The 70854-nt window shown below is 40.4% G+C and overlaps 5 protein-coding genes across 6 annotated transcripts in view; 2 read left to right on the top strand and 3 right to left on the bottom strand.

Moving 5' to 3' along the window:
• The window catches only part of FAS (Fas cell surface death receptor), a 14279-nt gene extending 12563 nt beyond the window's left edge, over nt 1-1716 (bottom strand). For both annotated transcript variants that reach the window (XM_062001810.1, XM_062001812.1), the window contains exon 1: nt 1610-1716. In XM_062001810.1, the coding sequence (XP_061857794.1) occupies nt 1610-1636 (27 nt within the window). In that variant the 5' untranslated portion in view covers nt 1637-1716. The remainder of the gene's footprint in view (nt 1-1609) is intronic.
• A 15700-nt stretch (nt 1717-17416) lies between these two features.
• ACTA2 (actin alpha 2, smooth muscle) lies at nt 17417-27959 on the top strand. The gene is made up of 9 exons (XM_010195374.2): nt 17417-17461; nt 19968-20134; nt 21811-21939; nt 23250-23360; nt 23844-23928; nt 24008-24169; nt 24413-24604; nt 25536-25717; nt 26504-27959. Exons 2-9 carry the CDS (start codon nt 20006-20008, stop codon nt 26645-26647), a joined length of 1134 nt encoding a protein of 377 aa, XP_010193676.2. The 5' UTR covers nt 17417-17461; nt 19968-20005; the 3' UTR covers nt 26648-27959.
• Nucleotides 27960-28487: 528 nt separating this feature from the next.
• On the bottom strand, nt 28488-51930 carry STAMBPL1 (STAM binding protein like 1). Its single transcript, XM_062001635.1, has 11 exons — nt 51836-51930; nt 40714-40908; nt 39581-39798; nt 38119-38194; nt 36324-36419; nt 34667-35021; nt 33958-34082; nt 32934-33071; nt 32162-32274; nt 30506-30605; nt 28488-28762 (listed from the first exon to the last, which is right to left on the bottom strand). Exons 2-11 carry the CDS (start codon nt 40795-40797, stop codon nt 28706-28708), a joined length of 1362 nt encoding a protein of 453 aa, XP_061857619.1. The 5' UTR covers nt 40798-40908; nt 51836-51930; the 3' UTR covers nt 28488-28705.
• A 4436-nt stretch (nt 51931-56366) lies between these two features.
• On the bottom strand, nt 56367-64529 carry LOC104563847 (lysosomal acid lipase/cholesteryl ester hydrolase). The gene is made up of 9 exons (XM_062001047.1): nt 64389-64529; nt 63689-63803; nt 63256-63454; nt 62380-62489; nt 61404-61540; nt 60369-60509; nt 59384-59455; nt 58054-58122; nt 56367-56600 (listed from the first exon to the last, which is right to left on the bottom strand). The coding sequence occupies exons 1-9, from the start codon at nt 64515-64517 to the stop codon at nt 56367-56369; spliced, it is 1206 nt and encodes a 401-aa protein (XP_061857031.1). The 5' UTR covers nt 64518-64529.
• Nucleotides 64530-70453: 5924 nt separating this feature from the next.
• Nucleotides 70454-70854, top strand: part of ANKRD22 (ankyrin repeat domain 22) — an 11228-nt gene continuing 10827 nt past the window's right edge. The window contains exon 1 of the mRNA XM_010209184.2: nt 70454-70625. Coding sequence (XP_010207486.1) covers nt 70605-70625 — 21 coding nt within the window. The 5' untranslated portion in view covers nt 70454-70604. The remainder of the gene's footprint in view (nt 70626-70854) is intronic.

The following is a 70854-nucleotide window of genomic DNA, read 5'->3' as shown; positions in this document are numbered from 1 at the left end:
TATGCCAAACATTGCCCAGGTTTACTGAGTTATATGTAGTGGAACAACATGCTAATAAAACCCCCTAATTTTTAAAAAATAGAAAGTATGTGGGTGTGCTAGAGTCTTTCTGAAAGTTACTGAAATTTGGAAACAACTAGAAAATAGGAATAGAAATTATATCCATTCTCTGGGAGCAGTGTGATAAGAGAAAGTATTTTTAAATTTTAATTTATATTCTGAATAGTTCCAAGATACTGAGTTAGGCTGACATTTCTGCTCTGGTGAAGGAACAGAGAATACATACTTCGGTCACCAGATGAAAATCCTTCTTTGTATTTAACTATGCTCTGATGCTTTGTGCAGGGACATGGATAGAACCCTCTGAATCACCTCAAACACTTTACTACCTGTTATATTCTAAATCAGATCAGAACTTTAGTGTTTTTAACCTTAACATCTAATTTTAACCTGTCAAACCCCAAAGCAAACTGCATTCATTGGCAATGTAATCACATTTTGAAGAGATTTTTGAAGGTGAGCTCCAGTGAGCTCCCTCTCAAATAGGTGAGAACTAGGATTGGGGAAGTCATATTATTGCACCCACAGATCCAGACGAGTGATGGCTCTGCTGTTCAGCAGAGCTCATTGCCAGCTGCTTGATCTCCCTGATTCCTGCTGCTTGATTGCTGCTGCCTGATCCCACTGCCCTAGTTCTGGCTCTGGGTGCGAGGCTGCCCAGGGGCAGCTCTGCCCAGCACAGGTAGAGCCAGTGCACCTGCACGTGCCTAGGCCTCCTGCCCAGGAGCTGGCTGCCACTACAGCCCTTTGGCTTAATGCCCCTGTACTACCAGGGATGCCTATGCTGCAGACACTGAAACCCCTTCTTACCTTCCTTGATGACATCAGCCCTTCAAAATGAGTGTTTGTGAAGGTAAGTTCAGTGATAGCAGATATGTGAGCTAACCTCTGCAGCTTCCGCCTCACGTTGGGCACGTTTAAGGCAAGAAATATCCTGCCTCACCACTTCCAGTAAGCGCTGCATGCACTTCATGCCACCGGGCTTGGACTACTTCCCTGGCTTTTCCTGGGTCACTGTCAGTAGTGGTTCGAAACTGCTTCGCCACTGGTATTTTCTTTTTTATTGCTTTACCAGATCACTTTGTTACGGATCCCTGAGGGGCAGTGCACGTCCCCTTTCGCTGACGCGGTCTTTGTCCGGGCAGATACCCGGCCCCAGGTCTAACTGCGCTGGCTCTGCGGATGCTGAACCTGCGCCAGTTGCCTGAGTTCCGCGCAGCTCCAGCACACGGCTCCGTGTCCCTGACGGCCACTTGCACCCACTCCCTTTCCCTCTCCCTCCGCTCTTCCACAACGCCCTCTTCCCTTCACCTGGCACCCTGAAAAGTGACTATAAAATCACAGAGTGCCTTAACTTGAAGGGTTTCTTTAAAGAGAAGGAAAAAAAAAATAGCGCCTCATGAGTTAGCTGAAGTCTCGGGAAAAAAAAAACTTCGTTGCTGGCAGCGGCGGCGACCAGAAACCAGTCAGCGCTTCTGGCCCGGGCCGCGCACAGCCCCGCCGCGACCGCTGGCCCGCCCGGCTCCCGCCCACCCGCCCGGACACTTACGAGGAGGAGAAAGAGACCTCGGGCCATGCCGCCGATTCCCAGAGTCGTGTAACAGCCTCCCGTCGAGCGCAAGCGATGCGGCCGCCTCCAGCGCCCAGCCCCCGCCGGCTCCTCCCATGTTGGTAAACACGGCCCGGCCCGCCCACGGGGCGCGGGGCGCCGCAATCTGCCCCGGAGCCGCCGGCTGCCAGCCCCGGGCACAGCCTGCAGGCCCGGCCGACTCCTCAGGCGTGAGACGTGCGGCTCGGCAGCCCCAGGCATTCTGAGCCGAGCTCCCCGCCGTGAAAGGCAGGCAGGGGCTCGGCAGCTCCTTTTGGATGTCCGTTCCAGTAGAGCTGCTTGTGTTCCAGCTTGTGCCCGTTATCCCTTGTCCTGTCACTGGACACTGCAGAAAAAAGACTGGACCCATCTTCTCAACACCCACCCTTTAGATATTTATAAATGTCAATGAGATCCTTCCTCAGTCTTCTCCTCTCCAAGCTAAACAGTCCCAGGTCTCACAGCCTTTCCTCATAAGAGAGATACTTCAGTCACCTCATCACCTTGCTAGCCCTCCACTGGACTCTCTCCAGCAGTTCTCTATCACTCTGGAACTGGGGAGCCCAAAACTGAACACAATACTCCAGATGAGGCCTCACCAGGGAAGAATAGAGGGGGAGCAGAACCTCCCTCAACCTGCTGGCCACACTCTTCTTGATGCATTGGCCTTCTTGGCCATGAGGGCACATTGCTGGCTTATGGTTAGTTTGCTGTCCACCAGAAGTTCCAGGTCTCTCTCCTCAGAGCTGCTCTCCAGCAGGTCAATCCCCAGCCTGTAGTGGTGCATGGGGTTGCTCTTCCCCAGGTGCAGGACTCTGCACTTATCCTCGTTGAACCTCATGAGCTTCTTCCCTGCCCAACTTTCAAGCCAGTTGAGATCCCGCTGAATGACAGCACAGCCTTCTGGGGAATTAGCCAGTCCTCCTGGTTTGGTGTCATCAGCTGAGTTCACTCCATCGCCTCATGCAGGTGCATTCACTTCATTTGCTTCAAATACTGGGTAGAGCAATTGACTCCCCACCAAGGGCAGAAACTCCAGGTTTGCAATATTGGTAAGGACAGGCTTGGAAATCAAGCAGACAATTCAGAATAAATTCACTGTAGCTGAAGAGGTTGCCTTTTGCTATTCAGTTGAAAGGATTGCTCAAGCCTATGACTTCTATTTCATAGCTATTTCCAGTCACTCCTTGATTTTTTCCTGCAAGCTCTCAGCAGATTGAAGTGCTGGTAGTCTGTTCTTCTTCATAGTGTTAGAAATAACATGATGATGTCAGTTATCAACATGTGTTTTGATCTTTCAGGTTTTAACATGATGCTGTTTGCCTTGGGAAGACCATGGTTCCAATTGAGCTGGCATTTTCGTTTTAAACACCATTTTTCAGTGGTTTATGACTCAGATTTTCAGAAACTCTTCAGATTTTGAGAAACTTCAGATTTTTTTGCTGGTAAGGCTCTTAGCTGTCACACAGATAAGTTGGGTTCATAACATCAGCAAAAACAGCTGCTGTTTTAAATATGTCAGGCTTTTTAACCACTTCCGGATAAAATGAAATCTACTGCTGACACATTTTTAGAGATGCTGCCTCTGGAATATCCTTTAACAATCAACTTTTTGCCTTCCTGGTGGCAGTATGGAGTATGATGAACAAGAATCACCTCTCATGGCTCCAGCATCTGTGTTACACATCTCTTTTTCCCACTGGGTAAACCCAAATCTGTGTGCATCCGAGGCTGTTAATTTTAGCGGAAATTTGCGTGCGGGTAGGGGTGGTGTGGGGATTGCAAGCAACACAGTCCAAATATAGGTGGCTGCTGCAGCAGAAAACTTGGCAGAATTGCTTTCAAGTTCACTTGAGGAATTGTAGTTTGTCCCCAAACCAAATCCTGATGTGGCCAGGCCCTAAGCAGGAATTACTGTGCATTCAGTGACATCTCAGTGTGCTTCTTGCCCTAATTATCTGGTACCTTCTGCTGAGGCAGCTAGCAATGGCTATGAGGTGCATGTGGTTTGCACTCCTCCCCGCCCTGCCGGGAGTGTCATCGCTCTGTTTTGCGGTGGGGTGTTTTTGTCTGTGTAGGGAGCTTTGAGAGACATTTGAGAAGCCACCAGATTCTTGTCATAGCAGTAGCGTGTGCACATGACTTGGAGTCATACCTCATGTAGTTAATAGCTGTAGTTGTTTGTTGGGTTTTTTTATGTACATAATGATGACAACTCAAGAGACACTTATGTGTTTGGAGGATTTTTTCTTTGCTTTTTGACTATCTCAAATCAATAACAGTGAGTGCTGTAAGGTCAGCGTTTTCATCTTTGCACTGTTCTGTAGGTTACAGCAGCTTTTTGAGGCTGGTAAATGTGACAGCCTTGACTCACTCTTCATTTATAGCTTGATTCAGGTACCAGTCGAGAGGTGCTAAGCAGAACAAGAGGCTGCTCTGTTTTTCTTACCAGCAGATGGCCTTGCACCTTTCCTGACATGCAAAGAGTGATGAGACTATGGTGTGGTCACCTCCAGGAACTGTTAATGCACAAGAGACAGACTTTCTAGTTACTTTTCAATTCCACCTTTAAAAGTGTAAGAGTTTGGAATTAAACTGCACTGTTTTTATTTTTGTGTTTGTTTTCTTTTTTCTTGTTCTGTGTCTATGTGTGTACACTGCTCATAGGAAATTCTGTTCTAGATGACTGCAAAAACTACCAAGAAAAGATTTAGACACACGTGACTGCAGTACTCTGGCTTTGAGAGTAGCTGAGCTTGAATCTGTATTCACGTCTTAACTGACACCGGACCTTTTCTTCCTTCTCCAGTACCCTACTTGCACTTAGAGAAACTGCCTCCATCAGGGTATTATAACCTCATGAATTGCCAAATTTTTGAGAAAGATAACTTAATTATCGTCTCTCCAGGTAAAGAAAAAATTGTCAAGGTGAAATAAAACAGGGCCTAGAGGGCTATGCATTGTATTGGTCTCATCTTCAAATGTTGAATTGATATTTATACTCCAGAGGGAAAATAACGGGTGAGGGCATGCAGGTGGGGATGGGGATGGGGACATACACATGAGCACAAAAGCACACAGATAAGATCTGACTTGCTTTCTATCACTTATTTCTTTGTTAACTTGTTACAGATTTGTTCATTTAAAGATATGGTCGGTTTGGTGTTTTTAAACAAAAATCTAAACAAAGTTTAGATTTGTTTCAGCATATTGTTAATTAATTAGCAGTTCTTTTGTACCAAGATTGGGCACTGAGATTAATGTAGTGTAACTTAACCCAAGCACTTCCTTTAAACTTAAATTTTCCTTTGACTTACAATACACTTTAGAAGATGATGGTTGCACAAAAAACTTACACTGAGGTAAAAAATGTAGCTATTGAATTTGAGAAGAGTTATGAACTCTGCACTATAACTGTCTTCCTATAAACTTTACATTTTCCTGTCTTTTATATGTTGACTTATTCCCCTGTAGACAGTAAGTTTGCAGTAAAGTGTGGATTAGGGGACAAAATGGTTCTATTTAAACAACTTGATTTGGCTGAAAAGGAGGGGGGGGGTGAATAGAAAAGAATACAGAACAGATGTTTTGGAGATACTTAAAATGGAACACTTTATGTTGTGATTCATGTTTTGTAAACAACCTGAACTTTAAAGGGAAAGAGGCTAAAACTCAAACATTTACTAATTGTGCCCAAAGCAGAATAATTTTGTTTCACTTTCAGTCTGCATTTTGTTTTATTTTATTTACAACCTAATTTTGACCTTTGGTTCAAGAACTAGACTAAGTAATCTATTAGTCATGGAGCTCTATTGTATCTCCTCCTTTTTTGTTTCAAACTTGTTTCATTCTGTGATGCTTGTCACTATCAGACAACTCTGTTGGGAAATGATTAGAATGGCATCAGTCCTTAAGTCATCAGCCCTTACTGAGCATAGATTTATGATGGGATGCTTTGCCCTTTTTTTTCCAAAGCTTCTGTGAAAAATTAAAATAGTGACCTTGCTTGATCCACCAGCTGCAGATTTCACAGAACCACAGAATCTCAAGGGCTGGAAGGGACACTGAGAGATCATCCAGTCCAACCCTCCTGCCAGAGCAGGCCACCTAGAGTAGATCACAGGAACTCATCCAGGTGGGTTTTGAATGTCCCCAGAGAAGGAGACTGAACAGCCCATCTGGGCAGCCTGTTGCAGTGCTCCCTCAACCCTCACAGTGAAGAAATTCTTCCTTGTATTTCCTATATGATCTTGTGGACTAGAAATATCTGTAACTGCTGTAACTTTAGCTGTTTTATTGCAGTGTGATAGTGCCAGATTCTGACAATTGGAGGTTATCTATCTCCCTTTCTGAGATACTACTTAAAATCATCTGGGTTAGTGGCGTAGTGAAAAGTTCTCAGTCAAATGGTGTGGTAGGAGAGCCTGTTCTATGGGTGGAGAAGATGTTACGACAGCAGAGAGTGGGAAAGCAGCCTGTGATCCGACAGATTTATGGTTTGTTTCTGTAAGGGCGCTGCATGGTGCTATGTCAAATCAGATAGTGAGTTTTGGCACGCAGCATGTTCCTATTAGAAGTAAGAATGGTCTGATAAATAGGCCTGTGGAGCCATAGATGCAAGTGTTTATCTAAAAAAACTCCACACTAGCAACAAAACTGATTGGAAACATAGCAAAACAGAGTGGAAACTGAAACTTGTAGCAAGCCATTTGTCCCCTCTAGGAGTTCTCCTCTGGAGAAGGTGATAAGGGAGAAATGGCAGTAGTCCCTGCCACTCCATAAGAAAGCTGAAACAGATACATGTCCATTCCCATGTGCTTTAACTTCTGGATACAACCCTGGATCCATGGTTTTGTTCAACAGCCCCAGTTTGATGACGTCAGTGCATTCTTCTCAGCAGGAAAAAAAAAAAAACAAAACCATTTTTCCAACAAATTGAGCATTTCCTTAGACTGGGAAAGAAAATTGGCTGGGTGCCTGGTGGCTCCTACAGCCAATCACTGTAACCTTACCATAAATGTAAATGTGTTTCTTTCTTAGTGTTGATTATTGACTTTATTTTAGCCATGGGACCATACTGTCCCAATCCTCTGTGTATGCACTCTACCAGTGAGTGCTGAGAACTCAAATGCTGCATTATTTAGCAAATATTTTGCACATCACATGGGCTTAGTTAAAAAATGACTTGCTATGTTGTAAATGCACCTCTTTTAAATGTTTTGCAGAGCTCTATCTCTATCCAGAGCTTGTGACTGGCAGCTTGTTTTCAGAGGTTGTCTGGTGCTTTCTTATCTTTTTTTTCAGGCTAATATGCTCTTAGTTCTTCTTTGGCTATACTTTATACTTGCAAAACTTAATGTACAGCAAATGTTTTAAGAAAGGACTATAAAAGCTCTTGAGACAATGTGCTAGGGAGGCTAGTTGGTCTCCAGAGGTGAGGAAGCGTTCAAACCTTCTCCCTTCAGTCACTGTCTGGACAGAGCATGGAGTATTTGGTCTGTGAGTAATATCAATTTCCTGCATTTGTGATTTAAATCCAATGCTGAACCCTCATACTGAGAATGGGAAAGGAAAAATCTGTAGAGAAATAACTGGAGTTAAAAGGTAAATGTGTGTAAAAGGATTCTTTAATTCTGCCTTTGATATGAAGATAGCAGTAACAGGCACATGAGATGGCTTTATTTCCAATGATGAGTAAGCAACACCCAGACAGCCACCCTTCAAGGAAAAAAGTTTTCATAACATTTTTTACAGTCAACTAAGGCAAATTTTACTAAAGGTGGTGGAGAGAAGAAGCTGAAAGAAACATTGTAAAAGACCTTAGCGTGCTGCAGTTGATCAGAATTTCTGAAACTGTAAGAAATGTTATGTTTTTGAAGATTTAGTTCTATCACTTTGCTTTGCTCTGTTATGTTCTTCTTTCTGGGATATCATCTAAAAAGTGAGATTAGCACACTTAAGTAAAGCAATGTGTTATGGCTGAGACTCCAAACTCTTTCAAGTTTTTTTTTCAAAGCTTAAGCTTTGAAATTTTTCAGTGGGGGAGGGGGGACACGGACAACAATAACGTTAAAAGTTTTATCCCTCCTACTAACATCTACAATGCAGTTCAGCATCCTCTGCAACATCAAAGGCTCTTCAGAGCGAGAACAGGATGCAGTGATCTCACCCTGAATGTTTCTCTCCTGGGCACTGCTTTGAGCTTTTAGCCAGGGCTTATGCTTCAGGTAAATGATCAAGAGCTAACTTCTGGTAGAGAGGGGCTGTTTTGGTAGGAGCAAGGTTGGAAGGTAGTGGGGCTGTCACTGTGCCCTGCCTTCACTTACTCCCCCACTTCTACCACACATCTGCATAAACAGACAAGAGGCTTGAGTAGTTCATGCAGCTACAGGAGTGAGTCATCTCTTCTGTATTTGTCTGCACAGCCTGCTGCATAGTCAAGCTTTTATGAGCAAATGAAATGAGTATGGAATAAAACCTAATTTATATTTCTATCAAAATGCGATTGATTGTTTTCTGTTGGTGATTCTCATCAACAATTAAATGATGGGTCTAGAAAGCTGTGCATCTCCAGCAGTGGTCATAACAAGAAGTGATGCACTGATATTTGCTGTGTGAAGCAGACCAACACATTCTCATGTTAGATATTGGTGATATTTTTTAGCTGAATAATTTCTCAAATATTTCTTGGAAACTAGGCATTTTGCAAGAAGCAACCTTTCTTCCCTGCATGGTAGCTACCTCTCCTGCTGCCAGCCAGCTCTCACACAGAAATAGGAGATCAGATGGGGAGCTGCAGAGTGATGAACAGCAGAAGGCATGTTTCTGCTCCCCTGGGATGGGCAGGGGAGTCTGTTAGTATAGGCCACAGCTTTGAAAGCTCCAGGTTCCCTGTGTATTTCTTCCAGCTTGGAGGTGCTCAGAAACAACCCTGTCTGTTGGTAACCAGTTGAGAGGAGAGCAGTTCCTCATTTTCATGTGAGAAATGAAGAGGAACTCACATCCCTTTCCTGTAATAGTTTAAGGAAATTGTTTTACCTCTCAAAGTACAGATTTTTAACTGAATTCTCAGGTCTCATTGAATCACTTCAGTGAGTCGAGATTTTACTTGAGATAAATGGTAATTTTGATGCTGTCTTGAGCAAAGCTAAAATTTTTTTGAAGTCCATAAAGAGGAAGTAAAGGTACATTATGTCAGTAACTGAGGACTTCCCTTCCTCTGAGAGGCAGGGCTGGCCACCAACCCTTTCTCCATCAGCCCCTAAAGGGACATGCCCTGGCTTCATGGCAGAGCCTGAAGCATTTTGACCTGGTGTGGTGAAGGGCTGCTGCTGTGTGGCTTTCCTAGCTACTGTTCTACTATTCTTGAGTGACCTGGTACAAAACCCACATGTTTTCTTTTCAGGGGGCATACCTGGAAAACAGGATCTGGCAAAAATAAGTCTACAGAAGAATAACTATAAATTATTAAAATCAAGGTAATATGGAAGGTTTATCCGTCATTAAAACAGTAGCTTGTATTGTGTAAGCAGAAAAAAGGAAAACAGATGTTAGCCCTTTTTCCCAAGTGTGGTTGTACCCTGTTGCCCCCAGCCCATTTTTCTGAGAAGGCCTCGCCATTTGCAGTACAAGCGGTGCTGAGTTTTAGTGCTGTAAAATACTCCAGCAATGATGAAATGCAACTCAGTAAGGGATATGTTTATGCTGAAGACCTGCTAATTGCATAATTTTCTCATTTTAATAAACAACGTGTTCATGCTGTATAACACAGACTAATCAGAGTGCAGGGAAAAGATTTATATTATGTTGAAGAGCTCTGAGCTTTTGACCTTGTAAATGAATTCCCAGAATCATCTGAATACAATGCAGTATGTAACAGGCTCTAATTAGGAAGCTGAAAGAATTGTATGTATTTCTGGTATCCTGTAGTGGAAACCATCCAGGCATTTTTAAGATCCTTGGGCAACAGTGTTTTGTAGCAGTGAAAGGAGTTACTATGTCTATTCAAGAAGTTACTAGCAAGGAACTGAAGAAAGAGAAACCTGAGAGTACTCACAGGGCTGACAGCGTAATAGAAACCATAATTCTGAGACAGAGATAGACAAAATCTTGTCTTTTATTTAGTGCTGTTAGTGACTTACAGGAAGAACAGAACATGAATCAGCAGGCTTTAGCATGTTCTGCCTGTAGGTGCTTGGGATATTCTTGAAGCCCTGAAAGCTGCAGTGAAACCAGGCAGTGCAGGCTGTCTGTCTGTGGAATGGAGGGCTTGTGCAGACTGTACCAGTCCCTGGGGGCACACTGTGTGTGTGTGTGTGTGCAGAACATAACATAACAGTGCCTGTGATCTCAGCCTGTTGGATCAAAAAGCAGTTGAGATTGGAGAAATCTCCAGGTGGGCTATAGGCAAATTAGACCCAAGTCCTGACAGTTTTCATCTGCCATGAGGACAGTGGTACAATTCATCTTGAAATGGGCTGGCATGAGCAAAAGCTTTTCAGAATTATGTTTTTCCTCATTTCTGAAGTGTGACTATGTTTATTTCACAAAAACGTCTCCCACAGTCATAAAAGGAAAAGAACAAACCAGTGTTCTTCGGCCTGATAAGGAATTTGAATGAATAGTTAAAGATGGACATGTAAAACATGTTTAGTAGAAAAGGAAAAAAAGCCAAACCTGCATTTGGCTGGGAAATGCTGTCACACTTTCAGAAAACCAACCAAATTATTAAACTAATGTAGCATGTTATCTGTACTGTCTGTAAGAAACAGGAAGAAGAAACTACCTTATGTAACTAAGATATGTCTGCAAAGCAAAGGCAGAAAACCTGCTTGCTTTCAGTCTCCTTGTGAGGCTTGAGTACCATTTGGGGAGAGATTTATGAACAGAATGTGGTAGAGCATAATATATGCTAAGTTCTTCCTGGCTAAAGTGACTGATGTAGAAATCATAGAATCATTTCATCTGGAAGAGACCTTTCAGATCATTGAGTCCAGCCTTTGGCCTAGCCCTACCAACCACCAGACCATTGTACCCCATCCGGCCCCATAGATTTGTGTACATTGATCAACTCTCAGTCTCCTGGAGTACCACAATAGGTAACAGCAGGGTTTTCCAGGTCCAAGAAGCAGCCAGGATGTGTACAGCAAGGTGGGACAGAGGCAGGCTGACACAGCACTTTGGGCAGAGGAAAGCAGCCTGTGATGTTAGGCACCACTTTGCCAGATGTGTTTGTCTGTACCTTGTTTTCCTCAACCAAAATGACATTCAGCAAAAATGCCATGGATAGAGATAGCAGTCCTTTTGTATAGGTCAGAGATGCAAAGAGTTCTCTTGAGGCTTCATATTATAAACAGGATTCTACTGGGGAGGACTCTGTTTTGTCCTAGATCTATAATGTAGATTGTAGCAAGCTGTAAATACACACACACACACATTATCTGTGACATTTTGCTGTAAGTGATGTTATTGTTCAGAGCACTGCTAAAGGCATTAAGGTGCATAGCCACTGATGGGTAGGGAAGATTCCACAGAATCACACCCCCTCAGCAGTGACTTCCCAGGGCTGCTGTGCTGTAAGACTCACACCAGACAGGTTGCACACTGCCATGCAGTCACCTTAGTTTTAATTATTTCATGTTTTATAAAGTGAAACACTTCAGAATGTTTTTAAACTACAATTATAATATTTCACAAAAAAAAAAAGTCATTTTTATAAAGCCTTATTCCTCAGGATTCATTATATTATCTCCTTTATTGTTTATTATTTGTATTCTGTACTGGCGGCTGTTGGAGAGAGTGGTGGGCTCATCTGGCAAGTTTGTAATTAGCTATTTTGTACTATGTACTTGCTATTATGTGCTTGAAATTTTTGTTAAAATGCCTTCTTTCCTGTTTTGGAAGAACCCCTCAAGCATTTTAAATGCTAGTGAAAATGTGTGTTAGGTATTCTGGAGACACTTTGGCCTTTTCTCTGAAACACCTGGATTTATCCAGCATATCCAGATCTGCTGCACTGTCCATGCCCAACTTGACTGCTGAACCTTTTAGTACTCTCCTGCAATGGAGTTGAAATAGAAAACCCCAAACTGTTTTGCAGCCCTTTGAACTGACATCTGACTTTTTCCTGATCCAGAAAATGCACAAATATGAAATATGCTTGCATTTTCCACATTATTTTTTACAATTCCATACTACAGCAGGTCTTTCCATGTAACAGCATGCTGATTCAAAATATAGATTTACTTTTTACCTTAAGGTATTTTTGAAAGTATATATTTGCTTGAGTCACACAGGTTGTAGATTTCCCCGTCTATTTTTAGTATATTCTTCGGTTTATTGACACATGCTCATTCTTGCACTGTGATACAGTGGTTCTCATGTAGGTTTTAAAGAAGAGTTCAGCTGTGCTATCAAGAGTTGTTTGTTTATAGGTTGTGCTGAGTAGCTCCAACAGAAGAGGAGGAAGTTGTGGCAGGCCCTTGTTTCCTTGTCCTGCCCAGCAGCGACACCTAACTGTTCTGAGCCCAGGTGCCAGGGGAAAGAGACTGGAGAGCAGGGCTGAGTCATCTGGAGAGGCAGGTTGATCGTTGACATTTGTACTGAGAGATACTCCGCAATTTGTCAGCCTCCAGAGCCCACGGTGAAAGAAGCTGTGTCAGTCGTTAAAAGTGTGACTGGTACTACAGAGAATTATTAAATTCTGAAAGAAATTGACATGTAGAGATCTTTTTCCTCACTATTTGCTGGAGCACCAGTCAAATTGGCTGATGTAGGCACACACCACATAGGTCTGACTTCCTTACCAGTACAGGGCTCCTTTTGCATAGTGATATGGTGGGAAAATTTCAATTACATTTTGACAAATTTAGATGGCATGTTACTGATGAGGTTCTGATAATTGTCTGGGGAAAATCTGTTCGCTCTTAGGAGATATGCTAAGGCAAGATTATTGTGAAGCCTTGTCTATGATGTCATTTAGGACAGATATGTCTGTATGAACTGTGAACAATCTACTGAGGTGCTGCTAAATGTTTATGCATAGTGGAGCAGAATTCAGCCTTGGCTCATGGACTGGGGGCTTATCCAGGATCTTTGGTGGATTTACAACTTCTGGTTATAAAGGCAATGTTCCTTTGACTATGCTTCTGATATATTTGATGTTTTCTCTCTGACATTAGACATGTCTACACCAGCTGGAGTGTGAGCTACGAGTGCTGCCTTGCAGACAAAATTTAGAGCTTCTTTCCACAAAAAAAAATCCTCCAAAACTGTGTGTTTAAATTAGGCAAATTTATGGAGGAAAAAATCTGTCTGCATCTATTATGTGTGAGGATATAGGTACAAATTTCTGTCTCAAGAAATCCTTATGCTGCCATAAGGAAGCAGAAAGGATATAGGAAGAAAATCATCACTGTAGACATTCCTGTTTCTTTCCTAAGCATCTGCTACCAGGAAATCTCAGAGACAGGATACTGAGCTAGATGGATATCAGCCTGACCCAGCAGAGCTCATTCTTATGTTCTGTTTATTTGCTTAAGAAGGATAAGGAGGGAGCCATTAACTCATTTTTGCTTTAAATACTTTCCTTTGATTTTGAATGAGAAATAACTTTACCACATTACCATGGAGGAAGATGCCTTGTCAAGAAGATAAAGGAAGGTTGTGAATTAACAGATTTGTCACCCTGCTCAAAAGGCTCAGGGGAAAAATACTGTGTCCTCTAGCCCTGGAGCTGCACTGACAAAACTATTTTCTAAACTTTGTAGGTTGAAAACTGCCATATTTGAGAATGAGTAGAACCATTTTGTCTTAGTTGTGAGACAGAAAGCCTGACTATCGTAGAGAAACCTAGTCTATGGGTCTGACAGCTTATGGTTGATCTGACACTTTGCAGACACATACTGTGTGACAGCTGCAATGAATCAGGTTATTAGAAGGCCTTTCTGCTCCCTAAAGCTTATTTATTCCTGTCTTTCTCAAAATAGGGGAGTGAGAAAGTGTAAAGCCTGTCAATGAGATGCAGGAGAGGGCCTGAAGCCAGACAAACCAAAGCACTTTGATATTTTGTTAATGCTATGAAGATGAAAGGAATCCCCAAATAAGAAGGAGCCTGAGACATATTTAGCAGAGCCTCATTCCTAAACAGCCAATTGGATGTAGGCAGGAAGGTCTCCACGAACATCTCAGAAGTTGTTTTCCCTTATAAAGCAATGACTTGTAATGTTACGAGCAAAGGGGTTACTTTATTCCTAGTTTTCTACAGCAGTTGGGATAAGACTGCAGCTTCTCTCCTCCTTTACCAAAAAAGTATGGCATCTGAGCTGGTGTGTGGACTCTGAACAGGCATTCTTCAGGTGTGGTGGCTGTGCAGCTCCTGCTGCCTCCCAAGCACATTTTATGCCCATATAACAATCTGCACAAGTTACTGAAAAACAAATAACTTAAGGAACATGTACCTAAGAGTTTCCACTGATATCTTGAAAGATGCTTGAAGTCAACAGGGAAGTTCACAATGTGCATGGAAGCTTTGCTAGTATCACTATAAAGAGATAAGGGAAAAGATTATGAAGAGGAAAAATTACTTTTTCTGCTTATTTTCATTTCTCTGATCATAGCCCAGACATGCTCCTGTGATGGAGACTGTGAAAGGTTTTCACATGGACAAAAAAGAGAAGTTCCCAGGTGAGGCAAATAAAAACCATGTTTGGTCTGTGGATACAGTTAAAGAACTAGAACCTAGGGGTATAGACACATTGGGCAAATTGAATGGGGTAAGTACTGAAAGACAGACAGCAGAAAGTGGTGATGGAAGCAGCCTCCAGAGGGGAAGCTAAACTACTTTCAGGAATAGTATTGTGTTCTTTTTCTTGCAAAAAAATTACATATATATATATATATGTATATATTTGGGCTAAACTGGTATGTATCTGTAGCTACAGAGGAGGGTTGATTCTCAGAAGACTTGTTCTATTCAATTAAGTTCAGTTCTCTTTAAGTTCTTAGTCCTGTCTTATGCCAAGTACATTCTCCTCTTTTGCTGTACCACTCTGGCAATGACCTATGTTGCTGAGAAGAAAGATATAAACTGCTTATTACCTCCTTTTTTCATGTGTTTTTATCTGCAGTAATATCTGTGTGATCATAACTCAAGCATGAAATCACTAAAAAGAAAATGAATACCTATATTCTATAACATCCCTTGAGCCAGACTGACCTAATCTTGCATAGTTCACCTGTTTGCCTTCCTTCCTTCCTGCCCTGGTCCCTTCAATAACGTAATGCCACAGAGACAAGCTGCCTGCTGAGCACTGGCTCTCCATTGTGTGCTGGGGTCATGGTCTTACAGCATCTCTACATTTTCTTTCCTGTGCATCCACCACTACTGCTTAGTTAGCCTCTTAGGGAGGGACTTACTTCTTCCTTCTAGTCTGCATAGCTCCATCTTTAAGAAATATTCTTCATATGGTAGGACCCTCCAAACAAGTGATGTTTCCTCTTTATCCCTGTATCAACAGCTGCCTCCTCTGAATAAGCCTGTGTCAGACAATTCGTTTTCATGAGCACCTGAAAGCTGGGATTCGCACATTTTTGGTGTCCATGATAGTCAAGCTGATGATTTGTGATCCCTACCCAAATAAGCATTCCTCACAGCAGCTAAGGAAAGGGCAACTGCTGCCATCTTGTCCACTCCTGGGAAGTATGGTAGGCACGAGGCTAAGCTTACAGGAATTGTCATGAGGCTTAAGAGAGATATGAAGGTGTATGTGGTATCTGTGTGACCACTGCCTCCTATAATAGCCACAGAGGCCTTATGTAGAAAACCTGCCTGTATTTCTAGTTGTGTTCAGGTGCAGTGTGAATGGTGTACTGAAGAGTGTTCTGCTGAAGGGTTGTTTAATTCACTCTGCAATCTCATGTGCTGTATCTACTACAACACAATCAGCATTGACGTTTTTGGGGAGTATGAACCTCGCCTCATTAAGATGAAGACTTTGGACTTTTTTGAATTCAAAGGAATAGTAGTAGATGATGCTTCTTGAAAACCTAGGATTATGTTTTATCGTATCTAGAAGGCAGTGGATGTTTCTATCAAAATCAGACATGATATTGAAGTGATTTAGTATGTGAAATTCCCCCTTGACCTGAGTTCCCTGATCTCATACCAGATGCATAGTTTTTCTCAGCTATGTTTTTGAGTGCTGTTTGAAAACAAAGAATTTGGTTTTGGCTGCCATTTAAGTGTCAGAGATATGCAAAAGAGATCTGTTTATATCCTCTGTTTTAGATGGTTTAGGTTGCTTACCTTGGTGGGTTTTTTCCTTTTTGGTTGTTCTTTTTTTTTTAAACCATCTCTTATCTTTTACTCCAATGCTGGAAGTGTAAATAGCTTTTGCATGGCTCATGTTCCAATGCTTGTTAGCTCCTGTTTCTGACCCTCAAAGGCAGTTACATTCCTTAAAAGTTCCTTTCCTTAAAAGTTAAATTCCTTTTGGTCTTCAATCTGTACTTCTGTGTGTCTGCTGTCTCTGCTAGTGGCCTAATCCTTAAATCTGTGAATCAGAAAAACTCCCACTGCGGTTTTATGGGAGATTTTCTTGAGTTAAGACTACTCAATTAGGCAGCAAACACTGTAAGCAAGTACAATGCCGCTCCCCATTGAAACAAGACTGACAAAGCAAGGATCTCACTGGAATTCTCACATCTTTGTTGGCTTATGTGCATGGAACAGTTTTGAATTTGTAATGGTTTAGTATTGGAGTTTAGAGATGCTGACTTCTGGTCTTTAGCACAAACTTAATGACAAAATATTGTTGACTCTGAAAGATCTTTTTTGTTAGAATCAGTCTGTCCAGGGAACAGCTGGCTACAGCTGTAGAAGTCCCATTCTCTGCTCAAAATAACTTGTAGAGTGAGAAGCCTTGCTTTATTTGCTGAAAATGTGTTCAGTGGAAAAACTATCTGGAGGTTGCAAAATTCAACAACTTTATTATGGACAATTTGAGATGTGGATTTATGACAGCCTAGACTTGTGGCCCTCAACAGAGTAGCAGAGGGCCGCAGGTCCTAGGGCTTTGAAAATAAGCTGACAGAGAAACAGAATGGATTCTAATCCATTGCAATCCAGAGGGGATCATAACAATTCTGTAACAGAACATTTTCACAACTTTCAAAGACTTCACTGTGAACCTTATACAACAGCAGGTACTTTTTTCAGTACTCTGAAGCCTATGGGCAATAAAAAGAAAATGCCAAGCTTTAAAAAAAGATTTTGTAGCCAAAGTCATCAGCTTTTTAGCTTGTCAGAAATATTTTCATTGTTTTTTTCAAAATCTTTAGTGAAAGTAAAGTGTTTCTTTAAAAATATCTTCCCTATTATAAATGACTGCTCTTCCAATTTCTTATTCTGTCTCTTGGATGTTTCTGTGGAGGCCTGGACCTCTCTTGTTTGAACACATGCTTCTCCTGTCAGAGGGTGTGTGTTGTGAGCACACTCCTCTCTGTATTTTAGCAACTCTCCTGAAGTTTTAAAGCATTTATCTTACCCAGCTGAAAGTCTCCTCCTGTTTTGTGAGCTGTACACTGGAATGCAGTGGAAGAGACCCAGGGCCTGTGGCCACCCAGATTAAAGGTTTTTGTAATAAGGTCCCTATATGGTTTTGTTAGAGATTTCAACTCTGTCTCTCTCTGTCTCTGCTCCTTGTTTGGGAGGCTAGTGGGAGGAGAAGAGCTGAAGGGGCTATATAACCTCAAAGCTTTCAGATACAGAGCACACTATCCCAGAGCAGCTGTCCCCAGCCAAGGGCTGTCAGGGTAAGTGGCACTGAACCAAGAGCATGATTTAAAAATTGCTGGAGGACTTTAATTAAATAATGTCAAATGGAAGCTGTTCAGAAGGATGTACTGCTATGCCATAGTTTGCTTAAGCAAACTTACTAGAATTGAATTGATAATGTAATGCTTGTAATATCTATACTGAGATGTCTTTATTTTATGCAACTGTATAAAGACACAGTCTGTGTAATGCCACCACTGGAATTGCAGCCATATTCATGTTTAAACGAGCCTGTGTGATCTTGGGATGTTAGTTTGAGACAGAACAGAAGTCTTGAAAGGGTATATAGTAGTGTTTCTCAGCAAGTTTGCTTCAGTGCTGTTAACTCGGTGTAAGGTGACATGAGTGACATGGGGAATGTGACTGCAAGAAGGGTTGGAAGCGTGCAAATAAGCAGGATCCAATGAAAATGCATGTGTATTCATCCTTGTCTCTATATATATGAAACTACTGTTGTGTGAAATGCCAAACATTTCATTAAGGAACAGGCTACACACAGGATTTCTTGAGGTGCTGGAGGTCTCTCATTAGCTTGGTGTGGAGACTGGTGAGGTAATTGGTTGTCTTTAGAGGTAAAACAGGTAGAAGAAAGAGACAAAATATTATATTAATTATTTGGGAGAAAAAATGTCTTTATTTCACAGTACTGGGTGATATTTGCTGTTGTAAGATGTTGCTATTGCATGCCATGGCAATCCTGAGCTGTAACTCAGTGGTTGGCAGCAGAATGCCTTGTCTGAAATCATTCAGCTTTGATTTTTCAATTCTTTGTGCTTTGTTACTAAATATGGTTTTCATTTAGGGTCTACTAAGCTCAGAAATCTAGCCTTTCCTGCCCCCTTCTTTCCCCTCCCCCAAGGGATTTTTGGCATTGCAGTAGCTGCATTGGCTTGAGCAAACCCCCTGACCTTGAACTCTGTTCCAAAAACAGACGGTTGAAAAGTCTATTGCCTAATTAGGAAATGGTTTGTCCAAACCAGTCATTTTGCTCATGTTAGATAACAATTGTACTCCATTCAGTAAATGTTTGAATACAGAGAACCTCATTTCCCAGGAGCTTAATAAATGCATACATTGCAACCTCCTTTCCTTTCCCAATAATAATAAGAAAATATCTGGGGTACCTCAAATTAAGATTTCCCTATCCTTGTCTTCTCCTGGGACCTGTGCCCATGCAGCCTGCAGGAATGGGGCTGCAGTCATGGTTCCTGGCTGGAGAGACAGAGGAACTCAAATTAAGTATTTGGGAGAACTGTGCATGTTTGTTCCATTTGTTGTAGAGGCTAAATAGGTTGTGGTCTCCAAAGCTCATCAGCCATGGCTCTCACTGACCCTATTTCCACTTTGTCCTGCACTTCCAGTATTCCCATGGCAGAAGGATTTGGAGGCTGCATGCAGAGCCAGCTGGTCTGTGGATGACAACTATCTCCTTTAGCTGTTAACACATAGCAATTTGTTGAACTCTTCATGGAAGCCCAGGCTCAGAACTAGCCAAGTGATTCCCTTCCATGTTATAAATTGTGAGCTAATAGCTCTTCTTGAGCCCTGGTATTCTGTGCTTGTTTCTGTGATTGACTATAATACAAAGCTTTCAAAGCATTTTTACTACCCGTATTATCTTATTGTTGCCAGAGAAGATAAACAGTGGAGCCAAAAGAAATTAATCTACCACTCCACAAATGCAGTTTATTTTCTGCTTTGAAATGATAATAGGGCATATGCTATGGCCTGTTTTTAAAATGCATACTGTCCCTGGCTTCATTTTAAAAGCAGGCATTTTTTTATGCATGATTAGGGAAGGGCTGGAAAAGGTCTTTATTTTCCTCTCTTTTTTAATTGAGAACACTTCTCTTTTAAAGGGTTAAATGTAAACCTAATTGGCCATCTTCATGTAGTAGGCTACCATCTGCATCAGGAAAACATCTTTGGAACATGCATAGCATATAAGGTTGTTAGGTTTTGGGAAGCTTGAGACTGAATGGGAAAAACTGAAATGCTCTTTGACAGCTTTCCATATGTGTCAGGATTTCGTGAGGGAGACAGAAAAGTGGGGGAAGTTGTGCTGAATCTAACGCAAAGCAATCTTTGTTTTTGCAGCTGTCAGTTCAGCGTTCTCTTTTATCTCTTGCCCACCCCAACCCACCCCAACCGTGCATATCTGTAACCAAATTTAGATAAACATTTGCTTCTCCCTGATCTGTATGCCCCTGCTGCGGGACTGGAAGCCTCTTGTGGAATCCCCTGGATAAATTCTAGTGCATATAGCCCTCCAGCAGATGTGGTTGAAGCCTCTCATGCTCTCAAAAGCAAGCCCGGTCCCTTGCATGGTCCCAGAGGCCTGATGATTGCCAGATCCGTGCCATACCTCTCTTTACCAGTGTTGGTTGCTTTCATAGAGCCATCTCTATGTTGAAGGGTGGGTCTGCTACCTGACTGTGTTCTTTGGTCTTGTTTTTAAAAATGTCTCCCCTGCCATTTTCGTAGGCCATTTTCTGGAGGGCCTGAGGACACTGACGTAGAAGATGTGCGAGGAAGAAGACAGCACTGCCCTTGTTTGTGACAATGGGTCAGGGCTCTGTAAAGCCGGCTTCGCTGGGGATGATGCTCCAAGAGCAGTTTTCCCTTCCATTGTGGGTCGTCCCAGGCACCAGGTGATGAACTTCTTTGGTTATTCCATGCTGGGCTTGTAGAAGGCCCGTGTCCCCAGTTCTTCACCCCAGGGTTACCTTTTCCTGAGTCTGTGGCTAATCCAGCCCTAGGTGATCTGTGTAACACGGTATTTTCAGGCAAAATGAATCTAGGAGTGCACTCGCCCGAGTCAAAGAAGCTCTTGTAAGAAGAATCCTTCTAAAATGTTTCTCTCTCTTCTATGCTTCTCTTTTCCTTTACCTTTAATTTTGGATCACCCAGAGAACTTGGTGAGTAAAGCTAGCTTAAAAAAATAAAGAAAACAAAAAAGCCCAACACAGAAGTGTCTTGGAATTTTGCCTGCCCTAAAAGCTGAGGATAGGTGAAGTGTGGAAAACTAAAGGAGGAAGGAGTTTTCAGTCAGCCTCGTATTAACCTTCCCGACTTTATTCATTTAGCTGTATCACAAATGGGCACCTGTCTAGGGTTGGGTTTCTTTACCTATGAGGTTTACATTTGAGCATATGATGCATTCCACTAGATTTTAACAGTTTGCAAAAATATATTTATTGTCTGAGCTGTCAGCATGACATTAGCATTTATTAGCATGGACCGGAGCAGCCTGGCTAGGCCACTAATTAACAGATCTACCTAATTGCTTCTATGCCATCTGAGACCCTGATGGAGTGGAAAAAGGTAAACTGGTTGTGAGATGCAGCATTTTAAATACCCAGCAAATGCATTTTAAGTTCTTTGGGACTAAAAAAAGGGTTTGCCTTTCAGTATAGCAGTTAGCTCTGGAGGTCTGATTGGACATTATCATAATTAAAAAAATAATATTCAAATGCCAGCTTCTGTAGATAGTGAGAACAGCATTAATTGCTCAAAACCAAGACATACAGTCACAGTGCAAACAAATACAGATTTCTAGAATCTTTCTTTCCTGATCCCATATCACAGATAGTATTAGTGCCCTGAAGAAAGGATCATTACATCAAAAAATGCAAATCCAGATTTGCCTGTCTTTAAGACAGAGAATTAAGCATGCCAAGGTTTGGAGTTGGTAATGACTAAATTCTGGAAAGAGTATAGTGCACTCCAAGCATCCTGCTATATATGGTTTTTTCTTTTTTCCCCAGTATATCTGACTTTAACACAGATGCTGGCATATATCCAGAGTAGTTTCCAGCTTCAGGTCCATGGATCACTTCTACAAGATCCAAGCCTATGGCAGTTGATTTAAATTGTCCATCTCCAATGAATATTATAATGTTTAAAAAAGATTTTGAAATGTTTCACTCTAAGCTTTGGGAAATGTACAATGTGCATTGCTCTTTCTTGACTCTTAGACAATATAACATCACTTTCTGCTTTTACTGTACTTCATTATAATTTAGCAGACAGTTCATCTCTAAATAATAAGGAACATTAAAACAACTCTATTTTTCCAATTTATCTTGATGCCTTTAATGTTGTACTTGTTCTGTTTACTTAACTCTATTGGAAACATGAACTCCAGAGATGTAAGTGAATTAAACACTTAATTTTGTCAATTAAAGAGAAATTCTTCATTCATTTGTATTTGTAAAGTATTTTGTAACCAGCATAACTGGCAATTGACTTGATTTCACAGCTAATGTTCTATCTACTTTGTGACACTTCTCCCTGAGAGACTAACTCCATTTGTGTTATTTTATAGGGTGTGATGGTTGGTATGGGCCAAAAAGACAGCTACGTAGGAGATGAGGCTCAAAGCAAGAGAGGAATCCTGACCTTGAAATACCCCATAGAACATGGTATCATTACAAACTGGGATGACATGGAGAAGGTATTTCAGTTTTGTGAAGCTGATGTGCACCTTTGGTAAACAGAATTACTTGATAGAAATATTTAGGGAATACCCACTAAATTTTAGATGAAGGTGTCATACTATCAAGTATGGTTTAATGAGAAGCTTGTCAACAGCAAAGATTAACTTGAATCTAAAGCTGAAGTACCACTATAGTACATGAAAATAGTTATTGAGAATTCTTTTATTCCAGTCTGATCTATAAATCTTTGCTAATTACTTGGCCAGGGAGGGGACCGAAAAGGAAAAGGAATATTCTCAATTTGCTAGTAAGGAAATGAAATTTAGGAAGATCTCCATTTCTGCAAAAATGCAAACCATATAGGTACCTCTGATGTGAAGAGCACTGTTTACACACTTTTTAGTACTTGGAAGATAAGCAATATTGTAGAGAAATACATCCATTTCAGAGCCAGTATTTGGATGAAAGGCTTCCAGAACCATGTTTATAGTTGCAGTCTGTATGGCTGGTATAATTTCTAGGATGATACCTCTATTCAATGATGTGCTGTGGAAATAAAACTATTCATAGCAGTTAGGACACGATTACACACTGTCAGTGTGAGGTCTCACGTGGGACTTACTGATTGTCATAGTATTGTAGATTTTACTTGGAAGCAAAACATTTCAGATGCGAACATATTAACTGGTCCCTGATAACCACCGAGTTGAAACCAAGCTTAGAAAATGCTTCTCGGCCTTGGTCTCTGGTAGTTTTACTTCTTATCGATGTATTAACCTTCTAATTGTGGTCCACTTGGCCTCTGATTTTTATAGCTAGTAGGAATGAATCATGCAGAGGTGATGAACACACGTTGACTTTCAGTCTCACAAAACATTTGGCTTTATTTCTTTTTATTAGTTCTTGGCCTGGCCTCTACAAACCAGAAGATGCAACTGTCTTTAAGAGACCCATTATCTATTGAACTCTACTACATAGATCTGTGTGTGCTCTAGAGTTGTTCTGAAACTATTTCACTTTCAGTCATTATTGAAACAGAGTTGCTGGAACCCAGTCTGTCCTGCTCTGTCTCTTCTACTATAAAAGTAACATATTTATTTTCACTAACTTATGTGTCCTTAAAATCAGTAATAAGTTACTAGCAGTAAAACCTGAGGATAGTTACTTTGGTAATCTCTACAAAGGCAGTAAGAACAACTGCATGAGAAACATTACTGACCTACTTCTAGGGCTGTAAGCAGAATGCTAGAGCACAATACTTGTCTGAAAGTGATTTTAAGCTGCTGGCTGATGGTTTCTTTCCTTTGGCTTCTCCCATTGTCCTCAGATCTGGCATCACTCTTTCTATAATGAGCTCCGTGTTGCACCCGAAGAACACCCGACTCTGCTGACTGAAGCACCACTGAATCCCAAAGCCAACCGAGAGAAAATGACCCAGGTAAGCTCACAATAAAGCTATGAAATAATTCCAACTTTGTGAATTCAACAGGATGTGAAGTTCATCATTTTAGTTAGCCATGCTGCCTAGCAGTTTCTCTCTCTCTTAGTTATGGAAGATGGAAAGTGCATAGTGACCACCTGTCATATTTGCATATCAGTACATTTTCTTTAGAAAACCAGTGTGTGCTCTCTGAATGTGAGTACTTCAATCTGTCCAAGCTTTACATCATCTTAATGTGTTTTTATGCCCAGACTTATTCTAAAATTGTCTTTAAAATGTGCATATGTCTGTATTTATACGTTAAAGACATAGGCCAGAAACAGGGAGATGTCTTACAGGGCAAATACTTTCGGATTTAGATTTGATATTTCCTTTCCTTTTATTACCAACCATCAAGAAATATGAAAACCTTGCCTTTTCCCTCTCTTTCAGTAAACTGTTTCAACTAAGCTAAACACAATTATTGTTATTGCATTTCAGATTATGTTTGAGACTTTCAATGTGCCAGCCATGTATGTAGCTATTCAAGCCGTTCTGTCCCTCTATGCTTCTGGACGTACCACAGGTAGGCCGCTGGGGAACATTTGATAATAGTTGTGTGTCCATGAGCACCTGGGAATGAATCGTGTGTTACTGTCTCAAAGGGATTGTCCTTGACTCCGGGGATGGTGTCACCCACAATGTACCGATTTACGAAGGCTACGCCCTGCCACATGCCATCATGAGACTGGACCTGGCTGGCCGTGACCTCACAGACTACCTCATGAAAATCCTGACAGAACGAGGTTACTCCTTCGTCACCACTGGTAAGAACACATTGCTGGCTGAGGAGGACAGTTGTTTGACGTGCAATGTTTCTAGTGGCCTTAGTTCTGCAGTTGTATTCAAGTTGTATTTCTCAAGAAGGAATCCAACAGGAAAGTCCCCTGCAAGGCTAGCAGAGGATTTGTTTTAAAAATGAGAAGAGTGTTGGAGGATGAAAGGGAACAAACTGTCAGCATGTCTGGGTCCTTTCAGAGTGCCATTCTAAAGACTGAATCCTTTTGCAGCGGAGCGTGAAATTGTCCGTGACATCAAGGAGAAGCTGTGTTATGTGGCCCTGGACTTTGAAAATGAGATGGCCACTGCTGCCTCCTCCTCCTCTCTGGAAAAAAGCTATGAGCTTCCTGATGGTCAGGTAATTACCATTGGAAATGAACGCTTCCGCTGCCCAGAGACTCTCTTCCAGCCATCTTTCATTGGTAGGTTGAATGATTGTTTTGCTTTCATACACTGCACATAAATATCCACTGCCTATTTTCTTTTGATTGTATCCCTTTGCTAACTCGTTCAGGCCTCTATGCAAGTATGTCTTAGCACCTATTATAAAATAATCTTTTAGAGCAACACTATTAAGGTGGTGGGAGAAACTTCAAGTAACAGTAAGGTAAAATTCATTTCTAAAATAAACGCTGACTGTTTATTCCTGGCTTCTGGCATCAAGCCTATGCCATTTTGTACATTACACAGCTGTCTACTACGAGAAGTATGGCTGCAAAGTCACTTTTCTAAGTAGTGTGAGGACTATAGTTTGTATGTGTTTTCAGAGGCACATGAAGCAGTAGTTTTCTGTTTCAAAAAGACTACTCCAAATCCTGAAACCATGGTTCATCACATTTGCAGAGCAAAGCCAAGACAGTGCCATGAAGGTAGACTCTCAATGAGGTTACACAGAAATCCACTGTCGGTTTTACCCATTGGCAGAATTTCAGCTCAAAAATAGATAAAGTAGTTGCATACTTAGAGGTATTAGGACATATTTTGACTGTTCTATCTCTGAGCTGGCTTAATTTAAAAAAAAAAAAAAAAAAAGAAAAGAAAAAAAGAAAACAGATGATTCCAAGACCATATAAGGAATTCTTAGGACATTTGAGATTGCCTGCAAAAGCCTTGTGGAAACTTTACTATACCACACTCCCAGCTTTCTTTTTAAGGAGAAATTGTGTACATAAGGGAGAGAGGAGGGCTGTACACCAAAAAACCTCCTAAGCAAACATTTTAGGCAGCTGCAGAATGACTTTCCAGATTTACTTAGTTCTGGAGACACTAAAGTTCATGTTGTCAGTTCTGCATTAACAGTTTTCAGTCTCTGCACGGAGTTGTTTCCCCAGTGTTCTCCTGTACCTTTCCCAGGCATGGAATCTGCTGGCATTCATGAAACCACTTATAACAGCATCATGAAGTGTGACATAGACATCAGAAAGGATCTTTATGCCAACAACGTGCTGTCTGGAGGTACTACGATGTACCCGGGTATTGCAGACAGAATGCAAAAGGAAATAACTGCTCTGGCTCCGAGCACTATGAAGATCAAGGTATGGTGCAATCAGTTGCAGACTATTTGAGTTGGCATGTGTAAAGTTCTCAAAAATCTAGTGGAACACAGCAACACTTTACAAAGGAAGTGCTTTGTACATACTTTGAATCATGTCTGTATGGTCTAACAAATAATCAGCATCTGCTAACTTTGTTGCTGGGAGAGCCTTCTCGGCTCTCATTTCCTCCTTTATGGTGAGTTATGAAAATTGCCCTAACATGGCAAGGAAGAATAATGTCGATCCACTAGCATAAGTTTTCCTCTGGGGCTATATGTGAGCTTCTTCAGCTTTTTTGGTGGATGAGGATGTGAGAGAGAAAATGCTGAGTTTGTCCTTGGCCTATAAGTTCAGAAAAGAGACTCTGACAAGTCAATCTTCCTTCTGCTGCTTCAAATCTTCTTCTCCTTACTTTACAAACATTTTATCAGCTACACCAATAAGACTGCTCCCTAGGTTGCTCATTTTTCTAAGCTCTCCTGAGCTATCATTATGTTTCCAGAGTAATTATCTCCCCTTTCTCATATGCATCCATGAATACACGTGCATTTCTCTTACTGGGCATATGGACTTGGGCAGAGAAATTGAGCATTTTGACTCAGACTTAAATGGCAACCTTTAAACTTTACTGCTTGGAGCAAGGGCTAACTGTAATGCCAGGGATGACACCAGCACATGGATACAGTGTTTTTGTTAATATAAAATGTCCCTGCTTTAATATTTTTGTATAACATATATTTTAGTCACAGTAGACAGTTGTACTTAATGCTTTTATTTCTTAAACAGATCATTGCTCCTCCGGAACGTAAGTACTCTGTCTGGATTGGAGGCTCTATTCTTGCCTCCTTGTCTACTTTCCAGCAGATGTGGATCAGCAAACAGGAATATGATGAGGCTGGCCCATCCATTGTTCACCGTAAATGCTTCTAAATGCCTTTATCTTTATGTGTCTCCTTAGTGTATTACTGTGAATGTATTCAGGGAAATACATTCTTATAATTTCATTCCATGAATCCTTCATCACAATTACTCTAAAATTGGATAATGTGTATTTTTTGTTGAATAAATTTAAAATATGCTATGAAATTGCTGCTCCTATTAAAACAAACCAAACCATGCATTTGTGTGTAGGTACTATCACAGTTGGTTTGAAGCTCCACCTTGTGACGTGAATTTGTTACTACACTATACTGGGCTTAGAAAAAGTGTCACTTTTTGCTCAGTAATACCAGTGCTAGAAATTGCTCACCTATCATGCTGCAGGTTGGCAGAGTTTAGCCTCGGAAAAACATTTTAATCTTCAAACAGGACCAGTCTTGATTTATTCCAAAGTTCTGAGCAGTATGAAAGGAACATCTATTTGATATCAGGAGGAGCATGTGCACTCTGCTTTGCATGTGCTCTACTCAGAAGTATTATCTACCCACATTGCTTCTCAATTCACAGCTGTCATGCTGGAAAAGCTAATTTCTTACAGTGTGTGGCCCAGAGGTGTGCAATGCTTACTACAACAATTCTGTGTGTTTTCTTTAAAGAAACAAAACCTGTTCCTTTGGGAGCATATCTAAACACTAATAGTAGATTGAACACATGACTTTCCTATCGTATGCCCTCAGGATGAGAGCAGCCTATTATTTTTATGTTGTAATTTCTGGTAAAGTCTAAGAGGTAATTAAGCTGGCTTAATACACTTTCTTTTCAGAACTGGTTTTTGGGGTTCTTCTGGGGGGAGTAATGTAATCAAAGTAGGTAAAATGCTTCAGACATTTTTCTTTTTCTGTGATTTTTCTGATTCTGTTTATAGTCTTAAATACATCAAAACTGATACTCAACTAGGAGTATGTGCATAGAAGCTAAATCCAGTAATACTGTCTTAAAAGTATATATATGAATAAAGGATTCACTAAGACAGACACGGGAAAGGTTGGCTCTATGGAACTTGCTGCAATCTGTATTCGTTAGAGTCCAAGATTAAGGATGCTATTTATTTTTGGTACCTATTTTCCTGTCTAAACTCAATAGTTTACCTCACTTGCCTGCCACTTGTTATCTTGCAAACTGTAAGCTCTTTGCAACAGCACCTGTAATTACTATGTCTGTGTAACCCCTGGTTCCAGATCTCAACCAGCTTCTGACTGTCAGCATATGGCCCAAACTTTTTATACTAATCTTACTATTTAAAGTATTGGTCATTTAGGTTCTTGGAACAGATACTAAATAAAAATCTTGTAAGAGCAAATAACTTTGTATGGCTCTTCCTTCTAACTCTATCTAGATCTTTTTAATCTAACTCTAGATAGATCCAGGGAATCCCTTTCAGGATAAGAACTTCATTTCAAATAAAAACTTCTTCTGGAGGGTTGTTGGAGAAGACACATTTATCCAAGGGATTTTGATGCAATTCTGCTATTCTAAGATGTGATGAGGGTCAGCCCTCAGATGAAAGATTTGTGTTTTCCTAGGCGTTTTCTGCTTAATAACTTTAGCTGATACTTGAGCTATACAAGGGTGGACTGGGGAAAAGGATGGAAAAAAAAAAAAAACAGAAAAAAACCCCAAAACAGCCAAACTATAAGTAGTAGAGGCAAATACATCAATGCAAGTTCACTGAAGCAGTGAAGAGATGTACGCAACTGAAAGTCAAAAAAGCACCACCCACTGTTAGAAATCTCTAATTCTCCAAAAGCAATTAATACCAACAAGTGACAAACCCCCCCATTACTTATTTCAACACAGTTACTGTTGTTTTAAGTTCATTTTATTGTGTTTTATGGGATAGATTTGTTTACAGATTCAGGGGTAATGCCACTGAACTCCATCTTGACAAAGCAACAAAATAACTCTGAAACAGGCTAGAGCAATAAATATCAAACCATTCAGTCTAAAATGTATAAATATAAAGTCATTTTTTTAAAATGTAGGAAAAAGAGGAATCCATTTTTTCTGTTTTGGCCATTTGTATTGTAACATTGCTATTGTCCATCCGTATCACCTCAGATCCAGCACAATTAGCTTTAGGTCTTTCCCAACCACATGGGTACATGACTGCAGAAGAAATCAAACCATTACTCAGAGAAATCAGTTTCGGTAAAATAGCATGTAAAATAAGATACCATATTGTTTCCTTTTAATTTTCTGAGTCTGCTTAGTACTGTGCCTATGTATCCAACTCTGTACTGGTCTATTTACAAGTAAATCTGATTGACACAGGTATACACTGCTGAATAAAGCAAGGACTAGAACATCCAATCTGAAATCGATTTCTGAAGAGCATACTGCTTAGTGCTTAGACTGTGAAAGAGATTACAGTTTTGTGCTATCCTTTAAGTGTCACAGTATGGGATATCTAAAGTGGAGGAGGAATGTGTTGTGTGCTGCATTAGAACAAGTGCATAGGGGACAGCAGTAAGGAAACCATGAGCTTTATTATCTTCTTGCAGTGTTTTCAAATGTGTCTGCCCACATGATGGCTATTTTTAAAGCATTTGGGACTAGATTGTGTCACAAGTATTAACTCTGGAGAAATTTTTACCAGGAACCAGATGCAGATTAGAATTGTTTTAGTTTGGTTTCACAGAGCTTCCTATATTACCATCCCTGATATTCCTCATCCAGGAAATGAAGCTGTAATCTTACTTTTTTTGTTGGAAGACCAATGTGTTTTGGACACTATACTTGAAAGGATGCTTGCATTTAATACAAGCAGTGTGCTTAATCATAGAATCATAGAATGGTAGGGATTGAAAGGGACCTTTAGAGATCATCTAGTCCAACCTCCCTGCAGAAGCAGGTTCACCTAGATCAGGTCGTATAGGAATATGTCCAGGTGGGTCTTGAAGACCTCCAAGGAAGGAGACTCCACAACTCCTCTGGGCAGCCTGTGCCAGGGCTCCCTCACCCTCACAGTGAAATAGTTCTTTTTTATACTTAAGTGGAACTTAAGCCTCCTGACATCCAACCTTTAGATATTTGTAAATGTTAATAAGATCCCCCCTCAGTCTCCTCTTCTCCAGACTAAACAGCCCCAGTTCCCGCAGCCTTTCCTCGTATGAAAGATGTTCCAGTCCCCTGATCATCTTGGTGGCCCTGCGCTGGACTCTCTCCAGAAGTTCTCTGTCTCTCTTGAGCTGAGGAGCCAGGAGTCTACTGGACACAGTAGACTAATGATTATAAATTAGCTCTAGTAGCCAGTAACTTCAATGATGAACTAAGTCTGTAAAGAACCACTGAAAAGAGCCCATCTGGAACAAAAACCTTAAATTTTTCAGAGCTGGACTACCTTTTCATTACCTCTATGGTTAATGATAAGAGAATAGAACAAAACAAAATCTCTCATTCTTTTGAAGGGTAATACTGTCATTCTGAGAGTCCTACAACAAAGATTTAATTTCCAATGACTTTCAGCATTATTTCTCTGTATGTGATTGTTTTATTTATGCACTTTTTAGCAGCTGGGATGTTCTGCTGGGGAGAGGAATTCAATTATTTGTTAAAAAACTGAATGGCTCAAGAATAACTCCCAGTTGAAGCTGGCTTTTGCTGCTTCTAAAAGCAGGTAAAAGTGGTAACTGCCTCTATTTGAATGGCAGTGTGTAACACTCATGGCTGCTATTGACTGCTGACATAGACTCCTGAATTCTATCTTGTTAGTGAAATAAGAGTAGTGAACTATTAAAATTGGGGGAATGTTATGAGGAAATATAATCTGAAGCAAGTATAACTTCTGCTTGCAGCAGAACCATGGGCAATAATGGGAATAATCAAAGCCATGTTGGGGTATATACTTACATTAAATAACCTAGGGTCCTTTGTATGTGGATGGAATCCCTTCTTTTTACAAGCAGAAACTTCTAGCATGCCAGCATTAGTAAGTCTGAAGATGCCAGTGCTGGAAAGCGAAAGATGAAACTCCTGTTACATACTGCTACCTTAAGACAAGTCCAACGTTTCACATACAAATTGCTTGTCTTAACAGAAGGACAATAGAGTAGTACCCAGTGACCTTTGATACACAGGAGCCAAGACTGAGTTGTATTCTTAAAGGTATTTGAAACCAAAGGGAGTTGCATTCCTGTAAAGGAAGAGACAGTGAGGGCAAGGGGAGAAAAAGGTCACAATACTGGTGTTATTGCCATTAGGCAGGTTAGGCTACTAAGGCCTGAGGCCAGTTCATACAGGAAAAGGTACAAGACGGAAACTTAGGTATTTGGGATTGCATTTCACTCATTGAACTCTAGAGAGGTAAGTTAAAATTGAACAGCCTTTCAGCTAGCTGTGTAAAGGGCTAGGGAGAGTATACATCCTCCCAACTATTTTAGATAGCCAAGTAATACAAAGCACTAGAAAATGCACTGTAGCATATGTATGATCTTATGATCTGAGTATTGAATAAAACACTAGAAACCCCACATTAATACCTAATAACTACAGGACAATTCCTGATTAATCAAGTTAGGAGTAACAAGTTAGAGTTGGTTACAAGGTATCAGCGTAAAGTTTGAAAGTTTGCTAGAAGTTTGAAAGACCAAAGGTTTGAAAAAGATATGCAGGTATGCCCTAGGTTACAAAGTGCTTGTGCACTTGCCCCTCAATCTGTATTTACAGCTCTGCTACCTGAATGGCCCATATGGGAATTTAGGCAACCAGAATGGGATTCATGGAAGTCATCTGCAGCAGCAGAAAGCCAGAAAGAAAGGCTGAAGAAATGGACAGTCTAAACAACAGGGTTAGCCTCAGGGCCTTCAAAGGCCAAGCACACCAAAGTAGAATCACAAAATTATTCGAGTTGGAAGAAATCTATAGGCTAGGTTATCCAGTCCAACCTCCCTGCTCCAGCAGAATCACCTTGAGCAGATTGCCCAGGGGCATGTCCAGTCAGGTTTTGAATATCTCCAGGTATGTAGACTTCACATTGACTCTGGGCAACCTATTCCCTTATAAACCATTACATTAATATTTATGTAGTTCTAGGTTTTCCCACGTACTTATTATTTGCATTTAATACAATACAAAAATAGGATCTTGTTATCAAAAAAGTGTCTTTATCCCTTTTGTCTCCAAGCTGCAATTTTCACAGCATCCTAGAGAAATTTGTCTAACCGTTCCCCTTCAGACAGAATGAAGACAGGTCTGTGGTAGTGAGGTCTCTGGCAGTGAGGTCTCAAAAGAACAGCTCCTGTCATTACTACTTGGTTGAGCAGAGTATAAAAATAAATAAAATTTAAAACCTGCAGCTGGAAAGGGACGAGGAGAGAGAAGCCAGAAAAAGCACTGTGTGCACAGACTGACTGAAATGCAAGTCTAAACAACCTAAAGAAAACAAACTTGCAATACAATATTCCTGCCCTTCATCCCTATTGACACCCACCATTTGCATTTGATCAAATTTTACAATAAGAAGCAGGGAAAAAAATCTAAATGTTACTTAGAAAAATCAGAACTCACTCATTATGCTTTGGTGAACAAACAATTGCAATGGCCTCTGGCAACATTAGCTGATAAGAACAATGAGTATGAAGATCAACACTGGATAAGAATGCAGTTTGTGTTGGATGTGTCTACAAAAAGAAAGGAAAATCTCAACATCATGAAATATTTCTTACAAATCAAGGTTGACATACATTCAAGTAGGAACAATAATTTGTAACAAGTGAAAGTGTCAATACTTTCCCAGGTTGGTTTCTTAAGCTCTTATTAACCCAGATTCTACATTGTTAGGGTGGCTTTTCAGTACTGGGCTTATGAAGGCACATTCACGACCAGATGTACAAGTGATTCGCTGATGATGAGGGGGATAAAAGTGAAATGAAGAAGCACAAGACAAAGGGAAATGACTTGATTGTCCATAAATATCTGACTGAAATTTATAGTAATTTATATATAAAGTTTAAATAACACAATACTCTCCACCCCAAATTTTGAATACAATAGAAAAGTACATGACATTAGAAAATAATAAAATACTCCAAAATCATCATTAGCAAAAGCTGAACTAGCAAAAGCAGGCCTAGAGTGTCAATAAGATGCCTCCATTGCACAAGAAATACTTGTCTGTGGAGAGCCTGCTTGCTTATTTGCATCACAACAATTAGAATTGAGTGATTAAATTAATTTGGATTATTCCAGTTACTTCTTCATTTGGTTATTTCCAGGGTTTTTTTCTCACATAGTACACAAAGGCAATGTAGAAAAGCCGGAATATACAAGTCATACTTACATGGATCCAACCCAAAGTGAGGAGATCATATTGATCTTGAATACCAAATAATTCTTCCACATTTTCCATATCGCAGTAGTCTGGTCCTGAAGATTGCTTTGGCACTATTACATGGGTAATAGTAAATTCATTATGTGTCTGTAAAACAAACATTGACTTAGAGTGAAACAAATGAACCAATGAATAAATGCCGAATCAGAATCTGAAAGATGTCAGCCTACCAGCTAAAACAAAGCAGTATAGCTCTACTCATACCAGTGCAGAAATACTGACTTACTACACCTGAAAATATGCCTTAGCACTCTGTCATGAAAACACACAGGGTAGTATTAAGAAGAACATGAGATTATGCATTAAAATATTCTGAGAGACCAGTGTGAAAAGATTGTTCTTTGAAATAATTAAAAACATGAAAAAAACGAGGTTTGAGGACACTATAATTACTTTTCTGTGAAACCTGGAACATCACTACTCTTGTTATTCTTTGTCTTTACACAAATGCACTTGGACATCATCTTTGAAATTCCTTGTATGCCAGCATCAGCTGTGACATCTTTCACTGCTCTGAAAGGACATTAGGTGCTATCTAGGTCAAAGGAAAATAAACAACCTGAAAACCAGATGTTCTACAGCTTGATGGAAGGATTTTGTTGTTCTTTTTTGTTGGGCCATTATGAATTGGATGACTCCAGCAGATTCTAACAGCCTTTGTATTTCATTGTCCTATGACTAAACCTCACTTGTCTTAGATGAATGCCAGAGAAAGTACTTGAAAAAGCCTGCATTGTACAGCATGCTGAAAACCTTGCTACATTTTATAATAACAGCAGTGTACTTTGATCAGACGTTTCCCCACAAGGCAAGGTCACACTGTTGAAGTGACCATTCAGGTTGCAATCTGAAATTAAACACGTTAAAGACTAATTGTTTAGATCTGCTTTTTTTTGTGAAATCGATACATTACAGGAAAATACAGCACTATCAAATAAGTCTTCCCCATACAAATGTGAAGGTTAAACTGTACCAGTTTTCCACAGAGAATTCCACATGTCTCTATTCCTCTTACTGTATTTGTCTCTGCTAGCAGCAGAAACTTGTGACAGAGGTTCCTGGGCAAAATGACGCCTCTGAGTGCTTCAGAGAATTCAGCTAACAAAACAAAACAAAAAGGCATTTGCAGCTTAGTGAACAAAGTGAAGTTCCCTATAATAAGGAAACAGACACAGTTACAAGAAATTATTAAAAATGAAATAACTATACTTACCACATCTCAGATTTCTAATAAGAATAAATCTACAACACAAGCACTTCACTCCAAATTAAGTCACCAGCCCAGATATGCTCACTAGTCTGCTCCTGAGGTGACAGTGAGCTGATGCCATGTCTCAGGCCACAGTTTTCCCGGATGAACAACTGCAGATTCTGCTTCTGTTTCCTTAAAGTCCACAACAAGATTCAGACTTCATCCCACAGGGACACTAAAGCTCAATCTCTAGACTCATCTATAAGTATTCAACTGGATAATGGCAAACTGTGCAATGACTCTCCTCTCTTAAAATGAATAAACTATATGGTGCTATTGTGTGTACATCAACCTCTTTATGCTTATTTCACTATGGACACCCTCACAGTGAATAGATACACATGCAATATTTTGGACTGCTACAAGCAGCAAAGAGGCAGATAAAATAAAAAGGAGGGTGGGGGCAGGGGGTGGCAATCTCCACACTTACTCTGAACAGCACTTAAAGTAGCCGCCGGTTTTAAGACCTGGTTTACTGGAGGCAAATGTCCAGCACAGCCAGATGTGCCACTCCTCTCTTTATTCTCAAGCAGTGCAGTAGACAAGGAACTGTTCTCTGGTACAGAAATACAAGACAGCATACTCCCATCTATTTGTTCAGACATAACCATGCTTTCTTTGATTTTCTGGTCTCGAGCTAGTTCTTGTTTCTTAAGTTGATCCTCAAAGAACTGAAACTGCTCTGATTCAAGCTGCTGCTGCCGCATGTGTGCAATCCGTTGCTTCTCTGCCTCTATTAGTTTTTGATGCTCTAGTTTCTTCAGTAATTCAGTTTTACTTTTGTTCTGAAACATATGCAAAACAGTGACATTCTCAGACCACTAAAAAAGCTATAAGAATGAAAGAAAAGAAGCAATCTGATTGCTTACTAAACTCATCAAATCTTGTCATTAAAGATTATGTCATTTGGAATCTGCTGAACTGTCAAATACAACTATATCCTAAAATGTAGTATGATATGAAAAGGAATTATAGTAAGGAATTAGTGACACAAAGCTTCCAATCTGCATACCTGTGGTGCTTTGGGTTTTTGCTTCAGTAGTGATAGAACTGGCCTCAGATGCCCATTATGATAAAGTCATTAGAAAAAGACTTTTCAGAACAGTGATGGCAGAGACTAAATACAGGTGTAAGCCCTTTATAATTTACAATGCAACCAGAGACCCATGAGCACAGGGGTTTTCTGGGTAGGTTTCATGATCCATTTCATTATCTGGTTTTGTTGCTTATTGCTGTTTGGATAGTTTGGTCAACTTTCTCCTGCTACTTGCTTTTCTCAGCTTTCCTTGGAGCATGTAAACTGGCTTTGGTGCCTGGCCTCACACACGTTAGGTGCCCTCTTCCCTCTGTCCTGTGCCCCCTTGTCCCCAAGCCACCTGCTGTTCCCTAGACTGAAAGATTTCAACAGCCCTTCCTGCTCCCTAGTAAAGGGAAGTGTCAAGTGAATCAAGTGAAAAAAACAAAGCAAATTTGTTTCTTAAATGCCATGAACAAAATATAGCATGAGAGAAAGCCTCAACCCAATTGGTGACAGGAATGCAGAGTGTTTTAGGCTTCGATGTCTGTTTGTTTTGGTTTGTTTTCTTATAATTCCTAATTTTAAGGGAGCGAAATAAAAAGGATGTTTTTTCTCAGTTGCTCCTTCCAAGACAAGTTTTTAAAACTACAGATGTTGCTTTCATTGACTTCAATACACCAGATTCAAGTTTACAGTTACTTAAAGACTCAAATAGAATCAATTAAAACTTGAATACATTCAGAGCCAAGAGAAATTTTCCACACTCATGTAAGTGTATCAACAATATTCTTTTTATAAAAGAGAATCAGAGTGTACCAAATCCCATTTTGGATATTTGTAGACAGTTATTAAGTAAATATGACAGCACATTTACTTCCAAGCACATGATTGCATTAATTATTTTTAAATGACTAACTGATTAAACTGTTAAAAGAAATGAAAACTCATTCTAAGCAGCCTGTGAAATGAAGTTCTCGTAGAACTGGAATGTTACTGCTTAATTTTAAAGAAGATTTATATGACAGAGAAAATACTCATATCAAAGATTTAATAGCCACATAAAACTTACTCTTTTTTGCATGTATTCTTGATACTCCAAGTTATATTTTTTTAAAAGATCTCTCTTCAATTCATCTGTCCGTGGAAATGCAACCTCCTTCAGTTTCTTTTGGGGTAGGGGAGAAATAGAAATTATTTATTTATTTTTTTAAAAGAATCATCTGCAAAAACTCTCATCTGTAACACAGATTTAAAAAAATACAAAGAAAGGAAGAAATACATACTAAATCATCAGCTTCTGAAACTTTGTAGCCCTGACAGACAAATCGATTTTGTTTTGCGAAACAAAAACAATGTCTAATGTTTTCTACTGACACAGAGGTTACTACGCAATAATTTAGAGGGGGTAGGGAGGGAAAGATACCATGGACTTACTCCTACTGAGTGCCATAGGAGGGGCCATATGTTAGACACCCTTTCTCAACAGGGATGCTTTCCTAGAATCTGGGCCACAGTCAAAAATTTGACATGAAGCATTTTGGCTTTGAGTATAATATTATTCAGATTTAACAGCAGAGAAAGCGTGCAAATATAGCAGCATGAAGCAAGAGACAATTATGCTTCAATAATTCTCATTGGCCAATTCCAGATGTTTTAAGCTCAGTATAAAGCCCCATTTGAAATTTCTCTACCCCTTCAAAAAAAAAGAGGGAAAGAAAAACTATTTTCTATACATGTGGTAAAAAATCTGGTAAAAATAAAGTAAATACATATTTGGTAATAAAGAAAGCAAAACCATACTTTTATTATTTAGCAGGCTAAGCAAAAAATGCAGAGACACCAGTAATACCACATATTTCTCTCCATTTGTGGAATCATAGAATCACAGAATGGTAGGGGTTGGAAGGGACCTTTAGAGATCATCGAGTCCAACCCACTGCAGAAGCAGGATCACCTAGATCAGGTCACATAGGAACATGTCCAGGTGGGTCTTGAAGACCTCCAAGGAAGGAGACTCCACAACCCCTCTGGGCAGCCTGTGCCAGGGCTCCCTCACCCTCACAGTGAAATAGTTTTTTCTTATGTTTAAGTGGAACTTTTTGTGTTCCAGCTTCATCCCATTACCCATTGTCCTGCTGCTAGATACAACAGAAAAAAGGAATGTCCCAGCCTCCTGACACCCACCCTTTAGATATTTGTAAATGTTAAGATCCCCCTCAGTCTCCTCTTTCCAAGGCTAAACGGCCCCAGTTCCCGCAGCCTTTCCTCATAAGGAAGATGCTCCCAGTCCCCTGATCATTTTGGTGGCCCTGCGCTGGACTCTCTCCAGCACTTCCCTGTCCCTCTTGAGCTGAGGAGCCCAGAACTGGACACAGGACTCCAGATGAGGCCTCACCAGGGCAGAGTAGAGGGGGAGCAGAACCTCCCTTGACCTGCTGGCCACACTCTTCTTGATGCATCCCGGGATGCCATTGGCCTTCTTGGCCATGAGGGCACATTGTTTGCAATAGTCAGGGAGAACCATTAGCCACTCACATAATTGGCATTAGAATCAAACTCTAATGTTAAATTAGTGCATTTTTAATATGTAGACTTTCAAAAGTATATGTACCTGTTTTTTCAACAATTTACTAACTTACTCAGAGACCACTCTTGTTCACCTGTTAGAACAATCATTTCATTTCCAGTAATGATCAAGTCACTAAAACAAAATAAAACATGAATGACTACTGCAGAAAGGTATCAGAAATTCAAGCTGTTGTGGCTCGTTGGCTATTCATGTACTGAGGGAAGTGGAATGCTTGGAAAGAATAGACAGATTCTGAGGGAAACATTTCTTAAAGGCCAAGAAACCATAACCCTACCTTAATAATATCTTGTTTTTCTGGTACTGCACATTGGTGATAGTCTCGGTGACTGGGCAGCTTTTCTACAAAGAGCCTAGAAAATTAAACATGCATGTGTTAGAGTCAGTACCCAGAGGAATACCCACAATAGCTTTTATATTGCTAGAAAAATCAGTTCTGCATAACTGTTAAAGAATGAATTCCAGATGACTTAGAGCAGGTTTTTACATGTTTGTTTAAATTAACACTTAAATTCTTGTACAGATTGGTATGGGGGACACAGACTAATGACAGGAAAGGAGTTTTCTAGATCTGAATACATTTTGATTTTCATTAATAATGAGTTGGGTGGGAAGAAGGACTAACTAGCAGACAGCACTTAAAAACAGTCCTTAAAAGCACCCTCCACCCTAGTCATTCTTAATACCTTTTATTTATACTATCTTTTTCTGTCTTTAGCTGAAATGGGAAGTTCAGAATGCAGCAGAGACTATCACTGAAGCAGTCATTTTTCTCAGACCAAACTGTACAGTTAACCTCAGTTTTATTAACTTATCCAGACATTCAAATGATGGCAACACTCAGCTGCACAGCTTGGAATATAGAGCTGCTATCATTCTTACAGCAATTTGTGTAATGTTCACCTCCAGACTCACTTTTTATAGAGATATATACGTTGAAAATTAAGTGAAATAAGAAAGATTTAGACTAGTTTTCAGAGTATGAGGAAAATAAGGGGTAGGAATGAGGTTTCCTATGCTATAAATCTTTAAATACTCATATTAAAAAAAACCTCTTTCAGATGTAAGAAAAGAAACCAATCAATCCTACAGCAAAACAAGCTAGTTTAAAAGTTTAAATCTGATCTATTTTTCAGAAGGCTATTGTCAGAGTTGTAACCAAAGCTGTCTGGATTTAAAGTGGTTTTGGGTGGGAAGAGTAATTATACAATGAATAAATATTGTGGATTTTGCATTTACTTCTGTAAGAAGCAATAAATTATACTGAATCTTTTTGGGGAAGTAAAAAGAGGCAAAAAGGCATTTTTTCATTTTTCTTAAGTGTGTTCTTCCATCTTTAAGTTCAGCACTAGCCCATAGGGCGTAATACTAAAGGCTCAGAAACCTTATCTAAACATTCCTTTTAAGCCATGCACTGTATTTAACCAACGTGCTGATAGGTGCAGAATAATAGATGGGAAACAGAGTTTGTGGTATCGCCTGGTACAGTAAACTTAGAACTCTGTATATTAGGTTAGTTCATGCCTGGCAGTCAGTAGATGGATAGGACTACTATGCTAACAGTTGAGATGAAATGGTAACAAACCCTGTGGTTAAAGTACTCCAGAGAGAAAAGCTATTCAGTAAAAAAACAGTGAACATTTTTCTCCTAATCCGAAGGGATACTCTGTTTTCACTACAACTCTTTACTCCAGTTTATTCAGAATGATAAGCTGTAATGACTAAAAGTATTTTCTTACGTTATGAACTTATTATAAAAAACAAAAGCATTCTCCAGGTTTCCCTCCTCCATGTATACTGATGCCATTCGCTCCATCTCTACTCCAGATCGAAAGTAACGACGTGGAGTGATGTCTTCATTGATTGTGATATTGCTGCCAAGTTTGCTTAAGGCACGTACTCTCTCTTCTGGGGTCACAGAGATGTCTGTGTGGTCAGGAATAGCTACTAGCTTTTTCTGAAGAAGAACAGAGAGATTAGCAAAGAGAATCATCCTACATTTCACTTTCAGTAAGTGATCTCATTCAAGAAGTTCAATGGAAATCTTCAGCTTTTTTCTCAAAATGGACGTTTGTTTCCCCACTGCTGGCCACAGCTGAAACGTTCCAACATGTTTTTCAATTGCAAAGACATTGCAATTGCAATTACAGCTAAGAAGTGATCTTATCACCCTCCCCAGATCATCAAACTACAAAAAAATCTTGGAGAAAAAAAAAACAAAATAAACCCCATGAAATTAATAAAGTCCTGTAGAAATAATCAAAGGCAACACAAACTGTGTTCTCTTTAGAATTCCTCACACGTGTCATTCTACAGGATTCTGCTTCAAGTTGTTGAAATAGTTTGATGAAGGGCCTGAATACTCAGCATATGATTATACAATGTTTAGGGTATGACTGCTGGTATAGTTCAGCTAACAAAGAAGGAGCACTAAGTTCCCCTGGTCAGTCAACATTTCACTTCAAACGTTCATTTCCAGTTTCAAATGAGGCAGTTAAACTAACTATACTGAAGAAGAAGCTTAGTCACTTACTACAATCATTATCTTCCTGTTAAATGGCTAAAAAATTGGCCGAGGCAAGTTGTTTCCTCTTTCTTTAATGAAACTCTTTACAGACTCTATCGACTTCTTACTTTGACTCCTTAAAAACCTGTTCACCAAAACAAGCTAAAACCCTATAAGCCACATAACATTTCTATACAATAAAATAAAACAAATTCCATCAAAACTATCAGGCAGATGTGAGGAACTGGCAACAATATGAAGAGACCCTTGTAGCTGACAGCCAGAACTGCCAAGCAGCTCTTTTGAAAGTGTTCTATTTAAAAGAGAGGGTGCTAGGCCATTAAAGCACTTCTTTGTAACACATACCAAGGAGCTGACAGTGAATGGTTGCTCCATGCTGGTGTCTGTCTGCAAAGCAAGGAGATTGGTCTTTTCCTCTGACGTCTCCATCTGGCTGCAAAGGACAGTATCAATCCAATGCCCAGAATTTGCAGGCAGCTGTTTCAGGGTTTATTAGCCCAAGGGGAATTTGAATATAGATAGGTTGATGGGGGTCATGTGCTGGAAAAAATATGACAAGTCATTCAGATTAGAAATATATTCAAATGTCACATAAGTTTGTAAGCCTGCACCCACTCATTACTGCAATAACACAGTACTTACAATTTTAATAATAACCTAAAGTTTCCCAGGCAACTAGAATTTAAAATGGGAACACACAGGAGCTTATAGGACAGTTGTGGACTAGCTGACCTGTTCTCATGTTATTACAGTGGCTTATAACACAATATACCAACTTATTTTTCACAAGTTTTACAGCAACTTCAAAAAAAACCCCAACTTTCAAGTATTAAATAAATAAATAAATAAATAAATATCAAAGGTCAAAGAGTAATTACAGAATCTATGTTTGTTTGAGAATATGTTTTGACAAGCGTGTTTATAAACAGGGTGAATTTGGCATCTTTTTCCTGCTAAGCCTATAATTAAAAAAAAAACTTAGCACACAACTCATATTAGGAATACAAAGCAGAGAAAATATTTCAAGCACCCTGCATTTCACCTGCACAGCTTGCTGACTTCAACACCACCGAATGTAAAATGACCTCTGAGGAATCAACTGATAATAATTGCTTCTTGCACAACTCTGATCAAGTAAAGACAAATATTTAGATAATAGATATCACAAAAAAACCCCAAACAAACAAATCAACAAAACACAAACCCTTCACACTCCTGAAAGGAAAATGTATTATTGAAATTAAACAGGAAATATGAAAATAAACCTCCAAATGTTTCTTCTCACTTCTGTGCATGCAATCTTAATAGCATATATTGCAATAAATATGCTTAATGCTTTTGTAAAAGCATAAAGAAGGAGTTCACATCTCTCTCCAGAGCCCAGAGGAGTTTGGGTAGGAGAAAAGCAGTCTTAATGGGTTTTTATCTGTCTTCATTTTTCAAGTACTGATACCTGCATTTCAGTCTTCCTCTTTTTTTTTTTTCCCCTGAAACTAACTGTGTCTATTAGAACAATCTTTAATTTTGATAATTAGTGTAAGTATTACAGGAGACATTAAATTCATGTAAACAATACATTTTCTTTAAAATAATCTGAATCACCCTGTTTTACTTGCAAAAGTCCTTACTGGTGTACTCATTTCAACTTATGAATTCAATCTTACTCTATTTTCAGGTATGATCTCCCAGTCTCAAAGAATATCTTCTTGCTTGACTTAATACCCATGTTTTCCACTTTAAAGATTTTTATTCTCAACATCAGATTTGTCACAGGTCTGTGAATTCAATTTCAAGACCTGCTTTTTCCAAATTAAGGTATTCAAAATGCTTACACAATTCTTGACAAAAATGGAGCATGTCTTATACACTCAAGACATCAACATTAGTTGTGGTTGCAGTGCTAATGGAAATAGCCCTCTGAACAATATTATTTTGTACGCATGGAGATCTGGAGTAAATGATCAGCTTGGCAGGAGAGCCTATTCATTGTCTATTCATGAACTCCAGAAAGGCTCCATGGGAAAACAATAATGAAATATTTTTGCTTTAGCCAACATCAAGTAAGTTATTGTCTTACAGCCAGTTTCACATGAAATCTCTCTTAGTTGGACCACCGTAGATGTGGTAGACTGTGAAAGAAAAGGGATAAAATCTTGGCCTTTGCAGAGCTCATGTTAGTCTACTGCCTCTGTTGCTCAGATTCTAAGCAGAATCAAACCTTTAATGAGAGACTCGGCTTTCATACAGTCTGTGTAGCTCAGGAATAATAATGAAACACAATTTAAAAGAGCTAAACACCATATATTTTAAAACCATTTGTTCACTCACTTCACCGCCATACTTTGAAGACCTTTCAGCCTAGGTAGACAAGCAGAAAAAATGCTAGTGCAGCAAGTGGGAAACACAAAAGCTACTAACTGGTGTTTTGGTTTGTTTTTTTGGTGCCAGTGTTCCCTAGTAAAAATATTTTTTAAACTGGCACAGGGAGACAGCATGAAACTCTTTACTTGCAATCATTTCTCATCTCATTTGCCTCCAAGAATATTAGATTTATAAGTTATTTTGGTGGGTTTTTTTTTAACCTAAAGAAGCATTAAAATTTATTTAGAAAAAATTTAAAAAAGTGCAATAGTGGGTATTTTGAAGAGGAGACATCTGGTAACAGCAGAAACTCACACTTCCTCTAAATTATGTCAGAGCTTTGAAAGGATGAAGAAACTCTGCAGAGAGCACGAGTCAAGCCACAGTGCAAAAGCTTAGCAAAAGTATCACTACAAATAAGACAGGAAACTGTCCTTTTAAATTTAGCTTCAGGAGCACATTAAAAACCAGACACTATAAATAAAGAAGAACTACTGGGGTGAGTTTGTATCGCTTTTACAAAAATGTCAAATAAGACTCAAATATATCAGCTATTAAAGGCAGCAGCCTAATTTATTTTATTTTTTTTAAATAAAAAAAAAGCCTTAAAAGAATGTGAGTTGTCTTATGACTGCACTCCAATGTCATCTTGAACACACGGACACGCTGTCCAGAATTACAAATTATTAAAATACAGAAAGTTAAGCTTTACTGAAAACAAGAACGTGGGTATGTCTGCCAGGTCCCTGGAATGCCTCTGTGCATAACGTTCCTCATGGTGCATCTTCACAATCACCTTCAGCTGGTCAAAGGCCATGACACTGCTGAGGGGCTCCCTTTGTCTTGACCATACCTCTTTGTACTTCCCCTTTGTTGACACCAGTAACTTTAAGTCAAGTTGTAGCTGATTGAGATTAAATCAAATGGACTTTAGCAATTACTTTCTTCTCAAACTGAGAATGCAAGAGTGGAGGTAGAAAAATGAGGTTAGCAAAACAGACAGCCTTGCTCCTTTCTGAGGTAGTGTTGTCCTAGGTTGAAATGAATTGGCTCTGAAAATGTACCCCAAGAGCTTGCACACTGCCTAAGAGTCCTGATGAGTCTGCCTTCTGGAAATACACTTATATTTCACACTACAAGAGCAAAGGGAAAATTCAAATATCAAACCACTCTGTGTGACTGAAACTAATTATATTCAAATATACAAAATAGCTATGCTAATAGAGTGAACTACACTCCAACTCCAGCCACAGGGGATATGCAATAATGTAAGCTTGGAGCTGTCTTAGTCTGTTATAGTGTAAAGTGCTCTAAATCCTAAGAGTAAAGATGCATTTTTTTTCTGCTTTATAATTCCATGCACTCCAATTAGTTGAGATGGATTTAGATCATGTTTGATTAAGAAGAAATGTCTGAATATCTATCAGGCACATCAAGCTTTTTCTAATGATGATTTTTTTGAGAGTCATTATCAGAATATGTGACTATAACACTCACTCAACAGTTTAAGAAACTTTTCTTGATTTCAGTGCTTATGGCACTCTTCAGTGAATTCCATTTTCTCTTCAAAACCCACTTATCTTCCTGTATGAGCCAGCTTAGCATACTATGCATTAATCCTTTGTGAAATCCAGTTTTATTAACTCAGTGGCCTTCAGCTACAGGAAAAAAGAGTGAAATAAAAAAATTGGTATTTAAAATGGCATTGAGTATTGTACTTTCTGTTCAGGCTAGCACGTGTGGTACCAAATACCAGGGAAGTGAAAAGCAGAGAGAGTAATTTTAACTTAAAACTATATGTAAGTGGCAGTACATGATGTTAGGATAACTATATTAAGACATAATAAGTACATCAAGAGTAGACTAATAAGACAGAAGTGGTATGAGAAGATCTGGAGAATACATACACAAACATTCATGGCTTTCTGAGAGGTATAATATCCTAATGCACCACAAATTCTCCTGTGCCCTCACATCTTTCTGCATGGGGTAATGTTTCAATTGCCAGGACAGATGGATGTGGACAAACAAGAGCCCCTCTGACTGTGCTCAGGGCCCCAGAGGCACGTCCCAGATAAGCCTGCAAGCTCCATAACTGTGCTCTGAAACAGTGAGAAGTGGTAAACATGGCTGCACAGCAAGGCTTACCAGCCTAAGTGCAATATAAACTATTTAAGGTACATAGTTTGTGTTATGAACTATTTAAGGTATATAGTTTGTATTTGCAGTGCCTGTGGAGCCAGTGGAGCCAGCTCACAGTCTGGACAGAAAGAGCTTATGTTAAGCTTCATGTATTCCTATCACAGGCTATGAAATGTCTATTTATTATGAGATGTTCATCACCAATACAACATGACCATGTGAGATGGCTGGACTAGCCAACACAATGAAGCCAAGCAAGACTATGCTCTGTCAAAGATGCACACAGAGACTGGCAGTACCCCAGCAAGAGCTGTGCTGCTCAAACTTTCAGGAGAAGACGTAGACCCAAAGAGGAGCTGAGAGCACCAGTGCCTCCCAGAAAAAGGCTGACTGCACAGCATGCAAACTCAATTTCAACTTCTTAATATCATCCCAAGGTTACTTTTCCTTCTTCAGTTTTTCAGAAGAGGTTTTTAAGTGCTGAATGAGCTTTTCAGATTTATAAACAACTGCCTAATTGCTGTATTAGTTTAATCATTAGTTTCCACTTTGTGACATTAGTTACTTTGTAACACTGATAATAGTTATTTTGCAACAATGTTATTAGTTACTTCACGACATTGTTATTAGTTACTTTGCAACATTAGTTTCTCCTTTGTAGCATATTTTTTAATACCAAGGGAATTAGTCATAACATACTGATTTCACTGTTGTCAGCAACATTTGTCAATATTTTGATTATCAGTCTTACTAAAAAGATACATTAAGGAGATCATTGGCAACATTTTCCAAAACACCTTTGTTTCATTCATAGCTTAGGCTCTGCTAAAGATAACAGCGACTTGAGGGATTAGCACTGATTTATTTTTTGCATATTTTTAACAGTGGGTTATTTCAGAAATACTCATCCCTTTGTTTGACATTTTGGTGGACTGTAAAGCCATGAAAATAACTTCAATTCATTGGGATCGGGATCCTTACAGTATAGGTAGAAATATTTCCTAGTATAGGAGCTAAAATGTGGCACAGTTCTACTTATTATAAGCTACTCGAGCAGCATTCTGCATTCATACCATGGTAAGAAAAGCCTTCTTTTAACATTGTCATGAGATGTCAAATCAGTAATATTCTGTTTTACTGCACTAAGCAGCATGGTGACTATAATCCTAAAATAAAGGCACATCTCAAATCATAAAAGGATCAGTCCTAACTAAAATAGCTGAATAAGCAAATGCAAAAAGAAAAAATTAATTGTGCATAGTGGAACTAAATTGTTTCAACAAACTTGCCATGGGCTACATCCAGTGATTGCCAAATGAAGTTAAAAGGATTGTTTCCTGCCAGCAAGTCACAGTGATGCAGATACCTGTACTTCTGTACTTTGAAGTGGATGTTCAAATGACTTTAGTGAAAAATAGGTTAGAAACGCAGATACCTAATTCATTCAGCATTTTGAAATGCCAGGCCATGTATTGACACCAGCACATAACCATTCATACACACACTTGGATTTGACAAAAAATATACCGAAAACCAGCCTAAATAGCAAACTGCCTTCTGTTGGTTCTCTCCAAAAAGCAGCAGCATGTTCATCTGTCAACATATTTTTGAAACAACCATTCACTATTACAGCAAGTGATTCAGCTAGCATAGTAAGTTGTCTCTTCTGGAAAAAGAAAAAACAAAAACAAACACAAACCCCACAACAAAACCCAAACCAAAACACTCAATGTCATGGCAAGAACATTTTCATGTGCACAGAAAAAAGACCCAACAACCCTGCTCCAATTGACCAAAAGAGAGCAGAATGCTGCCTTTCAATGTAAAGCAGCACTGTGATGAGTCACTTGCTGAGAACCCCACACCTTTCGTTGCAGAAGTTCCTCTTCACAGCAGCAGCCAGGAAGCTTGGCTCTAGAAAAGCCTATCTCAGTAATGGTTCATAATTTCACACTGCCTCTCAGGTCCGTAGATCCCTTTAAATAGCATTGTCAAGACCTCTTTCCAGGCTCCACTAGCTCCCAGAGGGAGCTGCTGAGCTAGGCACTTCTCTCCTAAAAGTGGGTGAAGGTCATATCCTCTTTTTCACCTATTGTGAAGGACCAGTTCCACCCACCTCCCAGTATACTGCCTAGAGGTCTCTCTGCAGACTGTGTAAGTGGCATACACGCAGCAGCATCTTCACTTCCCTGGGTACTGAGAAGGAGAAATCATGCACTGAGATCCTGCATGCACAGATCTATCGAACTCAAGTCTTGCTTGTGCAGTTGTGCCACTCATTGCTGTATCTTGCATCACAAACCTGAGTTTTACTTTATTTTAAAGAAAGCATGAGCAACATAAGAGTCTATTCTCCCACAGTTAAAAAAGTGACAACAATTTTTAGAAGAATTTTTCAGTTTTTCTTCAAATATTTGGATGACTATTGTTAGTTAATGTAGCTACTTGAATATCATAGACTGGCTGTTTTCTAGGGACAGTTTTCCTTTGGAACAGATGCAAATATTACTTCATTAAGAATCTACATCAATAAAATTAGATTGCTATTGGCTTTGCTAAGACTCTGATTAACTGCTACAACATTAGGTAATGTCCAATATGACACATACAAACAGATGACTCTTACTCCCTACAGAGAATGTGAATGCAAAACTTACAGGGTTTTCCTGTTGCCTCATAGCACAGAGAACAACTGTGATCTTCACCTATTTTATCACACATTTCAATGGCAGATTATTTTGAAATCAAGATCTTGTATGTCTGTGCTATACAGCAACATAATCCTGTGCATTTCAGCTTTATACATAGGTGATGACTCATCACCAGATTTATTAATATGTTCTGTCTACAAAGATATTAGTCACTTTTAAGAGAACGTCCTGAAAAACAGACTAGAAATATTGAACATTAAAACACATATCTGAACTGCTTACAGTTCTCTCTCTCATAGTTTCTTGTGTCAAAACAAAACAAAGTCCCTCCCCTCTTTTTTTTTCTGGTAGAAATGTGTTTCTAATATAATGGATAAAATATCACCAATGTTAGCATGCCTTGGATTACAAGCAATAGCCCTCTTAGGCAGTCACTGAAATATGCTTATGCAACACAGAACAGCATCTTTCCAGTGACCCACTAAAAAGATGTTCTAGAAGTAGTGTACAAAAACAGTGCCATTTCCATCCTTTAGGAAATCCACAACACTTTCCCATCAAAATCAGAATAGCAAGGCATAGTGAGCCAGAAGACAGTAGAAATAAAATAAATATCTGTTGTTATATAATTTGTTCTTTGATGATTCAGCTGAAATACTAAAAAAAGAGATACCCACAATACATAACATCATTGATAAAACTAACTTTCACTCTGAAGACAAGAAGCTGTGTTGCTATGGGAAACAAACAGGAGGCTAAAATCAGCACAGAGGTCTGCAACACTTCATAGACTTCCAAAAAACAAAGAAAGCATGATTCCTTGCAAATCCTCAGGTTTCACACATTTTTCTGCCTATGGTCCTACTTCTGTCAGAGGTGAAGTCCCACTAGGACAGAAGGGTTGAGAACCTTCCTGTTCTTCCTATAAAAGATAATTATTTTTCTGGTAATATTTGCTGCTTAACTTTATAACACTTTCAGACTTCAAAACCTTGAGTAGGGATACTTGTTATTTCGGCGAGTAACCAGTTGCAAAAACCACCTTCTGGTTCTATCTGATGAAAAATCCCTATTCTGTACAACTTCCTACAGTTCAGAGAAAAAAGGAGAACTAAATTTAATTGACATTTCTGATAGCCAAATTCACAGTTCACATGAAGTCTATTTAGTTGCCTATAAAGAATGAAGCTTGTTTTATAGCCTCAAATCTATAGAAAAAATTATTTGGGGCATTAGTTCAATGGATTTAGTGATAAGCCTGGCAGTGTGAGGTTAGTGGTTGGACTTGATGATCTTAAAGGTCTTTTCCAACCATAATGATTCTGAGACTCTGTGAAGTAAGTAAAGTGCAGCTAAAAAACTGATGTTGATATTACCTACAGGAGGGAGCATGGTCAGCCAGTCTAAATAACTACCAGTTAATCTGGCATGTTTCTGCAGTATGATGCTTATATTAAGATAACACAGTTAGTTGACTTCACGATTAAACCTTTGAGCACCTTCTCTGTCCTAGATGTTTCACAGTATCTCATGTTATGAGAAGATGGGAAAAGAATCAGGATTGTCTGTTTCTTCAACAAGAATTTAGTGTGGTTTAGATCATTTTTTCTACTTGTATACTTACAATATTTATCTTTTGTAAGTTTGCTAAGATTGACAACAGCAACCACATGTTTCACAGTGACCCTGACTTTAATACGGTCAGTTCACAAGGCTGCTTGAAAGTCAGATGAATTATCCAGAATGTCAAAGCTCAGCACAATGATTGGTGGCTAACATTTTATACACTTGCATGCCCACAGGCTACTCATCACAGCAAAGCTATGCACAGACTACCTTTGAGTCTATTTCCAATTCATTTGCTTCTCCCTTCAAGACGAGTCCAATGATCTTTGCAGCCTATCTGAGTCACTTCCACATCAATGAAGACAGCTAGACATCTTTGAAGGCCTTTTTGACAGTAGTTCAGAGACGCTAAGAGGAAGATACTTCCTACACTGCTTACACAGTGAGCCCACAGCTTCCCTAATGCAATTCTCTATGTTGTGTATTCAAGTGCGAGTCATTTACAGCTGCCAGCAGAAAGTGATAGGCAATGAGCTGTGTCTGAGCAGGTGCCTGACTCACAGCATTACCATGAGGTATCATCACCCATGTGAGACTGAAAATGCTGGATTTTTTTAACAGGGATGTCCATGCAACACCAGTACTTCAGGAACTGTACAAAGACCATTTGCTTTCATGGACTGATACTTCTATTTATAAAGGAAGATATGAGCAGAAAATATGCTTGCTGGCATAGCAGTCTAAATGTTTAATATTTATTAACATCATATAGACAAAGAATTTCAATACAAGGCAGCAAACCAAGGTTCAGAACACAAACGGGAAATTCAACCTTTGATACAGATAGAAAATCTCAGGAGCCAGGCAAACCCCATTACGCACATAAATCCAGCAAACAGAGACCAAATATTTATTTTTATGCAGCATTCATTCAGTGCCTTCATGCATGTCACCTTGCCACTCCCTCAGCAGTTTAAGTTTTCATGACACCCCTCACCTTGAGTTCTACTCTTCCTTAGCTTGGAGATTAACTTCCAGGAAATGCCTTAAGGCCTGACCTTGAGCATACTTCATGCACATAAAGCACATGAGAAATGCCTTCACAGTACGCCCGTAGTGATATTGGTAACACATGTGACTGCAGGATTGATGAAAATACTGAACCTATTTTTAAACATCATATTACAAAATAAACCCCCTGCACTTGCAGTTAATTAAAATCTATTAAAACCCCATAACTATGACATTTGCATCTATGGAACTATATGGGATTTGGGAGGAATGCTTCCTATATTTTCCTGTGATCTATGAAATTATGGACTTGTCAATGTTGGCCTTTGGTTTAGTTACTCATACCTTTAGCAGCTAGAAGTGGAATATACCAGGCATAAATGTAGTCAGCACATCAGAAAATCCAGCTCTTTGACAGTAACACAATACATTGCTTCAGCAAGATCCACAACGACAAACCTGGACTCCATTCTCCTAGGAATATTTCATGAAGCTCTGAGTCTACTCTGTTTCCTACAACTTGATCATCTAAGGCAATTTATCAAATATATCCTAACTACAGCTTTGTGCAGTCAACTACTTTAGCCTGCAATAAGGAGAAAACCCACTTCTGTGAAGACAGCACTTTCTCAAAGCTGGTTTTTGCCTGAGCAATGAACTCCGTGGCAACTACAGTCCATTTGAGATCTCAGCCTCATCCCTTTGCATTTTCAATAAAAAATGGGGGCTTTCCTGCCCATAACTTCTCAGACAAGTATTCAGGACCATATGCATATTTAAAAAAGAAAAAATTCCAAACCAAGTGGAATTCCCCAACAGAGACCTTTTGCTACCCCTCTGAAGCAAGGCAGTGCATTCATGTGAGGAGTGAAGTATGTTACCTGGTGCACTTTGGAGAGACACCTTAGACCCTACGGAGGTCAGAATGAGGCAGGTACAAAATGAGGTACATGTGCAGGAACAGCTTGTGAGAGTTACAGATGCCCAGTGAACACAATCTCTTCCTTTTTTTCCACTTTCTGTTGTGATGATGGTATTTCAAATGTATAGGGATATTATTTAAAAAGAGCACTGTTATAAGTCGGATTTTTCTGAAACACGACATTCTGAACACTGTTCCCCAGCATGCGGTGATCACCTACTTTCGTAGACGCAGTGAAATCAGCCGCGTTACCCAGCCCAGGCTCGCTGCTCCCCTCCTTCCCACACGCTCAGAGGTTGCCATTGAGACATCGCTGCCCACGCTGCGTGCACGCACCGAGACCCGCTCCCCTTCTCGACCCGCGACACGTCCCGCCCGAGGCTGTTCACGCTCCAGTTGGGCCCTGCCGGGAGGAGGGTGGTCTCCCACGGGCCTCCCGGGACCGCGGTACCGGGCACCTGCTGCGGGGACGGGCCGAACCGATCACGCACCGCGGATTTTAGCCAGGGCACCGGAGCGGACGGAGCTCGTAGCTTCCACCGCTCCCTGGCCCCGGAAGGGGCAGCGCACGGCATGACAGGGCATGGCAGAGCACGGCAGAGAAGGGCAGGACAGGGCATGGCAGGGCACGGCAGAGAAGGGCACGGCACGGCATGGCAGAGCACGGCAGGGAAGGGCACTGCAGGGCACCTCCCCTTTCTCCCTCTGCCCGCAGGGACCGTTGGCGCAGAGCAGCGGGATGGAGGCGGGAGACAGCGCCCCGCCAGCTCCCTGCCCCGCGCTCCCCACGCCGGGGAAGGCGACGGCTGCTTACCGGATCCGCATCGTTTCGAGCGGCCCCGGCGGCCGCTGCTGGAAACAAAGCGAGAGGCGTGTGGGGGAGGCAGGAGCAGCCCGGGCCTCCGCCGGCCGGCTGGGCCCCGCTGGGATCGGTGCCCTGGGCACGGGAGCGACGGTGCGGCAGGTGCCGGCGGCGCGGCGAGGGGCCGGGCCGGGCCGTGCTGTGCCGTGCCGGGCACCCTGCGCCGCCGCAGCCCGCCCGGGTTACGGTGCGGGACGAAGGGCGGAGCCTGCGCGGCGCCGGGGCGAGCGGCGCGGCCGCCTCCCGCCGCCGCGGCCCAGCGGCTGCCCGGGAGGGCGCGGGGTGGCAGGGGGCAGCGTGGCAGTGTCCACCTGGAGGGTACCCCTCCGCGTTCCCACGCTGCTGCTGTCAGCACACCCGTCCTTTAACTAAGTCCATCCCTGCTCGGGAACCGGCGGGCAGGCACACCGCCCCCGGCCCAACCTAAACCTCGGGCCGGCTCACTGAGTGGAACGCAACCAGTGCTGTCGCCGAGGAAGGTGTCTATGGGTAAGAGGGAAGAGAGAAACTACAGGGCAGTCAGCCTCACCTCTGTCCTTGGAAAGGTGATAGAACAGCTTGTCCTGGATGACATCTCTAAACACGTGAAGGAAAAGATGGTTACTGGGGAATCAACATGGATTCACCAAGGGGAAATCCTGTGTGACCGAACTTATAGCCTTCTATGATGGTATGACTGGCTGGCTAGATGATGGGAGAGCAGTGCATGTCATCTACTTTGACTTCAACACTATGTCCCATAGCATTGTTGTGGGAAAACTCAGGCAATGTGGGTTGATTAAGTGGATGATGAGGTGGATTGAGAACTGGCTAAATAACAGAACCCAGAGGGTGGTTGATCAATGGAGCTAAGTTGAGCTGGAGGCCTGTGGCCAGTGAGTTTCCACAGGGGTTGGTTCTTGGGCCAGTCTTATTCAACATCTTCATCAGTGACCTGGATGAGGGGACAGAGTGTACCCTCAGCAAGTTCACTGATGACACCAAACAAGGAGGACTGGCTGATTCCCCAGAAGCTGTGCTGCCATTCAGTGGGATCTTGACTGGCTTGAGAGCTGGGCAGAGAGGAACCTCATGAGATTCAACAAGTGCAGAATCCTGCATCTGGGAAGGAACAACCCCATGCACCAGTACAGGCTGGGGATTGACCTACTGGAGAGCAGCTCTGCAGAGAAAGACCTGGGAGTCCTGGTTGACAAACTAACCATGAGCCAGCAACGTGCCCTTGTGGCCAAGGAGGCCAATGGAAATCTGGGATGCATCAAGAAGAGTGTGGCCAGCAGGTTGAGGGAGGTTCTGCTCCTCCTCTATTCTTCTGGAGTCCTGTGTCCAGTTCTGGGCCCCCGAGTTCAAAAGTGATAGAGAATTTCTGGAGAGAGTCCAGTGGAAGGCTACCAAGATGATCAGGGGATTGAAACATCTCTCTTAGGAAAGGCTGCAATACCTGTGGCTGTTTAGCCTAAAGAAGAAAGGGAACCTTATCAACACTTACAAATGCCTAAAGAGTGGATGGAGTGAGTCTTTTTTCTGCCGTGCCAAGTGACAGGACAATGTGTAAAAGGTACAAAGTCAAACACAGGAAGTTCCACTTGAAGAGAATTTTCTTTCCTATGAGGGTGAGGGAGCTGCTCAGGGATGGTGTGGAGTCTCCTCTGGAGGTTTTCAAACCTGACTGGATATGTTTCTGTGTCATCTAATCTAGGTGGACATACTTTTAGAGGTTGGACTGGATGATGTCTAGAAGTTCCTTCTGACCCTTAATATTCTGTGATTCTATTAACATTTAAATGAAGACCTTTTGGTTAGTATGGACCTGTGGTACCTGGAAAGAAAAGTCACTGGAGAGGAGGTGACTTTCTCTCCTAAGGCAGAGCAGATAGGGTGTTGCAGCAGGAAGACATGCTGTCAGTTTGGGTTTCTGAGGAGGCAGGACAAGGCAGAGAAGTACTGTGCTGGGAGCTGGCCTGGATCTCTAATGGGAATATCTAGCAGTTGCTCCATGATAAGTTTGTATGACCTTTTTGGTAGCCTTCCACTGAACTTTCTCAGCAGTCATATTGATGCCTTTCCTAGGGCCCAAACCTGGACACAGAAGCCTAGATGTGATCTAAGATACTTCCATTTAGCTCATTCTGCACCCCTAGACACAGTAAGGGCATTTCCCTTCCTTCCCTTCATCGTGTAGGTGGCTGTTCTGGCTGCTTAGCATCACAGCCTTGAAGTATCACTTGGTGCTAGTGGCTGTGTTAAGGGGCAACAGGTCTTGATCCTGGCTTTTCAGAAGGGACTGATTTGGCAGGCAACAAAAATCCTATTTGTTTGACATTTGCCTTGTTATCTTGATTTCTTTTCTTGCAACACTAGCGGTTGACTGAGTTTGGCTGGAAGTCTGAAATACAGGCACCATGGAGGAGTTTCTCTGTGCCCAGTGGTGCAGTTGAGTTAGTCCCATCCTGAAGCAGAGGGGCAAGAGACTCTTTGCAAGGATGTTGTCTGGGTAGATAACAGTCTTCCAAGGGAAAGTGTAATGCTTGGATGTTCCTTTTGTCTAGACACTGGCCATTCCAGGACTTAATTAATGATGGATGGCCATAAGAAGGTAACATTGGGTTGCAGGAAACTCGGTCAAATGGAGAGCCTATCTGATGAACATTTGGAAATTGTCACCTTCCCTTACAGAATTTGTCAATCCTTTGGAAAACTCAGGTCAAAGACAAAGTTATGCTGAAGGTTAGATTGATTTAGGTTTTCGGTATGGAAGACACAGGGCCTTGTATTCTTTCCAAAGCACTGTTGATTACTGACCTGAATACTTCCTTGTAACCTCTTGCAGGATATGTTTGTGGCTAGTTCTTCTTAAAGAGAAGGCACTCTAGAGAAGTTTGGACTTGATGACTTGGAGTGCCCCTTGGCGGCAGCTTCCAAGTTGATTGAGCTTAATCTCAGGCCCATGCTCACACAAACAGATTCTGTTTTCATTCCCTTCCATCATATGTTTCATACAGCATCCTGTGCATCTTATCTGAATGTTGGGTGCTGCTGCAGAAGTGTGAGTATGAGGTGAAGGGTTTTGCTGCCAGACAGCTCAAAGAAGCATTCACTTCCTCTTCACCTAAGCCAGAATTCTTGGTCCTACTCCAGCTCCCTTCAGCCCTCAAGCTCTTGCTTGTATTCAATGTAATGTTTGTTGTGGCTGTACTAGGTCTGCCCTGCTAGGTTGAGGAAGTGGGCTAGGTCTGTTTTGAGTTCTCTGCGGCAGTCAGGCCACAGAGGTTTATAAATAATGGGGTGTAGGTGAGAATAACCACTCTCTGTCTTGGACTTCGACTCTCTCCAGAAATTGTGAGCTCAGTTCCCAGTGGTACCACAGGCTACTGGAAATGGTGTGTCATCTCCTTAGCATGTGTCTTCTATGTTATGTGAGACAAATATGTTTTGCTTACATATTGGTGTCTATCTCCCAGATTATCATCGAATGGGTTTCATTTGCCACCAGTCTTGATTGAGGAATCTGAGCATAGGTCCCCACTCAAAACCACCCACACTCTGCCGCAGAGCTCCCTGTCTTGGCCAGTAACAATAAATTCTTTAATGTGATCTTTCAGCTCTTGAAATAATCTTGTAGGTGAGCAAGTGGGACACACTAACACGGTGAACTGAGAAGCTAGAAGAACTTGGAACAACTTCTTCACTGAAAGTGCCAGGAATACTTCTTGAGATGGATACTGTTGTCCGTTTTGTGCAGGCTGCTGCTATGTCTACATCTCCTCAATCCTTAGTTGCCACGTTATGAGCATGAAGACAGCTGTGCTCTTTGTAGTAAGGAGGTTGATAAACCATTAGTGAGAGGGTGAAAGTCTGTATGTGTCTAACAATCAAGTGATTTCTCTACATAAGTTTTTTTGATCTTGAATTCCTTGGCATTTGGGCCATTAAACCCAGCTGCTGTGTGCCTAGATGGGTAGTCTCACTACTGAAGGTCTTTTGGGTCTGGCTTGCACTGCTGCTATTGTGAGGAGGGGAATACAGGTGAAACACTCTATTAAGAGGATGAATGATTTAATTTAAACAAAGACCAGTAATACTTGAACAGAGAAATTAGTATCTCCCATTTTTAAGTTTTCATGGGATAACACCTCTGTCTCTGGTAGAATATGTCTTATTGTTCTATAAAGGAAAATAAAATGAAATCTTAGTTTCAGCAAAATTACTCCTATAAAAGCCATAATTTTCCAAAATAAGTGATTCTTAAAGTGTTCCTTCTCACGTATTTGCATTTTCAGTGGTCATCTTCATGTACCTCAACTTCCTCAGAGACACTGCAGTTAGCAAAATGATGTAACATGATGGAAAGCAACATGAAAAAATTTGTACACCAATAGAGAGTGATTTGTAAACCGCTATACCAATCCCTATACCCATATTCTGCTGCTAAAGAGAAATCTTTAGAGTTTTTACTGGATGAATGAGTTCTCTCTGTGAAGCACTAAGAGTATTTTCTTATTAGTTCAATGATTTTGCGATACATTTTCTCAGTTGCGTCAAGGCCCAAGACGAAATCAAGGTGTCCCCAGTGGGGAAAATGCTCATGGTAAATGAGATTAGAAATCCGAGGAAGCAGCTTTGCCATGTCTTTTGGATCTGCAAATTTGTCAAGTCCACCACTCCAAACAGCAATTGGCATGCTTATCTTCTCTATCTCGTACACAGGAGGAGAAGACTGTAAGAAAGGGAGGAGACCTGAGTGAAAGCTGTTGTTTCAGAAGTTGTGTTTAGAAAAAGGATTGTGTGCAAGCATCTCTTTCCTTTCTGCACTTACTACAATAAAACCATCAGGATGAAGGCTGCTCTTACTGTCTGTTGCCCCAACCCCATTTCCTTTTGACTATGGAAAGGAACAATCCATCCTGTTCCCGTGTCTTCTCTTAACGCACAGCTAAGAGTTGTCCTGCAGTTTAACACCTGCTTGTGCCCTTCAGAGGTGGGGATATGGAAAGATCAGTGTCTCTATCTATCAGGCAAAGACTGCAGACTTCTTGTTCATGTGTGTCCCATTATTGGCTCATGTAGAGTTTGCTTCATGCTTTTATGGGGCATAGAGTGAAAGACTTGTATTGTTCCAGACTTCACTTAACACTCTCTGGGTCAATGTTGATACTGGGAGTCATAGCCAATAATACTTTCCAATCATCATAGAGGAAATCAAAGAAACATGGCAGAGCACAATGGGAATCTTTTAAAATGTGAGACAGAGGACTTAAAGTAGGTTAGTTATTTCTCTATGAGTCAGTAGACACCAACTGACAAGATAGTTTTAAATATCTAATATCTAGGCATAATTCTGGTATTTTTTTTCTCTGCTTTTTTAGGGGAGGCAATTTCTTAACCATGCAAAGTATTGGAAATAGAACGTTGCCCATTACAAAATTTAGACTTTGATGTGGGTGGAAGGCATCTGAAAAATCTTTGGAGCCTTTCTCCATCTGTAAAATAATATGCCACCCATAAAATAACCTGCTTTGACTCAGAAAATCTCACTACATACAAGTCAACTGATTTGATCAATTTTCCAAAGAATTTTCAGGTAAGTTATCAGTGTTGCAGTTGGAGTTCAGTACTTCAGAGTGTTGACTAGGCAGTAACCAAAGCTCCTGGTAACCAAGTTTTGTCTGCTTTTTATTCTGTAAAGGATGCATCAGATCACCACAGAAGTAGTTTCCACTGTGCTGTTCTGAATCATCTGTTTTATTTTTGCAGTAAGTAGCTTCCCAAAACCAAGGAACACATTTCCTCTTTTTTTTTTTTTTTTTTTCCTTTCTTTCTTTCCATTCTAGTGATTAACTGAAAGGCAGACTTTGAGGGTTTTTGGGGAAGTGAAGAGCTCCATAATCATCCAATCCTAGGACTTTTGTGTGGCTCCTTAGCCTTTTGGAAATGGCAAGTAAATTAACACCCTTGCATCAATAGAGGAGGTGAAATGACCTTCTGTCAGCTATCTGTAAGGATCCGTCTATGCCTTGTCTTTTACATGTATGAGTGTTGGATTTAGGTGAAACTTTACCTCAGATCACTCTTACTCTCTTTAGCACTCACAGGTGCTAAAATCTGAATTTTTCTGTTGTTAGTTTTGCCAGGACCCAAGGATGTGTCCTCAGGGAAACTTATTGTCTTACCTGGTTGTACTTCTTCATGTTTTCCTTAGAGCCGTAGTCATAAGCTTGAAATTGTTTTGCATGTGCGATCTATTAATATTGTGACAAGGATAGAGAAAATAAAAGTGTTAAGAGACAGCACAGAGTGCAGGAGACATTTTCTTGCCTGGGATTGAATCCAGGCAGTGGACAGGCTTCTGGGGATACTGAGGATGGATTCTAGGGTGAGTGATTTCTCTACTTGCTATTATTCTCTCTCAATCCTCTGCCACTGCCCTTGTTATGCTCTGTTATGAAAATTTAGCTTGACTATCTTAGTTAGCTAAAGTTAGGTTCCCTGCCCATGATGCAGAATTGTTTAGTGTAACATAGGATACCTCCTCACATATCTCAACTTCTGTGTGTCAGTTCTATCTGGTCTGCACACAGTAGTGATGATATTTCTAGAGCCTCTGTACTTCTTACAAGAGTTTGGCTATTTGGGAGCAGGGTGTAATTAGCTTAACACTTAACTATTGTCTTCTTGAAAGTGCTTTGTCTAAAAGGTAAAATAAATAATAAAATATTGATCTGTCTTACTGGGAACATGTGTGCGTCTTTTTTTTATCCAAATCTTTAAACTACCTAAGGACATGCTAGAGATTTGCTAGCTTGTCTTTTTTTCCAGCTCTGGGTGCTGGTGGTCTGGATCATGACAATCTTAGCCAGGCTTATGTGCAAGGACACACATATATTTAAGTGTTGGCAGAAGTGACACAACTCTATGCACATACAGCAATGTTCTTCTGAGATGACACTCACTGGCTCTGGTCTAATTTGAAGCTCAAGATGCCAGTGGAACAGGCAGTTCCCCAATTTGCCATTGTACCAGCACAATTGTTTATGTGGTTAACTGGCTTTGGGAGGTGATCCAGGCTGCAATTAACCTTCTGGGAGAAAAAACTTTAAGCTGCATTACTTCTTTGTCTGGCTCATCCCCTGGCTGCTCAAGTTTCCACTGTCCTCCTACTGCCTGCAAGTGCCTAGACTGTGCTTGCATTCACTTCTGCAGCATTCAAGGCAAATGTCTTCACACAAAAAGGCTGTGAGGCTGGAATCCATTAGAGCCAACTTGCAGAAAGGCCTGATGCCCTGGGGAAATCTCAATGCCTGACACTAAAGGGGCAGTTCAGGTAATGGTCTGGTGAGCCATGGGAAACCATGCTCCCTCTGTGGCAGGTGCTTGTGGCAGCATGTGAGAAGATGCAATGAGCAGCTTCCCAGATCCACTGCCTGTGGATTACCCTGTAGGCTGCTGGTTGCATAAAAGGCAATAATAAGAGTCTATTTATACCTCAGTACACAGTTATACCTGATGCCAATGAATACCATTCTGTACTGATGTTCCAGCAGGATAATGTCCCAAATATACATCTATTCGACTCTGCAAAGAAAGTAGAAGTGTTATTATGTCAGTGATCCAGTGTTGTGACAGAATAAATCTTTGAAGGACCTGATTAACATACTGCTGGCTGTGTTACTAGGGTGATCTTAATTTTAATAGGATATTCTTAAAATGTTAAAAGAAATTTGAAAAGGGATTCCCAAATATGTGAGTTTATAGTAGGAATGAGTAGAATTTTATTTCTCTGGGAGAATCTTTCCCATATTAGTGCCTGGTCATCTGGAGAGTGTACATGGCCTTTGTTTTTTTCTCAGGTTCTCCAGTTTAATGCTTTTAAGTAGTGCAGTGCTTAATCAATAAAAGAGGATTGTTAATGTCTAGTGATGGTGTCTGCTCAAGCATGTGTGAGCTTTTCATACAAACACTTATTAAATAGTCTGAGAGATCAAAGGCCAGCAGAGAATAGACATGTGGAAGGTCTGCAAGAAAAAAGATAGTAGCCAGAGTAAAGGGATGAGATCTTGCTGCTGAGAGAAATGTGAAGAAATAGCTTCAAGGTTTGGCTGGAAGTGTTTTGGTGTATAGTGACCAAAAAGAGAGAATGTCTTATGTTCAGATGATCTGGATATCTTCTTATTTAGGAACGAAAATATGAATTGTGCAAAAGAAACATTTATCCATTAAAAAAGCTTTAGTATCTTTCCAACTTTGCTTTGGCCTAACCCCAGAAGAGGAGACATTGAGAAACATCATTGCAAGATGGAACCAATCTGAATTCTTCTGTATGTGGTTTGAATACATCAGGTGGCACATCTCATCATTAGCTGAGGTCCTATTTGACGTCGTGTGAAAACTCCAACACATTTCTCTATGTAAACGTAAGGCAGAAAAATTTTTTTCTTCAAAATTACTTTGGCTTTACTTGTATTAAGGTGTCCTTGGATATGCTTACCGTGTTAAAACTTTGTATCTTGTCCCCAGCTATGTAGCCTAAGATACCAACACAAACTCTTTCCAGAGATTTGCATATCCTTATTAGAGGCCGTTTCAGCACTTCATTCTGATGAAGAACTCCTTTGTAGCCAAATAGGAACTGAGGAGAGGAAAAGTGCAGAACCATTTTTCCCTTGTTGCAGGATTATTTCACACAGAAAACTGTCACTCACTCTAATAGCCATGCTGAACATTGCTGAAACTGCTTGCCATCCTAGTACCCTTTGAAATGTGTTGTTCCCAAGAGCATACCACATGTCCTTCTTGCTTCTCATTATTAGGCATGAGTCCTGGAGGTCATTGTCCATCTGGTTTTAATGCACTGACCTCAGTGAGAAAGGGCAGTTGGCTGCACTTCTGACTGCAGAATACAGAAAGTCCCTTTTTTCCCTAATATCCAGGCAGTTGCACAAACTGTGCTGTGAGTATCGCTACTAAGTAAAGAGGGAGTGGAGAAATGAGAAGGGTATGGAGTTGGATGCTCTCCAGTCACATAATGGGTACAGCTTGGACATGTGCTCCTTGGAGTATGTGCTCGTGTAGTTTGGCTTGAAGTACAGCATGCAAGATTTCCACCATTCCCAGGAAATTCTCTTAAATTGCCAAATTCTGGTGATAAATAGGTATTTCCCTTTAAGTTTCCTTTATCATTTTACAAGTAAATATTTCACAAGCATAAATGAACAGCATGTCTAATAAAATTGTAGTTTTATACTAGTGCTTAAGGCTAGATTTAGTAGACTATTTAGATTCCTTTTTATTCTGGCATTTGTGTGCTTCCTTCAAAAATATTTGATTTAAACAGATAATGGTGAAAGTATGCTTGTTATCGGATACTGCATCAAGCCTTGCATCTTAGTCTACCAGCACTGGCAACACTCTGATATACTGCATTCATTCTTAACCCATCATCCCCTTAAAATCTTCCCAGTTTGAGTGAGGTCAGTACAGACAAAGCAGACAATTATGAATTTTAGACAGAGGAATGACATACCCTGATTAGTGATTCGGGAAGACGTATAAATTTTACGAGAGGACTGGTAGCGTACGTGATTGTGGCTACTGGTCCCAAAGAAAAGAACACTTTAACCTTTTGAGCCAAGTCAGGATAAGTAGAAAACGTTACGAGGCCTGCAAACACAGAAGACACAAGTCAAGTTAGTGAAGAGATCATCACAGACAAATAAATAAAAAAGTGGTAGGCAGCAAAGAAGTGGGACTAGATTAGGAGCCCACTGGCTGCTATCCATTTCTCTGATGCAGACCTAAGGAAAATAATTGCTTCTTGAAATTTTTATTTGAGAGCCAAATGTTCATTCTAAGAATACAAGTTCAATAGAGCATGTCCAGGTATTGATTTTCTGGTTTTTTTCTATGCTATTTTTGATGGAGAAGATGCATTAACCAGATTTCCTTAATTAAAATTCCCTCTAAGCTTCCCCAAACTCTAATAAAATAATGAGTTTTTAATCTCTAAAAGATTATATGTTTATGATGGCATGCAGTAATAAAATAATTACCTGAAGATTAAGAGGAGAATTGTCACTTCTAATGGAGTGCAAACTTGTGTGAGAGTGAACACATATATAAAGGAAGCATATGGGGAGGGGAGGGAGGGTCAGTTCAAAAAGGGTACATCCTATTCTGTTTTCTGAAAATGCCTAAATTTCTCCACTGATGTATTTGATGAGAACTTTAACTGGTTGCCTAAAACACAGGTATACAAAGATAAAGAAGTTGATGATTTGTTCTGAAAAATGACTCTTAGAACACACATATGAGAAGAAAGGAAAATAATTGTCTAAAAATGTGACCACATGCCGCTTCCCCCCATTTTCTCCTCTGTTTCTGACTTTACTTTTATAAAATGGCAATGGCACACATAAACCTCAGTATCTACTCATGAACCATACATACAAATCATAAGCACTAACACTAACTGGTTTGTACCGAAGTAGCCCTGACATTACCTGAAGTTGAACCCTCTGAGTGACCAATATAGTATACATCCTTCTGTCCAGTTTTATTCATGATGAAGTACAGCTCTGCTGGAATATCGTATTTGCCTATCTCATGAAAGCTAGAGGAGAGAAACACAAAAAGCTGGCAGATTATTCTGCTATCACAGTGAATGTCAGTTTTGCTCACTGCACCAAGCAGAACCCATTGAAAGACAAAGTTGCACATTCTATATGCGTTCTTACTTCAGATGGGGAAGGGGGGTGAGAGTGATGCATCTGCACTGCCAGACTGCCTGATGCCTTGGGCTCTCTGCACAAGAGGTACCAGTTTTGTCTGCCATCTGAGGCTCTTGCAGAAGTGAGTTTAATCAGTGCTCTCACCAGCATGGGTTACAAAAAATATTTCTCTCTCACATCAGTTGTGATCAGATTTTTAAACTGAGCTGAGCAATCTCCTCTCCTTTCTGCACTTGAGACATTGTATCTGGTGGGAGGGTTCAAGATTACAGATGCCTCCATGTTTTGGAAAACTTTTCCCCAAAGAAATCAACACAGTGTACGGACAAAGGTGACCTGTGTAGTTCCAGCTTTGCTTCCAGAAGAAGCTGTCCTGATCACATAGTCAAGCCTTTCTTATGACACTCCCCCCAACCCCGCCATCTCCAGAAACGTCTGCATCTGGGGAAAAGAGCTGATCTAGTCTCCTTAGAAGTTGCACGTCTCACTTGAAGTACGATTAGATGAAACCCAGAAGGCTTTTCATAACATTCAGGTTTTTATTATTTAACCAGAAAGAGGAAAGCTTCTGCATCCTAATATGAACTGATCAGTCTTGATAGTCTCTTGAAAGTTGCTTTGTTTGATAACACATTTTCCATGGAGTACCTGAACTGCCAGAACTCTTTCTGGCAGGGCTTAAGGGTCTTGTGTTTTAAAGACCAGGTGTTCCCTCGGCTGTTTCCCATCCAGACATCAAAGCCGGCATCTGCGAGGAGGAAGCCCAGGCTGTTGTTGGGCAGGTTGGAAATCCAGTAAACAGAATTTGCTAAAGTACCATGGTGTAGCAAGACTGCAGGCTTCTTCCCTGAGAATGAGAGAATTTTCTTACTCTGCAGTAGTAAGTAATAAGTAGATAAAAGTGGGGTACAGAGTGTGTTTTTTGTGGAGCTTTTAACCTGTATACAGAATTCAGGCCACATTCCAAACTGAGAACTTTTGCTGAAATGGAAAGATGTGGAACATGCCATTGTGTGTGCAAAGGAGAAACATGTAAGAGTGGGCTCTCAGACTTTCCTTATATCCTGTAGCTGTGTCATACCTGTATTTCGATTGTTCCTCCCAGCAGGAATTCTGAAAACACCAAGAATGTATCCATCCTCAGTGGTAACTTGATACTCCTCACTGGGATATCCATGATATCTGACAATTTCGCTCTGTGGGATGCCAAAGGAGAGTTTCTTAACATGGATTTACAGTGTAGAGATGGGTGGAGAAAGTATCTAGAGGCTGCTTCTGTCCAGGAGTGTGAAGTTAGTCAAGAATGTACCAGAAAGATGAATGTGAAAACCTATCGCTCTCTTTTTCTCTGTAGGTCTGTGTTGCACAGGTAGGAAGGCACTGAACCAACTCTTACACGCTTGCCTCTGTTATGAGGAAATCTTTGGTGATTCAGAGCAAGGAGTCTTAGATTACTTCATGTGTAAAGAATCTGCATTTTGAAGAGGGATTAGTATTCCCTTGACACTGTACTGACAAAACAGATTGTTACAGAAAGGAAGGATTTTTCTTTCCTTGAGACTAGAAAGCAGCCTTTGCCTCCACTGCAAAGGAATTCTTGTCTCTGGCATATCAGAAGCATCTGGGTTTCTTCTAGGCTGGTACTATCACAATGCTGGAGGGACCTCTTTGAAGTGGCCCTACTTTTAGCCTCTTGACAAGGCCTGTTAGTGATAAGGCTGAGAAACTGGTACTGGGAGAAAGAATTTAAAACAAAACAGAGGGAAGCTGACTGAACTTACAGCATTCATAAAACTTTCGGGGTTGTAACTCTTCTTATACAGACTTGTGTCTGAATTCAGAGTGAAAGGTGCTGTGAATCCTTCTGAAAAGACAATTCCTTGGGAGCACAGCAGGATGAGACACCACATCTTCAGGCTGTGTGAAAGAGCACATGCAGGGGTGTTTGAGTTAGGAAGAGTGTGTTGCAGAATTCTACAGGAAGATGCAAATGAGGACTCTCCTGAAGGTTGCCCAGGGTCTGTTCTCCAACAATCTGCCAGAATAAGTACTTGTGTGAGGAGGGACTGTCTGCAGCTCACCCTGTTTAACAGAGGCCAGGAGTAAGGCTCTGGAAGGATATGGAACCAACCTGGGGGAATGTGCTTGTATGATATCTGTGCTAGTTTATACTATGAGTTCCTTCCTTTCTCTCTCACACACGGTCCTCCCTATTGTAAATCTGTGTCTTGGCCACCTTGAGGAAGGACTGCATTTTAACAGATTTTAGGAGTTGACTGATGGTCACATCAGGAAATCTTTTCTGAACAGGAATTGTACTGTGTAGTCTATCTAGCTAGTGCCCTGCTTTTAAACAGTAGCCACCTTTGTAATCAGCATAGAGGGAACAGAAAAGTTGTATACAGAGAGTGTATTACTGGACATATCATGGGGATGTATTTAAGATTTGGAGAACCTGGGAAGGATAGCCAAAAGTTTTGTTTTCTCCAAACTTCTTCATGAGGGAGGGAATTCTCAAATCTTTTCATTTTTTGTTAAATCTATCATAGCCTTTGAGTCACTAGAACATTTAGATTAAACTAATAGTGGGACATACCCTAATTTTAATGTTGACATCCAAACTCATTCTAGTCCATCCACTTTGTGGGAAAATACTTCCATTTTTCTCTCAATAGAACAGAAATCCTCCCCACTATGTGCTCTGAAAGCACAATTCTATAGTAGATAAATATAGTAGATAAACTACTTTCTGCTGTTTTATTCAGTTAAAACAGAAGTAAAACATGTTCCTCAATTTCTGCATGTGAAACATTGTTTTGGAAAAAAACAAGTTTGGCTTAAGACACAGTCTGGTTTTGTACTAAAGATGAGTCAATAGGGTAGAAAAATTGTTACCCTTTTTAGTGTACACTTTTTTTCCCCATATACTATATTTTCACTTGACTCAGCTGGCATGTTTTAAGGCACTTCCAGATGAATGCTTTGTAAATCAGACAGAGTGCACCAATTAACTCCAAAGCTTGGCATATTCTGTCTCGTGGCGAAGCCCTGACTGTAGGAGCCTTGAACAGAAACTTTTTGTATAATGAAACAAAACCAAAGAGCACCATTTACTATAGCAATCTGGAATCAACTGAAATATCTAATTGAAAAAAAAAAAAAGTAGAGAAAGAGACCTGAAATCCATATTCAAAGACCATTTCTGGAGACTTTTGATATTTAATGAAAATAAGCTTTAAACCTTCTAGAAATTCATCAATATACTCTTGAGAGAGTCACAACCTTTTTTTTCACATATGCTGTAAACAGGATAGAAAGACACCAGGACAGTTAATGTGGCTAGCAAGTATCAGAATTTCCTGCTTAACTTATAAGGAAAGCTTAAATGCATTTGGAACTACAAGAGTAAAATGTCCAATTCATGCACTCACTTTCAATACTAAGATTTTCATGCATCCACAGTGACATCCTTAGAAAGAAAACCCAACATGTAGAACAAAATGAAGCCATTTTTCATATTTACCCAGGTCAAAGACTTCTTCCTCTTCTCAACTTTAGTAAGCATGGACTTTGATGCATAGCACTAGGCTTGCAGATGAATGGATGCAGCCTATCTACTTTTACAAGCAACTGCACAAAAGCAAGACTGCACATCTTTATGGAGATAGGCAGCAGAGAAAGAAGTTATGAACACATCTATTCAAGCAACTTACCTCTGCTTTGACTGCATTGCTTGTGTCTCCTGTAGTTCCGAGTCTAACTCCACTAGCAGACTGATCCACTGGCAGGAACCTGCACCAATAAAAGGAGCAGCAGTAGAGTGCTGTGCGATGTCTGCACGTATAAAAGAGCATGTTTAAATGCTGATTTGGCAGTATTGAAGGAGTGGAGTTATTATATGATAAACAGCAATGTTGCATGACATGCTGAAAGACCAAATTGCATCATGGATTGGAAGAGGTTAAAGAGGAGTCTAACCTGTGGTTAGAATATTTATCAGGTACCTGGGCGATTCTTGTCCCCTTAGGCTGTGATAGATCTTCAACTGTATGGCTGCCTAATTCAGCGAATGCTATGACCAAAATATTCTGGTATGAAGTGGAGAAAATGTTTAGCTTTTCTCAACACTTTCTACCTATGAAGGTGGTCTTTGTTGCTGTGGTTTGTATAGAAGTGATATGCTCATTGGTTCCACACCTGTCACTCATTTTCTGAACTGCTGTTTGTAGATTGCTTGGGGACAATTTATTGTTAGGTAATCTTAGAATAAAAATGTGATTTGAAAGGTGCCACACATCTGTTTCTCAGTGAACACAATGTGCTAAGACTAGTTTACTCTGAATTAGCCTGCTTCTGTAGGGATTCTCAGGTACTAAGTTTGAAAACATTGAGTGAGCTTTGCCTCAGAGGGGATCCCAACAAGGTTTCTTGCTTCTTCCAAGCCATTTCCATGAACTCTGAGAAGACATAGTATATTTGGAGACCTCTGTCTAACCACTGAATTAGATTTCATCAGCTCGGGGCTCAGTCCTCACTGAAACTGGCCTGGTGGTTTGGTGCCCTGGTGCAGCAAAATCTCTGAAATGTGGATGCTTATTATCTGCTGTCTTGTTTGGGTAAATGGAGTGAAGTCTTTGTTAGTAAAGAGAACTTGAGAGTCCCCACAGAAACAATTCTGCCTTATAAAGTAGATGACAGTCTGTGGAAGAACCAAAAAAGGATATTTCTCAATCTGATGGATTTCCAGTTAATACCATCATATTTTTTGTTTGGTTGGTTTATAGAACTGTCAGCCTGGAATGATTTTCAACATTTTACATAGTTTCACCTCATGCCAACATATAGGATGTATGATGTTGTTTCTGATGATTTCAGTAGGAATTGAGAGAAGAGCGAAAGATAGGTAAACCCACCTGAATAGGGAAAAGAGATAACAAAATTAATGCATATAAAGACCACAGGAAACTAAAAGGTATGCAGAAACCTCCCAGATGTACTGTCCTTACTTAGAGAACTATGCCGGCTGAGTCCATAAGTGTTCTGTTTTGAAAATGCTGGACCCAGACTTTGATGCCCAGGTGGTCTGGACTACAGCTGTACATGGCATGAGATTCCCAGGTAAATCTTAACTTTCAGTGTCTGCCAACTCTCTCTTGGGTACCCCCAAGATATCCTGTGCCTCTGAGTGTGTCCCTGATGATCTACAGGCTTGGAAGGAGAGGACAAAGGAGAATACACGTGTTCCTTTCTCCTTTGCAAACCCTGTAAAATAAAATGCAGTAGTGTTCATTTAACAAAATGGCTCTTCCTTTTGTCTTGGAACCCTATTCCTCTTCCCAAGCACTTTTGTGGTTCTCATCAATTTTCTTACTGCACTTGCCAAATGATTACCTGTTGTTTGAGCAGGTGTGTATGAGAAACAAACTAGTTGTTTATCAAGTGCTTCAGTCTGTGAAGGCATCGCCCAGTCACTATGCTGCTTGGCCAACTATAAATTAAGAGTTACCATATAGAATGACACTGATTCTGAAAATACATGCCCATGTCAGCATGTTTGTGCAGATGTACAGCCCCAGTGACTTTTACAGGGTGGTTGTGTTCCACTTTGTGCAGTACCACCCATGAACTGAATATGAGGAACAGGATCTTGGGCACGCCAGGACTGACCTGTATGAACAATATGCTGCTGGAGCTTCACCACGGAATGGGCTTTAATGGAAGTAACCCAGTAGTGACCATATGAGCATCAGGAGGCTAGAGAAGGGCTGGGAAGTCCTTCATTTTTCGTGTTACATGAGTGACTCACTGAGTTCAACTTAAAGTGTTACAAAACACAGGCCTCAGTCCATACCAAGGAGGAGATTCTTTGTACTCAGTGTGGCTATTGAATTAACCCTGTCCTGAAGCAGAGGTACAAGGGACTCTTGAAGGTCTACAGATATGTTATTCAAGTAGCCAATAGTCTTCCAAAGTGAAGTATAAGGGGTGAGTGTTCCTCTGCTCTAGACACTGGCCATTCCAGGGCTGCATTTCTTGGGAATACATGTTTCTGAGGACTGTTCTGCACACATAACATCATCAGGCCACTGATTTCTTTCCTGAGAGTAGTGTAACTCATGTCATTTGGAGCAGTATCATTTATATTGCTTGGAAATTCAAGAAAAAAATATTCTTTCATTTCTTCTATTGAGTGTGATGTTCTGAAGTTTCATTGATTTTTAGTTTAAGGAATGAGTTTCCCTTATTCTTTCTCTGGTGAAGGCTCTTGTGATAAACTCATAGTTCACTTCTTCCTCACATGAAATTTTTGAAGTGTTGTTAAATTCTTTCAGGAAGTAAGAAACACATTTCCTACATAGACCGAGTAGGTGACAGTTTACCCATGCACTGAGGCTTGGCACCTTTTGGAGAAAATATATTTATTCGGTGGAAGAGGCTAGAATTTTCAGGATTCAGATCTTCATTTATGAGCATGGTAAAGAGAAATGAAGCAATATGTGAAGCAGAAGTGAGCCTGTAATTACATATATTTGTATGGCTCATATCTCATCATGATTGGGCTCCTTATCTAATCTCCAGATGAAGATCAGATCAGAACAAAGTAATCACTTAAGGAGTTTTCAAGAAGGCCTGAGATGTGATGCTTGATTAAAGGCAGTCTGCACTTTCTTGGGAAAGATGTTGGCAGAAGCTATCGCTGTGTTTTGTGGGGAGGGGGTTTTGTTTGTTTTTGGTGTTTGTTGCCTCTTTTTATATACTTTTCAATGTTATCTTGCATTTAAATATTGGATTCAGGAGAAGATTAACTAAACTACTAAGTTGATATATGGAACAGCAGAGTGATCTGAGGTTTCTTTCAGCAAGTTGTAATTCATAAATTCCAACAACTCAGCCAGATAAAGTAGGAGGATGTCTATTCCCAGAGGATCTAGATGTGAAGAAATACTAGCAAGGAATAACAGTGTTACTCACTTCTCCATGTCTTTAGGCCAACTGAATATTCATCACAGGCTGAAAGATCAGTCCGTTGGGAAGATCCTAGTGAAGCTTATCACAGATAGGTGTAGTGTATGTTTCTGTTACAAGCCAATCTAATTTTCTTCAGGTAATCAACCATTGAAAGATTTAGAACTGGTGCCAGCAAACTAAAAATACAGTCAGTGGTGCTATACTACTTTAGCCAAAGAAGAATAGAGACGGTGTAAGTAATTTTGTATGGTCTTCCATCTCATTGGAAAAAAAATATGAAAATCAGATGAAAAGAAATGTTCTGAGATGTAAGGTATTTGGATTTGAGATTTTGATTTGAGATGGTTACATGTGTATGCTTTAAATCTTGTTTTAAAATACATTTGAACTATAGGATGTGTGAATTTAAACTATACATGTAAAAGATTTTGTTGTGTTTGAACATGCTTGGAATACACATGCCATACATTAGCTGCCATGCAGCTAATTATGCTGGGAACTCTCATTAAAGGTGGGGGATGTAGTTGCTTCCCTTTTTTTGGTAGGCATCTTTAGATGCCCTTGCATAGGATTTGGAATATGTTTTAGTCAGAAGTAGCTTGGATAGGAAACTAGCTACCATTTTTAATTATTTGGTTTAGGTTTCATGCTTTTTTTTTTTTTCTCTTGTGAAACTTTCTTCCTCTCTCTCTCTCCGTCCTCTTCTCCTCAGCCTGTTTTGCTACTTTCCTTTTTAGGCAACTGGAAGCTGTTATTGCAAAAATGACAAAGGAAAATGCTTCTGTGTTGTAACTTGTTCTGTCAGCTTCCTGTAAGCTACTGGTGTCACATTTACCTGTCTGCTGAGTTTCGGAAGACAATCGTTTCACGCTACCAAGTAGAAAGCACTTAAAGGAAATGTAGCTTAAGAAATAACGATAGTTTAAAGTTAAATATTAACCAGATTCAAACAAGATCAAGAGCATTTCAAGTGAGGTTAAGTTATTGGTCTGTTGAACAAGAACGAACTCCAGAAGTGAAGAATAGGCATGGGAATACTCTATTCAGAGGTATGTGACCATTTTCTGCATGGTAGGTAGCTGAATCTATTGAAGATGTGGATATTCTCTGGGTTTGGTTTGTTCCTTTTGCAGCCTACCGTATACAGGCTTGTAGACCTGGAAATTCTTTTCCTTTTAAAATGCTGTACTGAGGCTTTTACAAATAGACAGAAGTACTCTTTGTAGGAGTATAAAATAAAATTGCAATAACCAGTGTAATTATTGTGACTTCACAGAG

Source organism: Colius striatus, chromosome 8 (genome assembly GCF_028858725.1).
Source record: "Colius striatus isolate bColStr4 chromosome 8, bColStr4.1.hap1, whole genome shotgun sequence".
In the NCBI taxonomy this organism is placed as follows: Eukaryota; Metazoa; Chordata; class Aves; order Coliiformes; family Coliidae; genus Colius; species Colius striatus.
Note: the sequence above shows the minus strand (reverse complement) of the source record. Positions and strands in the feature narration are given on the sequence as shown.

Excerpts from the sequence above, each read along its gene's own strand:
- ACTA2 (XM_010195374.2), top strand. The coding sequence starts at position 20,006 with ATGTGCGAGGAAGAAGACAGCACTGCCCTTGTTTGTGACAATGGGTCA. Across the intron at positions 21,940-23,249 it reads ACTGGGATGACATGGAGAAG|ATCTGGCATCACTCTTTCTA; the intron begins GTATTTCAGTTT and ends CATTGTCCTCAG. Across the intron at positions 23,361-23,843 it reads ACCGAGAGAAAATGACCCAG|ATTATGTTTGAGACTTTCAA; the intron begins GTAAGCTCACAA and ends ATTGCATTTCAG.
- STAMBPL1 (XM_062001635.1), bottom strand. The coding sequence starts at position 40,797 with ATGGAGACGTCAGAGGAAAAGACCAATCTCCTTGCTTTGCAGACAGAC. Across the intron at positions 33,072-33,957 it reads GAATTCTCTGTGGAAAACTG|ACACATAATGAATTTACTAT; the intron begins GTACAGTTTAAC and ends TTTGTTTTACAG. Across the intron at positions 30,606-32,161 it reads TGTTCACCAAAGCATAATGA|CACTGGCATCTTCAGACTTA; the intron begins GTGAGTTCTGAT and ends TTCGCTTTCCAG.
- LOC104563847 (XM_062001047.1), bottom strand. The coding sequence starts at position 64,517 with ATGTGGTGTCTCATCCTGCTGTGCTCCCAAGGAATTGTCTTTTCAGAA. Across the intron at positions 63,455-63,688 it reads GAGGAACAATCGAAATACAG|GGAAGAAGCCTGCAGTCTTG; the intron begins GTATGACACAGC and ends TCTCATTCTCAG. Across the intron at positions 58,123-59,383 it reads ATGGTATTCATTGGCATCAG|ATCGCACATGCAAAACAATT; the intron begins GTATAACTGTGT and ends CAATATTAATAG.